The sequence below is a fragment of the Strongylocentrotus purpuratus genome, unplaced genomic scaffold, assembly GCF_000002235.5.
Source record: "Strongylocentrotus purpuratus isolate Spur 01 unplaced genomic scaffold, Spur_5.0 spur5_contig_852, whole genome shotgun sequence".
NCBI classification, from domain to species: Eukaryota; Metazoa; Echinodermata; class Echinoidea; order Camarodonta; family Strongylocentrotidae; genus Strongylocentrotus; species Strongylocentrotus purpuratus.
Window position 1 is genome coordinate 781307 of NW_022145560.1, and position 72089 is coordinate 853395.

The 72089-nt window shown below is 36.5% G+C and overlaps 2 protein-coding genes and 2 long non-coding RNA genes across 4 annotated transcripts; 2 read left to right on the forward strand and 2 right to left on the reverse strand.

Moving 5' to 3' along the window:
- Nucleotides 1-2627: 2627 nt before the first annotated feature.
- Nucleotides 2628-5234, reverse strand: LOC115928225. Its single transcript, XR_004065954.1, has 3 exons — nt 5188-5234; nt 3638-3762; nt 2628-3127 (listed from the first exon to the last, which is right to left on the reverse strand). It is a non-coding gene; the product is annotated as an uncharacterized LOC115928225 (long non-coding RNA).
- Nucleotides 5235-6880: 1646 nt separating this feature from the next.
- Nucleotides 6881-9447, reverse strand: LOC115928228. The gene is made up of 2 exons (XR_004065958.1): nt 9380-9447; nt 6881-8539 (listed from the first exon to the last, which is right to left on the reverse strand). It is a non-coding gene; the product is annotated as an uncharacterized LOC115928228 (long non-coding RNA).
- Nucleotides 9448-15570: 6123 nt separating this feature from the next.
- On the forward strand, nt 15571-21020 carry LOC105446112 (ATP-dependent DNA helicase Q-like 3). Its single transcript, XM_030995217.1, has 2 exons — nt 15571-15820; nt 18825-21020. The coding sequence occupies exons 1-2, from the start codon at nt 15654-15656 to the stop codon at nt 19639-19641; spliced, it is 984 nt and encodes a 327-aa protein (XP_030851077.1). The 5' UTR covers nt 15571-15653; the 3' UTR covers nt 19642-21020.
- Nucleotides 21021-32039: 11019 nt separating this feature from the next.
- LOC105446108 lies at nt 32040-40377 on the forward strand. Its single transcript, XM_011682508.2, has 5 exons — nt 32040-32243; nt 32658-32915; nt 33302-33532; nt 37226-37357; nt 38108-40377. Exons 1-5 carry the CDS (start codon nt 32135-32137, stop codon nt 38476-38478), a joined length of 1101 nt encoding a protein of 366 aa, XP_011680810.2. The 5' UTR covers nt 32040-32134; the 3' UTR covers nt 38479-40377.
- The last annotated feature ends 31712 nt before the right edge of the window (nt 40378-72089 follow it).

The window sequence follows — 72089 nt, forward strand, 5'->3', positions numbered from 1 at the left end:
TTGGCGGACACTTGGCGCTGATTGCTCGATGCAAGTGGCGCGACGAAAATTTCAAACATTTTGACATTTTCTTGCCGCCACATTCAAATTTGGTGCCGTTACGGGCCACCACGAGCCAGTTGGGAGGCAGTTTGAGCCACTACACGCCACTAGGCACCTTATTGGCGACACTAGGCGCCACAGTAAATTGCATTGGCGCAAACTGGCACCAACTGGCGCTGGCCCAGTGGACTCCTAGCATAACATCTCATCAAGGTCACTACATTTTTCGATTTTCGAAATCACTCATGCATAAACGTCCAGGCGCCATTTTGTCCGTTTCTGGTCTATTTTAAGGCCTTTCCTTTTTCCTTCCTATCTCCACTATCTTAGATCCTACAAACTTCTAACACATTCCTCTAGATAGTCTAAGAGATGTTCTTTTATCTGCGACGTATCACTTGACCTTCAAAATGCCATCTTTGTACTCAAAATTCAAATCAGAAACCGACTCCGTCAAAAATATCTCAAATTCTTGAAAAATGGACCCCTAAATAATCTATAACAGTTACTGACATAACTTTCTCATATAAATTATGTTTTGTATTTAAATCTCACAGTATCCTTATCTCATAATTGCACATAGCCATGCCAAATTTCACGCTCCAATGGCTTTGCAAAACAGGGGGGTGCAACTCCGCTTCTGCATCCGTCTAGCCATGGGGAGATTTTGGAGGGTCAAAAGTGCACACTGCTTCCATTTATCGTGTATTAGCCTATGAAGACGACAAATTTTTAGTGCACCAGCGAAATAGGGATTTTGGACTGCGCGCAGCGCGCAAAATATTTAAATTTAAATTTTGAATATTCATGAGCTCTTTTCCACTTATTAGCATATTATCGCAATGAAAAAAAGACAATGCGCATGCGTTACTATATCGACAGAATCCTAATTGGGCCGGATAAATGTAGAACAAAGGTCAGAGTTGGGGAGGTGTGTGTGTGTGTGGGGGGGGGGGGGGAAGACTTTTAAATGGTTGACTTAGTTGGGGCCACAAACTTCACTGTCACCAGGATGGAAAGTACATTTTAAAAAATTCAGTTCAGTTAAAAGGCAAAAATAATGACCCCATTTCACTCAATTCATTTTTTACCTCTTTTTTTGTTCGTTTATTAACTAAAATATTTTTTAAATCAGACAAATTGCACTGATCATTTAACAAGTGATATTTTCATATTTTTAGTGTCCAATTAATGAATCATTCTCACCTCGACTTCAATGATCTTCATATTGTGCCCCATCCCCAATGAAATTTCAATGTTGTCTCGTTCTTTTCATTCTTGCATTCGTCGCCACTGATTTTTTTTTAAATCCCCCCCCCCCCCCCCCCAACAGTAACATTTTCAATACAGGGACCCCTTCTAATAGTGACATTTCCATAGGCTCTATTACCCCAATTACCTATGCTTTCATCATTTCGGCATCGACTTATTCTTTATTCAACCCCCCCCTCATCTTTATTGTAAACCATTTTTTTATACTGCATTTATTCATTAGTCTTGCCCACTCTCTTGTTACATTTCCGCTTTCTCTCTCATTAGGAATCAATGAAAGATGGTTAAATCTATCTCGCTGATGCAAGATAAAAACAAACATCAAAAGGTCGAACACCATACTCAATTCTACACAAGACTGCATCAGCCCCCATCTCACCTCAGTCATACAGCATTATCATTACAGAGTGCCTACATCATCATAATCACCAGCATCATCACATATATTTCACAAAATAAGAAAATGAAAAGAACAGAATTCAGCAGTATTAACTGATTTATTAACATTTATGAACTCATTTATCAACATATTTTGTTTCTATAAAGTCTTTTTAAATCCAACATGACATCAACAAAAGGATGAAAAATGGATGGGGGGGATGCTGTCTCTTGAATTCAAATCTTTCAGTTGTAAAAATTTACTGTAGATTTTGAAGAAAAAAATATTCAATAATATCAACATGCTATTTTATTATGTAAAGCACAGGTATATACTGAGTTTTATGAGTACTTTATCTAACATTGGACATTATTATTGTTCTTTTTACTACTACCTGTATTATCATTATTATTACTGCTATTATCATGATCATTGTCATTATTGTTACTATTTTTAATATTGTTATTATTATTAATATTAATTATATTAATACAGTCTTACTATTGAACTACATCATTTTATCCCCCCCCCCCCTTCAATTTACTATCCAGTTCAGCATATCCCTCATATTGTTGTCAGAACTTGACTTAAGATTAAATATCAAAAAACTATGTTACATGTACACGCATTTAAAAGAACAAATGATTACTTTCATGATCCTCGATATATCTTCTTCTTCTTCTACTGGTAATCTTCAAAAGGCATTGTAGCCTATCACGAAGATGAACTAGTACTAAAGATTACAAGTGGTGTGAGGAAGACAGATTGTTTCTAAGTGGGATAAGGAGAGTAGATGCCTCAGAAGTAGTTCCTGGCAGTTCTCTGGGCTGTCAGCATGCACTATATTTGCTGGAAGTCAGTTCCATTAACTTTGGGACAGAGTGTTGGGCAAATGCAAACTTGTCTACCTATGTCGCTTCTGGCTTGGTGCAACTGGAGGGTCATGTCATGGTACTTCCTGCTCGTGATTTGTTAAAGCCCGTCTGTACTAGTTTGGCCAGGGGGATAAGACCACCCTGCAAGGTCACTGACAGGTGGTTATCTCATCAAATCAGCTCTCAATTAATATAAGAAAAAGAGGATCATGGGGGACCAACAGGCACAGATTAGGCATTGTTTGCTATATAGAGGGCGCAAATAGCTATAAGTAGTGCAGTGGGAAAATGTTCAAGGAAGAGCGGAGAGACCATTGACTATCTTGCGCACCATTCCCAGTCTTCTTGCAGAGTGCCTTGTAGTTGTAGATATAGTAGGCAACTAAAAGGTGCTGATCATCTCAGTCAAACTGCTGCTTCTCTTGTGGTCCCCATTGTAAAGAAGCGTCCTGGACATCTGAGATGTTGTAGGGATCCCAGACACCGGAACAGTTCTCAAGATGAGGGTGGACTAGGGACTTGAACAAAAGAAGCCTGGGTATCAAACCTTCTGGACAACCTGAATAATAAAAACAAAAAGAGAGAAATCAAATAAGATTAAAACTGCTGCATTATATTGGATTTTCAAAAATAGTACCTCCCCACTTTTTTAGGTCTTGCATTTTAATTTTACTAAAAAATGATAAACGTATGTCTATCTAAGTGATAGGGCCTTTTTTTAAAAGAAGAGTAAAGGTTTAGATGTATTTCCAATTATTTTAAAAGTAATTTCCAATTTATTTTAAGTTATTATTTGCTACACTTTTGTGAACAAAAGTTTGTTAGATATAATGTAATATTTAGGAAAAAATGCCTTTGAGTATGTCTTTTAATATGCTGAGAGAATAAACTGTAGCAACACCATAGTTTGTCACCTAAATAAAGCTAGAGAATAAATGAGAATTACCAGATATAATGCAACACAAGATGACAGTTCCCCAAATCTTTGTATATAGTCCAAGTCGAGTGCGGTGTTCGCATGGGCTTAGATTATACAGCCTGAATATTTTCGAACTTCATACAAACATACCTTGCCAGAGTTCAACTTAGGTGTCTTGTTCCTGATTAGATCTACACCATAACATTTGATGATCAGGTCCTGGTGCTCTTTGTTGCACTTCTGTGGTCATTATCTGCTTCTTTGTTCCATAGGATCTACAATAAAAAAAAACAACAGAAACTTAGTAAGGTTCCTGCTAATATCAAATGCAAGCATTAGTTATCAGTTTATAACTTTGTTCATGTCCTTTAGAGAAAGATTTAATATCCATGTCATATGTAGGGTTGGATCCAGAATTCTCACCAACATAAAAGGGGTGGCATAAAATCCTGAAAATAAACCAATTATTTAAAACAAGGCACAATGACATAACTAAGAGCGAAATCAGGGGAAGTGGGAGGGGGGGGGGGGGGAGAGATAACCTTTTTGTTTTGTTTTTGTTGTTGTTGGTAGATCTAGCCTAGATTGATCTACATTCAAACTAAGCTGAATCTGGTCCTGGATCACAATAATGACACATGTGCACGACTAGGGTCTAGTCTAGTAGTGGAGCAAAAACAAGCCTAGACCCATGGCTATGGAAGTCTTTGCTAGGCTATGGCATAACACAAGCTATAGATGTAGATCTAATTGTCTATTTTTAATATTATTAGTAGACCCTAGGGGGCTCTAGACCTAGATCTAGACCCGTCCCTATGCCACATCTGAATAAGGGGGCACAGAATGATTGTGCACCCCCCCCTCCATTACTTCCACATTGACCCACCTAAAACAGGCATTTATTTAGTCTTTTTTTTTTTATTAGAATGCATTAGGCCTAGGCCTAGAATCTAGCCCTAGATCTAGGCCTAGGGTCTATATATTAGATGCGGGGTTAAATGCTGTTTATACTTAAGTGCTAGATCTAGACTAGACCTAGCCTAGCCTAGGCTCTGCTTAGCTTAGCCCTAATTTTTCTGTCTCTTTCGTTCGTTAGCCTCTGATTTGGGTAGGGTCGGCTAAAGAGAGGAGCCGACCCTACCCAAATCAGAGGCTAACGAACGAAAGAGACAGAAAATTCAGGCTAGACTATGCTATGAATAGTCTAGAGCTAGAGGTCTAGGCTTTACAGTAACCAACTGTAAAGTTATAGCCACGCCAGCTCAGGAAACGCAGTCGCTTCTTGGTGGAGTGTTAGTGTTACAGCCGGCTAGCACCGGCGAATTGAAAATCATAAACCGCTCGACGAGATCTCGTCGGCTTGGACTAGCAATGAGCCATTTGCGCAGTCTACAACAGGTCCACATCTACGACCGATTACTATCGGTAATCAAGCTATGAACTGAACTTAAAATTATGAGATGTGCTCTAATGAAATAACCTACGGTAAAATCCTGATTGTTTCTAAAAATATTACCGTCGATGACTTATATTAGAGTTCATTCAATCAGTTAATATTCTTTGGTCAGAAGAAAGAAAAGAGGATGGGGTAGGGGGTTAACCGGGTAATACGTTGTGACAATGCGGAGAGCCCCTCACTGCAATGACGAACACATCACAATCATTTCAGAGACCTTCACACAAAATGGATCTTTACTTACTTTTCTTGATATCATAGGGTATCACTTCGATGTCAATGTTCGCCTGAAGATTTTCTGCTTCACTGAGATGTACTTGACAAACTTCTATTATAATAGAAATTCACTTAAAAGAAAAATGTTTCATTGTTCGTAATTATATAACTTGAAAGTTGCAGTTCATACAACCGCCATTTTCGTGGTCAAATCGTAGGGAATTCTGGGAATGCAAAAAATGTTTTATGCATGACCTAATACATAAAACATTTTGTCGATGGCCAATCAACAAACAGAAGTTGGCGTATTTTTTACGTCATTGCTCATGAATATTCATTGACCCTCCAAAACCGTCGTTCAAATCGGACAAAACCCCCATAATGCATCCAATACAAAACCTATGAAATGTCAAAGGTCACGATTTTAGTTGGCCCTCTAGTCCTCCTACGGAGGACATACTGTGTATGATCCATAGAGATATATACTTAATAAGGCTAGAGTGCGGACTCGTCATACGCGCCCGTTCAAAGCTCTGTGCGCGCATGGAGCGCGGTCCGCCATTACTAAGGAGGGCACAACTTCGAGAAATACCCGGATGTTCCCTTCGAAACTGTGCTACTGATAAGCAATGTGAAGCTTCATTTTTCGAGTTGATTTATCGGTTTTCGAGTATGAAACGTTATAATTGTGGTATTTTGCATAATGCATGAACCCTACTCATGCCTCAGTCATGGTATCTGGTGTAGGTCAAGATTAATTACGGGTGTTATGGTGAGGTAAAGGGACACAAAAAGCTATTTATATTTCAGTATATCTTCATTTTTTTCTTCCTCTTTGTCAATATAAAACTGCGATATTATGACATCAAATATTACTTGGCTTTCAACCAATCAGAATCAAGCATTTGGGACTTGTATTTGATATTTATGTCATGATATTAACCAAAGTTTTATGCTACAGGGCCAATGCCGGGGGTCAATGTCTTTCTAATTCAGTTATTATGAGAGCCAGGGTTTATTGATTTAAAACGCTTTAAAGGTTATATATTCATTTTATGTTTATGGCTATTATAAACAGATTGATACTTATAGATTTGGGATAGAGATGGGTATGTAGATAGCTAGACGAATAAATAGATGGATAGATAGATATAATATAGAAGGATAGGTAGATAATGGAAATGCAGATATAGGACGATACTGAAGATAGGAAGAGGGAAAGGAAAGAATTATACACATTTATTTAAAAAAAATTATGTTATTTACTCATCCAATCATTCATCCATCCATCCAAACATTCTTTTTCTTCTTCTCTCACTCATTTTATATCAAATTCACACCTTATGTCTTTCACCTAATCTCTATAAAATTTCTATATGTCTGAAAGAATAATTCAATTTTTTACAGTTCACTATAAATATATATGAATATTCTTTAAAAAGAGCTGATCATTGGTGTAATAATTATTTATTCACATCACCTTTTTTCTCAATAAATAATATTCTCCTTGATACAGTGTATTTCTTATTTTCTTCATCAACCAGTTTTAGAGAATAAACTTATAATTCAATTTGAAGGAAAAAAATGAATAAATGAACCTTTTATTACCACACGGCACACGTGTGTTGATATTCTACAGCATAGGCATTTAAGTTTTGACATTTTATTATACTGCAATAATACAACACAATTGAAAGGACAGACATTGCAAAAACAACACCTCAGATTTTAGCCCCAAATTTACTGTCACGGATCATAGGCAACACAACCACGACAAATTGATTCGCCACCAAAGACAAGCATTACACATCCCAAAACCGCCACAATAACTCCCAAAACATAAATGTCAGGAGGCCAATGTCTATGTGTCAAGATGTCAGCGATAACGAACACTTTATTAACTAGTCTTGGCTCCAAGCGCACGCAGGCGCGTTACATTTACTAATAATACAAAGACATTTCATCAAGTAATAAATGCAAACCAGAAAAAGTAATTGAGCATATATATTCCAAGTCACCTGTATTGCTATGAAGAACTATAATTGAAGAGACTTACATCTCAGGATACTGCACTACACTATTCAGTGAAACCTCATAGTAACATGGTCTTTTGACATCATTATTCATCAGGTATAATAATAAATTTGAAACTGATTACCCTCAAATGTACACAGTAGATACAACAAGCCAAAGAGTGCACAATCTTATGGGTTTACATCTAGTGAATTATTCCATATAATTGTTCTGTTATCAAATCTCTTCAAAAGCAGTTTTCCATTTTGGAACAAAATTCAAACCTATGTACAAAACGATCTATGGGTGTGTATATGGTGTGCAACTGTGCATTACACAAGCTTTTCAATTGCAACACATCTGTGAATTCTTCTCGTTTATTGAAAATGGGCTCACTTTATGTGAATTTCTTGCTTTTCATCTTAAATGATGTAAATCACTTGGTTGAGAGCAATCCAGACAATGTTATGAAAAAAGGTCTACATGTTTATCTCAGGTTATCCATACTGTACCTGCGGAATCAAAGCACATGTAGAGTGCAAATAATTTGCAAAAATTATAGCAACTGAATCAGATACAGCAGGTACAATTATGAAGCTTATAGAGTAAATATTCAAATACAGTGTACCTCACAACAACTCAAAATTCAAGTACATTTTGTTTAACCCCTAATTTAATCAACTCTTCTAAGTTCCACTTTAGTTTGCCTTCGTGTAAAGTTAACAAACAGAAAATTATGGTTAGGTTGTGCAACTGTCACAATGTGTCCCAAGAATTTTATTTCATTACACAGAACAAAAGTCTCAGATTGTTCTGTTTTTTTAAAAGATTATTGAAAGCTCTCTCCAGTTTTAAACGGCTTCAGTCAATCATCCAGTGGATAAGCTATGCAGACAAGAGGCAAAATATAAAAGACTGATCTGTCTTTGTAGTTTGTACGAATGAAGTTCTATGTTTTGGTTTTTTTTCCTGAAAATGCGTTCTCTCCAAAGTTGTGTTGAAGTAGGTCAAGCTGATCCTGGCTAATGAGCTTGCTTTCGTGGACTTCCTGCAAGAGAGTCCTGGTTTTTCCATCTCTCCTGTTTACCTTGTTTCACCACTTGAAGCTGTTTCTTGGCATCCTGCACTTGCTGTCTGGTTATATTCAGTTTCTAATCAACTCAGACAGAAAAAGAATAGTCATGTTCTTTTGTAATGTCATAGGGTTTCTTTGGAGGCACAGGAACACTTTCGGATGTTGTACATGGTTTTGCTGGGAGTCTTGAGCCATGGGTCTGTTTATAGGGAGGATGTCCAGGAAAGACAGTAGGCACAGCTCTAGGAATGAGATGTGGTGTGTAACATCCTTTCCTCTCTTGAGTGTATTCCTGCATTACAATAAAAGCAAATGGAAACAATAATGAGTTTTTTCTCATAACATGACAATTGTTCTACTATTCATGCTATTTCATGTGATTTTTAAGACTGAAACTGAAAGCAGCTTCCAGCCAAATAAATAAAATAATAATAATGTCAGCAAGTCATAAGCAAATTTGATAGAAAAAGTGTAGTGTGCGGTGGGATTTTTAGGCTTGCCTAGCCTAGTTGGATAACTCCTGTGATGTGAAATATGGCAGGCTAGCCTGGCTTAGACCAAAAGCTTCAGTCTCTCTATATCGTCGGTTGTTCTACTGAGACTGCGTCTGGCTCCACTAGACCTCTGATTATATTATGGGGAATGTCAACAAATGTCAGTTTTATTAAAGAAATGACCCATATCAGACGGTTATTAGAGACTAGAGTTTAGATCTAGAGTCTAGATCTATCATCTAGCTCTAGTCCAGTCTAGATCTAGTTAAAATATAAAGAAGCTGACATTTGATTTTTAATTTATCTTGAAATTAGATAAGATCAAATTAATTATATCATTTTATTCTAGACTTTTCTTTAATAGAATCAAGCTCATGGAGTTATATTTCCGAGTTGGACTCTCTGACTCTTGGAGTTGCGAGCGACTCCAGCGCAGCAGAATTTTCCCATCACCATCCCCAGAACCTTAACCCATGCCTGCCCCAGCCCGGCGGGCGTGGACTGGCGCGCTCCGCTGCTGCAGGAGCTGCCGTGGCTTGTCATGAGACAACCCGGGTACAGACTACAGTCACTGCATAAACTACATTTTTAGCTCTAAAATCTCCTTATTAATCAACATAACATTAAGAAGAACTTACTTGTGAAATATTATGCAGTTCCCTTTCTTTCTTCGGTTCGAACATCCAAATGCAACGCACGAACCCACTCCAGCAAAGCATAGAGAGTCCATGCTAATGCGTATGGACCTCTAGCACTGCATGTATGTGGTATGCACGGGGTGGATTTTTTCCACTTTTAATATCATAAAATGTAAGACAAATACAACATAACATAGGTTATGTTATATTTGTCTTACATTTTACAACAGTTAAGTATGTTAATTAAATGTTAGTATAGAAATAAAAAAATTTAAACTCACTTTTAAAGCACTTTTTTCTCCTTCTGATACAGACACAGCTCAATGATGCCCTCCTCTTGCTTGCAATAACATCAAAATTGCGCACTTTGCGGACACCACACTGAAACGCGATCTAAAGCTCTTACGCAATATCTGACGGGTAGCTGTCTTATCTCGCAGACGTTTTCATTTATTGCTTTATCGCAGGTTCAAAGCACCTAGGCCTCTTATTCCGTACCAGAACAAATTTAAACAGCGCCATCTTTTGGTAGAAAATTTCACATGTTAATGACAACGAAGAGTGGGCGAGTGTTTTAGTGGGAGAGCACATCAATTAATAATTTACCAAATAACCAACCTCTTACTGAACACACCCACACACATAAAAAATCGTTTACATACAAGTTTCGGAAAAGATGAAAAAAGATAAAGCATTAGACCCTTGGTTTCTCCAGTAGATTTATATATTCATAATATGTTTTATACATTACAAATATTTATTTTTTTTCTTCATATTTTTGTAGCGAATAGTGAACGTGCTGTTATAGTTGACAATATGTAAAATAGTCTAGAGTCGTGCATAAGTTTTTGATGTTGATTTTCAGTTGCTGATGAAATCTTGCGTTCAATTCATTATGTGTTTGCTGCCAACGAACCTTTCTGTAGTAAGATGCATACATGTTTTTTTTTTCTTTCTTTCAATGTTTTAGTTGTAAAAAGTTGTAGAAATGATTGTCCGTTACAACCATGTTACCATCATATTGAATTGATGCCAGGAGTAGGCGAACAGACAACAAAATAACACGTCGTTCATAACGTTAAAGTTCTGATTATTTTATGCACCATTATGTCGGATCGTACAGTAAAGCAACGTAATACAAAGTCTTGGGAAATTTTGAAAATTGGGTGGATAGGGAATCTTTACAATTTTGTTATATTTGGATGCCCCTGTGGGTGTATTATAAGCACTAAAAAAAATTAGCCCCTAAAACACTTCTGATTTTGAGAAAAATTATCTATTCTTTATTTTATTTTCATTTTGTTAAAAGTATTTTCTAATGAAATAGAAAATTCCTTTAACACATTTTTTTATATGATCCAAGGATAATTCTTGAATGATTAGTTATTTCATGAGGATACCAATTAATTTGTATTTTACCTGTTTATATGCTTGTGTATTTATCTATTTTGTTTTTGCTGCTGTTATTTTTTTTATTTTTACCAAACAGGGCTTCATGGAAGACCATCAAATTGGTGATAATGTGCGACGTACCCATTATCAGAAATAAATAAATACAACCACTAAAACTTTACACTCTTTGTTTGTTTGTTTTTTGTGTGCACTTTTTGGATGTTTATTTTTGGAGGTGTCATGTTTGTTCTGATCAAGCCATAACGTAATACATGCTGATAGTATGTTGTCAACTGGTCAAAAATGGACTATTTAGACAACTTTGTGTGTATCAATGTTTTCTCATCATTTAACATTAATAGGGGTTATTTTAATCATCGTATAGTGATTTGAAGTACCCGACATAATATAAACAAACTAGGAAATAACACATGTTTATGAGGGTAGAAAACGGAGTTAAAAGATGATCAAGCCCCAGTGATGAAAATCAACAATAATTTATAATTGATGCCTAATCAAAATGTATATAGATGCATTATAATGATATACGAAAGTGTTTATTTCTGCTCTGAATTCGAGAATACGCAGAAAGACGTAAATAATGAAGCTCTGTACAAGAAGAAATTATTTGACTAATTTGTTTTACAAGAAATGTATATTGCAACTTCCTTATAACGATATGATGCAAACTCAGTAACTCATGCAAGTGTGGCGGGGGATATCTTTTAGATTCAATTCAATTCTCATTTATTTTGTTCTCGGTAAAAAAAAATTACATCGATAAACAAGATACAAAATTATTTATAAACAAATTTCAAAAAATAAAATGGGAAACTATACATCCTTCCATGTTGATCTTGGAAGCAGCTAGCCCCCCGCAAACGAGGAAAATCTACACAAAACGATTTATCGTTGCCAGGCGCGTACGCAGGGGGGGGGGGGGGTTGGGGTTAAAACCCCCTTGAGTTTTTTTTAAGTGTATGTTTTGTGTGTTTTTTTGTGAAACCACCCCCCCTTCCTTTTTTTTTAAAAAAACGGAACATATTGTCAAATTTGTCCGCTTCTCCACCCCCCCCCCCCCCCCCCCCCCCCCCTGAGTGACTTTTCCGCCGGCGCGATTTTCAAATTTTCGGGAGCAAATTTTGGGCCCGATTTTAAAACCCCTCCCTTAAAAAAATTCCTGCGTACGCCGCTGATCGTTGCACAGCTCTACTAAGAGAAAACTTGTGGAAAAATAACAGACTTTTATTTGCCCCAGTGATGCTAGGCGCGGATCCAGGATTTCTTGGGGGGGGGGGGGGGGGGGTTCAAATTTGAAATTATGCGTGCCAAATATTGGTACGTAACGGTGACCAGCAGTGGCGTAATTCGAAACAAAACGTTTTGGGGGAGACAAAAACAAAATCCGCATCACCCCACTCTTTTTCAAAGTTTTTCAAAGTGGGTGGGGGGGAGGGTCCTCTCATGTCACTTCCGTCGACACCATGACATATAAACTGCCATCCGATCTCCGCTCCCTCACAAAGTGTTCCCCTGACTTTTGAGGACCGTTGACGCTCTTGTTATTTTAAGGACGGTTTATTTAACATCATTAATGTACATCGGCCACTAGCTGTTCCAAATTTGTCACATAACATTGAGTAAATTGATTTTCACTAAGGAATTCCAGTAGGCCTATATTTGGGATTTTTCATTTTTATTTTTCTCTTAATAAAAAATAGAGGACCAGGTACTGAGCCGACTTAACCTATACTTACGTATTAAACTAAATATTTTTTTTTTTAAACACTACCAACAAATAATTATCACCCCTCCCCTTTTTTTTTACAAAGTGTGAAGAGAAATACTAACAATACACCCAGTCAATGAATGCTATGTGTAAGTGTGCCGTGTGGGAAGTGCATCACCGTCGCGTCCGGTACTCATACACTGCACAATTTAATGATGGCGACTTCAAGGGACATATACAAGGAGCTGGTTTTTGAGGAGGCCTTGAAGCCAGAGCAAGAAAAGGCTTTGGATTATTTATTGGCGTCTACAACAGTAATGGCAGTCCTACCGACAGGGTACGGAAAATCCAGGATTTATGGAGCGTTACCCCTTATGAAAGACAAAGTAAGTATGTTTGGATACCTGTAATAAAATTAAACTGTCTTGATCAAAGACCATTACAACTGAATGACACGCACCATTAAAACTAAAACAACCACCCAATCCCGAACCCAATGCGCGGCTGAAAGACTTGTTCATCGCGCGCCGCCATTGTATGGTAATTATCACAATATTAAGTGGCGTTGCTCCGCGGGGCAAGGGGGTAATCGTACCCATCACAGCAAAGCGTGAACAAAAATAGAGATTGGTACATAAATATAAGGAAATGATGACGATGATAATGTTGATGATGATGATGATGATGATATTGGTGACTATAGACGACGATGCTGATGAAGATGAGGAAGATGATGAAGATGAGGATGATGACAATGTCGTAACGTTACATGGTGTGTTGCTAGGCAGCAAGCTCGGCGGGGCAAGAGGGGAAACTGCACCCTTCACAGAAAAAGCGTGGGGAAAAAAAAAATCGAGATATATATAGTGTATATTTTTGGTTATGCTTGTTACCTGAATATAATGCTGAATTCGAGAGGTTTATGCGGATGATAATGATAATTTAAATGTCATTATAATGCTGTAAAGAGAAAATCATCACTTTAATCATCATAAACCTCATATTTATGCACCAATCTCTATTTTTGTTCACGCTTTGCTGTGAAAGGTGCAATTTCCCCCTTGCCCCGCGGAGCAACACCACTTAATATTGTGATACTACCAACCAAGTCATTCAGCCGCGCATTGAGTTGTTGTTTTAGTTTTAATAATGAAAAAAAAATCATATGTGTGGCCATGCCTAGAACCATAATGCATGGCCCTACAGAGGAATTTTTCTTGTTGGGGATCGGGGCAAGATGCAATGAATTATTATTGATAATTTTCCTGGACGACATAAATATACGATTTATTGTCAACTTAGTCAGTATCGTAGGGGGGGGGGGAGTAAGCACGCCAATCACTTAAAGATCGCTCCCTGAGGGGGTGGGGGGGGGGGGGGGCTCCCCTCCCATCCCGTGCGGAAGCATTGACGCTTCCTTAAATTGTACCATTCACGAATTTTAATCCTTGTCTGAATTTAGTTTCCCCGAAAACGTTAAACCTCTGATTTCTTTTGGTAATGTTGTAAGAAGGTGAAACTTCGACAAAACACAATTATTATAGTTGTAGTCTCTATAGTTCGTATGAAATTTGTTTTCTCTCTCCTCTATATCTATAGATCTCTTTCATCCTCCGATTTTAAAGTTGTTTCCCTTTTTTTTTTTCCTTTCTTTTTCTTTCTTTTATAATAATAATTGTGATAGCGCAGCTTTTATAAAAAAAATATATTGAGCTGCGTTGGTTCTTTCCTTTCCTTTTTTCCCTCTTTTCCTTTACCTCTCGTTTTGCCCCTCCCCCTTTTCTCATTTTCCCGACGGCAGCACAATTATACCGACAATATCCGAACAGGTTGGGGGGGGGGGGTTCGCAACCTCCCTTTTTTTTAGCGACGCCCCCGAGTGCGAGGGAGGTAATGAGCAATTAAATACAATATAATTTTTACATGACTTTTTTTTAACCCAACATCTGTGGCGATGCACACTTTAACTGGCTGTGTATCCCCATATATAGCTCATGGTTCAAATCGCTCTTGGCATACTGTTTGTACATTTTGATAACAGGGCTAGAACCCCGATAAATCATGGAAATCGACAGTTATGACCTTTGGCCTTACACGTGTATACCCCCAAAATGAGATATACATTAATTTAACCATTTTCCGCTTTATTTCAGATTGATCCTACAAATCATCACGTTGCAATCGTCATTTCCCCCCTCCTTGCCCTTATACATGATCAAATTCAAGAATGGACGAAGCTCAAGATCAATGCTCTACATTTCACAACTCAAATGAATGAGAAGGAACGGCAAGGTTGGTTTTTTCTTTCATTTTTGACTACTAGTTTTCCATTTCTCATCCACCTTAATTCTTTACTAAAACCGAAATTGCATGCTACATTTTGAAACATGGTATAATGCATATATTCTTAGAGGTATTGACTGAGGAGAAGAAAACTTCAATGTTTGGGGTACTGTATAGAAACTTGGAAAGTTATAACAGGTGAGCCCCCTAGTAACCCCACCCCCCCCCCAATCTCAAACTGCCTCCGGCGCGCCTGTATACAATCAAATCTGTCTTTTAAGGTCATCCAAAGGAAACACAAACAAGTGGCCACTGTAAACGGGTGACCTTTATATAATCGCTAAGACGGGTTCAGCAGTGAATATTTGTATATAATATTTTAATTTGTTTACAGTGCCAATTTCACTTATTAACAATTCTTGTCATGACATAGCGAGGCAGTGTAATAAGCAGGGCCCCTATGATATCATACAGTTGTGCACAATCTAGGTTTGAAAACAGATGTATATTATGAATGGAAATGCAATTTGATACAAAATTGACACTTATAATAATTCAATTTTTGTATAACCTCCCAGACGAAGGAACAATTAGTTGCATTTCGAAAAAGATAAAGATAAAGAAAAGAAAAAAAAATCAAATATATAAATATACATAATCATTCATCTAAAAACCATACATGCCCACCATCACACACACACACACACACACACACACGCACACACATAATAATATATAGGCGTGAGGGTGAGGGTGTGTGTATGTTTTGTATATATTTATTCTTGTAACATTATGTTTTGATACCAAGAATATGCTTTTGAAATATGTGCATTGTAACACTAGCGATATAAATTAATTAATACATTATTAATGCCACTTTTCTTTGCAGACTTCGAAGATGGAAATTTTACGCTCTTATTCGTAACACCCGAGGCAGTTGCCACCAATGAGACCCTGCAAAACAGGGTAAAGAAATTGGTGGAAAAGAAGCAGCTGAGTCTCGTCTGTATAGACGAAGTACATTGTTTGTCAACATGGTAAGATATTACAAAATACTCATCACCACAATACATAATATACAACATCTTTGATTATCACCAAATATTGGAGAAAATATATAACATTATTTCATTTTAAGAAATCAACACAATTTTAAATCTCCCAACCCCTTTAATTCAATCTTATTTTGCTTATTATGTAGGGATTTTGAAATTCATCTTAACTTAACTATTTTACAAACAATTTTTTAATAAAAAGTTACTGACTTCATCATGACCCGCACTTCTTTTTTCTTTGACATTTTTAACAAGTTTTAGAATTTCTGGTTGGACTCAAAAATATACAATTCTGATTTTTGTTCTTCAAAAAAGAATGAAAGGGTTTTTCGACAACAGGAATTTTCTTGGCAAGATTGGGTCCAATGTTTGAGAAGTAATCATTAAAGTGATTAGCAATAGATTCTTCATCATTGATGGTTTTATTATCCTCTCGGATTTGTTTTATGCTTTTTTTCCCCATTTTTTTTTGTACAATGCCTTATTAATAACTCCCCATGTTTCCATTATGTTGTATTTCTTTTTTTCAAACTGGGTACAATAATATCTCTGTTTCTCTAATCGCATAATCTTTGTCAAACTGTTTTTATAATAAACATATTTTTCACGAAGTTTTGGTTTAGGATTCGCACAAAATATATAATGCAAGTTATTTTTCCTATTAATTAATCTTAATACAGATTTAGAGACCCAGGGGTTACGTGGTTCATGTCTATAACTAGAAAATGTGCAACTCTCTAGAGGAATACATTCGTCAAGAGCTATTTTTAGAACGTGGATAAAATTGTTGTAAGACACATTTACATCAGTATGAGCCAAAACTTCTGCCCAATCAATCGATCCCAGCTTTCCCTTTTATCTATCAATTTTGGAGGCTGTACATTTCCTTACTTTTTTGACGGGGGAGGTGATTTAGCAAGATTAAATAAACTTTGAATTTTGCAATAAACTGGACAGTGATCTGATATGTCAAACAGTATGATGCCAGATTCAGTTTGTAAATGATCAACATTTACAAATATATTATCGATGAGAGTACACGAATGAGTCGATAACCGCGTGGCTTTTGATATTACTGGAACAAAAGAATACGAAAGTATAAGGTATCCCAGGTAAGAGGACACTTTTTTTTTTTTTTTTTGTCTCGAAATTTGAGAATTTGACATTTTGCTCCGTTAGGGGGGGGGGGGGGGGGGGGGGGGTAGGGTCAGCTTTTTTAGGTCAGCTATGGGTTTTTTTTTTTTTTTTTTTTTTTTAAATAAATAAAAAAGGGGGGTTAACTCCCCCCCCTGTGAACATACATTGCAACGCCTCCACCTCTTTTATTCGTACGTTTATTAAATATGAGGTTATATTGAGAAAGTAAATTACGTAAATTTAACTTAATTACATATTACATTAGCATAAATAAAGATGGAGGAAAGAAATAGAGTGAGAGGGGGAGAGGGAGAGAGAGAGAGAGAGAGAGGGAGAGGGGGAGAGAGAGAGAGAGAACAAGTCTTTTCTTTTCACAGAGGAGGAGACCTCTCGGTGCCCAACATAACCATTTATAACGTGATAATTTAGGTGTATGGACCTGTACATCCAGAACATTAAGAAATTGCAGGCTGGAATCAAGTACATGGTACATGTATGTGAGCACAAAATAATACTCAACTCTTCCCCCCCCCCCCAGGGGCGTCGCCAAAGGGGGGTGTGGGGGTGCGACACCCCCCCCCCCCCCCACCTGTCAGGATATTGTCGGTAAAATTGGGCTGCCGTCGGGAAAAAAGAGAGGGAAAGGGAAAAAAAGAAAGGGGAAAAAAAGAAAAGGAAAAGAAAAGAAAAGAACAGAAAGGAAAGGAAAGAAAGGAAAAGGAAGGAAAGAAAAGAGAAGAAAGAGAAAAAAAGAAGAAATAAGACGAAAAGGGAAACATAAGAAACGGGGGGGGGGGGGGGGTGAAAGAGAGGAGAGAGAGCCAGGGGAGGTAAGCGCCTGAGAGAAGAGGAGTGGGAGTAAAAGAGAGCAGGGGGTTGTTGGGTGGAGTCGTTTCGTCGAGTGAGCAAGAAAGACACGGGCAAATATGTTGCTGTGTCGGGTCATCTGTGTCGGTATTCTTGCTAGATCAATGCAGAAGTTTGAAGTCGGTGAGATGTATATTGTCGGTCGGCCGACAAGTTTTTTTTTCCCTACTGTGACTTTTTATCCGATGCGACGCCTTCTAGAGTGACTATAACTACAATACTTTTCCCGAAGTTTCACTTTCCTATAATATCAGCTAAAGAAATCAGAGGTTTAAAATTTTCGGGGAAACGTCAAAAGTTTCCGCGCCTAAGGGGGGAACTGAATTCAGATAATTAGGCTTAATAAGAGGCGAAAACGGTACGACGAATCGTCTTCCTTTCTCTATATTGTGATGAAACGCCGAAAATTCCGGGGAAAACTTCATTTAGACGAGTCGAGAACGGTACAACGAATCGTCTTCTTTCTCTAATAATTTAATGAAACGCCAAAACTTCCGCGCGGGAGGCCTATCATCCACACCCCCTAATGAGCGCTCTTTAAGTGATTCGCTTGCTCACTACCGCGCCTCCCTAAAACAAGATCCTAGCTCCGCGCCTGCATTAAAATAAATCAGCTATGATGCTGACTAAATTGACGAAATAATTCGTATTTATGTCGTCGAGGAAAATTTGCGCATACGCAAGTACTATAGATAGTCCATATATAGGAAGAACAATTTAGCCTTCGGCCCCGTGTTTATGATGGTTAAATTTGTAGATATTGGACATTTAATTTTGTCGGTAAAGAAATACATACAGAATGATAGACAAAAAGCTGAAAGAAAGGGGGAAAAAAAGAATTGTACTGAAAAATTCATAGATAATCCAAAAATAAGGAAATGTCAATGGGGGCTTTGAATGTGCATACATCGTCCAGTACAGTGAAGTTTAAATTTTGTATACAATATAGAGTATATAAATATATTTTCTTTCTTTTCTACAGGGGAAAGAGCTTCAGGAGGTCGTATCGCCAACTGGGAACTCTCCAGAGTATGGTTCCTGCAAATGTCCCATGGCTCCTGTTGTCGGCAACAATAACGCCAAAGATTAGAGATGACATACTTTCTGTTCTGTCATTGAAACCGGAATTCATATATGCCTCCCCTGACCGCCCGAATATTTTCCTTCATTTTAGTAACGCTTCAGTTGTATCACAAACCCTGAACTGGCTTATTGATGAGCTATTGGCAAAAAAGGAAAGGACAAGCAAAACATTAGTGTATGGTAAAACAATAAACACTTGTACCAAAATATTTCTTGCCCTACATTGCGCCTTATCCTTAGACGTACAGAAAATGAAGTTAATAAGTCAATTTTACGCAGACGACGAAGAAGAGGACAAGATGATTTTATTAAATAAGTTCAAGTCTCCTTCAAGTTCAGTTCGGGTATTGGTCACAACGAAAGCGTTTGGCATGGGCATTCAAATCGATGATGTCATAAATGTAATTCACTGGGGACCAAGTAGCGATGTGCTTTCATATTGGCAAGAAGTGGGCAGATGTGGCAGGGGTTGCAAGCCTGGGAATGCATATCTCTACTCGGCCCCCAGATCTGCTCTGGCTTGTAATACAAGTGAGGATATGAGGAATATGGTCAAGGAATTGAAAAAAGGAAATAAGTGTTTCAGAACTTTGATTTTGAATAGTTTTGTGTTACCCACACAGCTGGTTTACGCAAAGCCACCTTGCAACAAAAAAAAAACGCTGCGCAGAGTGCACATGTGCTCTGTGCAGTTGCTGTTCAATTTGCAAGGATAAATGTAAATGCAGCAAATGAATTATCTTGGTATCCTCGTAATAAAACAATCATTTATTTCTTTTGTTTTGCTTTGCATTTTCGTTTAGCAAAGAATAGGTTGCATGTAATTATATTTTAATGTAACATAATTGCAAAAAAAATAATGAGAAGTAACTATTAGCATATTTTGGTTATGTATTAGACCTTGACAAAAAAGGCAACATATACTTTTGAGAGTTCAATTGTTTTATACATATTTACAACAAATATTACAGGATAGTAAATTTCTGGATAATTTGCAAAATTAATGCATGTAATCTTGTATAGCAATTGAATGTACACTTTTAAATAACATTAAAAATACAAATGTATTAATAACTGATAATAAATTATATGAAAACTTTATTTAACTTTGAAAAGCATCGTGTCGTCCTACATTCAGGGCTAAGAAAACAGACACTAAACAAAATTACTCGTCATTTTACGTTATTGGGATCGATATTGCAAGATTGTTTGAACATGTATTTAAAGGTGCTCACAGAGCTTGCCATTCTCAATGATCTGTCCAACTGATTCCATGCTATAATTAAAGAAATGAGGGGGCTATGTTTAAAGCATTCTGTTTTATACTTTTGCACAGAAAGTACCCCTTCAACTGCCTGCCTTGTATTATGCTCATGAATGAGACTTACTATGATTAAACTTTCTTGTAAATAGGATGGCGCCAAATGATGTGTGCATTTGTACATCATATTAACATGCTGAAATTCAAAACTTTTCTCAAATAGTGCTAAGTATGTTTCATTGTTTATCTTTTCTTCATAATAAGTTCTAATTTATGCAATTGCGTTATTTAAAAAATGCAAGACTATATCATCGTCTTATAACTTCCGGAGCCTATGACCTACTTTAGGCTCCATCATATTTTCTCCTTTAAACTTAGTGTTAAGTATTATTCTTTTCGTATGTATAAATGCATCCAAAACACAAATAGATTACAACAATGTAACATGCCAAATGTAATGATGTATTATACAACATGTGAAATATGAAAATAAACTGAAACTGAACTATCTGTGAAATTTAAACATTACATTGTCGTATTCAAATTATGCAAGGAAATCCTTTTACCTTCTAGACTTTAACTGTCGGACACTATAAAGTGACTGACTGACATCTCTTTTTGTTTTTTGGTAATAACATACATAAATTGAGCTGTAACAGGTACATAAGCATTTGTCTACATCAATAACCCACGACTTGCAATGGCCAAAATTAAACCGATTGTATTTTTGTGCAGCTCAGAACGTACGACTATTATCAATGTTTACATAATAGGGTACAAGTAGTTAGTTATATCCCAGTTGGGAAGAGTTCCTCTGTTGCTTTTATTTAACAAATTAACACACCAATAGATGTTCGTTCATTAAAACATTATTGATGATATAAATGACGAATGCATGCTTTTTTCATTTTTCGCTTGACTTGTTTAAGGTCAACTTTTGTGTCGTGCTTTGAACATGCTAAACCTCTGAGACTTGTATGAGTTGTTATGTGATAAAAAATTTTAATTATGCGAATGACATGAAGTATAGCTACATGAATTTGTCACATGAATGACAAATGGGGTGGTCTGCCAGGGCGAGGCAGAAACAGAGAAAGACGGAGAGAGAGGCAGAGCAAGAGAGGGAAAGGGATACAGAGAGAGGGAGAGGGTGAAAGATTAGAAAGTAGAGAGAGAGAGAGAGAGAGAGGCACTTGCAATAAAAAATGGTGGACTGATTTTGTAGCAATTGTTTACCTACAACATATCAAAATTTGGAAGAAAATGGACAAATATTTACAGAGATACTATCAAATTCCATAAATATGCTGACATCACAGTATGCAAGTTTGTATTTTGAGTTCGATGACCACTATGATGATGTAACAATAAATTTAATGGCCAGATGGCCAGACAATCACATGGAGTCAGTGGCCTATGAAGGATTTTTTCAAGGAGGAAGTTTGAAAATTGAGCCGACTGATACTGACATACTTCATTTACATGTAGTTAACTCAGAACATGACTGAAACTACAGCATAGTCAACTTCTCACCTGTTCTAAAGAAAAAATTATTCTGGCATTCACTTTATTATCCAATCATAGTCAAGTACATGTATGAAAATCAGGCCTGATGCAAATGCATGTCTGTAACCAAACATGAATAGGCAAAATAAAATTAAAGTTAAAAAGACCAGTATTCGAAATGCCCCAATTTCAAAAAATTAAATGCAAGCTCTTATTACCAATCATGTGAAATAATGTTTTGACTAATACATGATGATAAAAAATTTGCTGGGAAACCGCCTACTAATTGATATATTTGGTAAATTAGTTTATCCGATGGTCTGTGAGAGATAAACGCATGTGTCGCACACGTGTGCGTATAGTCCCATATACATCTTTCTGTGTACAGTGCTTGTAACTTTACCAAGACTGGGCCAAGTTTCTTATCATTTTGATGATTCCAGAACCTTGCAGTACACACAAATACTTATATGCTAGATGATCAACCTTTTCTGATCCATTCCACGTTTCTTTCACAACGCAATCGCATGACCATAACTGGCCTTTAGCTTTAATAGGGAGGGAAGTTGATAAAGAGAGAGAGAAACAGAGAGAGAGAGAGAGAAAGAAACCAACAGAGAAACATAGCATGTGAGAAAGCATTAAATTACTATAATGAGCCAAGCAATAAGGACGCAGGATTCAATTTGGTTCCATTTGGTTCCATCTTTATTGGTTCAGACTTAACTCTTTTCTGTCTCTCTCAATATCAATGAACTGAACAGTCTAGGTCCTGCAAGGGACACACCTTAAAAAAATCAACATGGAGTCTTCTCCCTATCAGTACCTCCTCTCTCAGAGCCCAAAACATGTGTCCCTCTCCTAACATACCAACATCCCTTCTCTCCATACAATGTCCATGTAAATTTATTCATATATTCATGCCTAATTGCCCATGCATGCTCATTGAAGTGTTTACTATTGTTTAGGACATGGCTTCCACAAGGTGCAGTGGATATGTGCATATTTGCATACACATGCACACTCAAGAAAGCAGATCTCTTTTCCATCATGGCATGCTACACATGTGGTTGTGTAAATGTGAGCAGAAAGGAGAACAAAAACGCAAAGCATTTAAATGTATGTTTTCCGAATTCAAACATCAAGCTCGGAGTAGTCCTCCGGAGGATTGGAGTTGATCCTGGCAGTGTGACGGAATGGGACAAGCAAAAGTGCTGTTATCAATGCTGGATAACTGTCTGGAGTGAGTAATGAAACCAATGTCAAAACTGTGCTCCACTCCACTGTGTTAAAATGTAATAAAAGGGAAGTTTGGGAATTTGTTAATATATTATGTAATGCATTAACCCCATTTGCAGGCCAAAAATAAGAAAAGGTTAAATTCCAACGGCATTTGAAAGATAATACTAATTTAGAACTTGCCTAAAAAAAGGGGGCTTGAAAATGTCATTAAGTGGGAAAATAACGACTATTAGTTGTCGAATCTGATTTTCAGACCATCGTACCAAATGGTCGTACATTTTATGCTGCGCAAAGATTCAATCAGGTGAATTTGGGCCATTACAATAAGTGGGTTATTGATGTAGACTAATGCTCATGTACCATTTACAGCTCATTTTATGTATGTTATTACCAAAGAAGAAAAAAAGCCTGTCAGTCACTCAATAGTGTCTGACAGTGAAGTCTATCACAGATAGGACATACATGACATAGTCATAATGCCTGCAAAGTTCTACAGAATTTGATGTTGGCTGCAAACACTATGAACATGACAGACAAAGAAAGCGGACAATATATACAGTTCCTCAGATAGACAAAGGAACATCCCTTCACTGCTATTATGTAAAAATGTGTAGAACAGGTGAATATGCATGTGACACCTGTTCTACACATTTGTACACAATAGCAGTGAAGGGATGTTCCTTTGTCTACCTGAGAAACTGTATATTTTGTCTGCTTTCTTTGTTGGTCATGTTCACAGTGAAAGGGGATATAGTATAACTGACATGTGCAGGTTTCAGGAATGCCAAGCTCTTTTCTATTCAAAGAAATTGATGTATTTGCATGTAACTTCTTTCATTTGCGAGCTCTCTTATTTGAATATTTCCATTTGCAGTTGTAATACAAATGCACATGTAAATACATGTATAATTAATTATATGCAAAATAACCCCCGAGGTTGATAAGTATGCATAATCTCTGGCAGTTCTTCACAGGCAAACAAGGAGTGAACATGTGTTTTGTCATGCTCTCTGCAAGATAGTGCCACACCTAGCCTTGGCTGCAAAGGCCAGCCTACAATATTTGTCATGATTATGGATACATTTGCATGAAGTCCCACACAAAACAAAAGTGGTCTCACATGGTTGAGGACTTGAGCTGCACTATCAGATTTTATTCCAACCACAAAATGGCTGCCAAGATGGCTGACATACAGTCCATCAAACAATAATCACCAATCACAAGACTGGACAATAAGTAGGTAACCAATAGAAAAGCTTGTAAAAGATAGAGTGCCATGTGCCATGTGCCATGTGTGCTGGGTTGAATAGCTAAGAGATAAGGAAGAGTGTGTATGTGTGTGGTGCTATAGCAGGTAATGTGCATGAGGATGAATGAATAGGGACAGAACAATAGAAGCCAAGAGCTAGCAGACAGGAGAGAATGAATGTAGGTCACGAGTGCGCTAAAGCATATCGGAGTGGAAAGCTAAATGTACAGTGTAAAATAAACAAGTAACCACTTGGATCAGTGAAATTAAAACCTTACATTAGCATATTATTCCTTTGTGTTACAAAGTTATTAATTCTTGAACTACATGTGCATGTAGCCCTAGATTTATCAAGTGAACAGAAAGAAAGAAACAAAAATCAACAAATGGGAGCAGCATTTTATTACAATTTCTATTAACTGTGAATAATTCATACTAAAGGATAAATAACCCCCAAGAATAAGTGTAGCTAATCTGAAAAAGAGACAAATCCCTGTTTTTAAAAATATTAAAATATAGCGGTTGAAAAATCTATTGAAGTTATTTATTGATCTAAGTTTCAAAGCCTAAAATGATGATTTTAATTTTAGCTTAAGAAGCATCAAATTAAAAACCATTTACTGCTAATCTTAATAATTTTCACAACTAGGGAAGAAAGTTGACCCAAAATTGTTGTATGAATACATATTGCACAAAGATACAAATTTTGCTGAGGTAGATGTTAAGCATCAGAAGAAAAAAAAAAACAGAACTTATTTTTTTCTTACTTTAATTAATTAAGTAACTCCCTTGTAGTCAAACGATCTGACAGTATTTGTGTGCGTGTAATATGGGAGTACAAGAAAGTACACAAATATATCTGTTCCATTATTGATAACAACAAAAAGGAGCATGTATAAGTTAGAAATACAGATGGAAATAATATAGAAAAAATAACTCCTGATGAGGCTTTAAGCACAATCTAATTATATTAGATAGCTTAGACAGATACCGAGATGTGATTGGTCCAGAGCTCGTCACGTGATATCAATTGCGAGGATCCAAATTATTATCTTTTCCTGGCCGGTCACTTTTCAGTGTTATATTATACCGGCTGGTGAAATGAATATATTTTTAATCAATGCATGTCGCCCTCTTGAGGACTGTATGTCACCAACTACATACATTACACCATTATCGAGGGCCATTTTATTTTTTCAATTTGTTTTTTCATGAATTTTTTTTCCCTAGAAATTTTTTTTTGTTTTCCCCCAAAAAATGCTTTTTTGGGTAATTTTTTTTTTTTTTAATAATTTTTTTTTTTGTTTCCCGAAAAATGCTTTTTTGGGCAAGAATTTTTTTTTTTTTTTTTTTTTTTTTTTACCCCAGATTTTTTTTTATTTTTTTATTTTTTTTTTAAGGTAATCTCGACAAATTATTTTTCCGTTATTTTGATTGTCCCGAAAAAAAAAAGAAAAAAATTTCGGGCTAAAAAAAATATGGACCCCCCCCCCAAAAAAAAACCCCAAGGCTATCTAATATAACAGTTATTGACTGGCAGGGGGTATATAACATTCTTTGGACCTGAAGGGAGTTATATTTTCCCTCGTGACCATATTTTAAATATAACCACTTGGGAAATATAACTCCCTTCAGCGGTCCAAATAATGTTATATTACACCCCCTGCCAGTCAATAACTGTATAATATGATACTGAAATACCATATAAATGAGAGCCAGCTTTGGGTGAAATTTAAAAAAAATAGTTGGGTCTTAATCGCTTTGAATTAGTAGCACATTCTATGAGAAAAGTAAAAGGGGGCACATATCCAAGGGGAAAATTAGCACATGTGAAATTCAAAGGGGAATTACCAGAGGTGAAAGTAAGGCACTCCATCACTTAATAAGGGGCACTCACCAGAGATGAAAAAGGCTTTTATCAGAAGGGAAATGGCACTTATTAGAAAGGATATGGAGCACGTGTAAAAATAAAAGGGGCAATTATCAGAGATGAAAAAGAGGACTTATAAGAATGAAAAGATCTCATGGACATCTATCACCATGCCAAATTTGGAATATATCAGAGTTTCTATTGCTGAGTTCTTGGGGGGAAGGGGGGGGGGGGGGAGGGGGGCTTTTAGCCACCCCCCCCCTCCAGTTTTGATAAAGGTTTTAAAAAAAAAAAAGCCCAGTCTTTTTAGGGTTAACATGTCTGGTGTGCAAACTTATAAAAAAACACCTTGTTTACTCTTTATGATAGAATGGGCTCAGGCTGAAATGAAGCTGAACAAGCTATCACAAGATTGGATGGAGAGGACGGGAAAGAGACTACCAGGTCTGGAATCTGTACAATTCGGGAAGAAGAAGAAAGCTCACCTTTTCTTACAAAAATCAAAGTACAGGAGCTTGTTCAACATCCTTCTGAAATCAACAGCAGCCAGAGATGCCATGACCACCACTACAAAGGTTGAAATAAGAAAAGAAATGGCATACCTCCAAAAAAAAAAAACCCTCTACCCCAGGAACCCCAAGAAGGCCAAGTTCGATTGGACAACTTTTCTCCACAAGATTCAGGTTGCAGCACCCACCCTATACAGTGTTGTAGAAGCTGCAATGACAAAAACAAAACAGAGGTATGAACATACAAACAATTAAATTATCTGTCATCTAATAGAGAAAGAAAAACAAATCATGACATTGTACTAATTTGACAAAGTTTTTCCTATCTCGCATTTCAAATCAAATTTAAGAATCTACTTACATTTCAAAGGAAAATTTATGTAAATTTTAAGAGATGAATGTGACTGAATCCTTATTAAGCCTCCATTGATTTTCAATTAATGAATACTCCTTTAGCTTTTAACATCTGACCTCATTATCTCTTAATCCTTTTAGTTATTGGTTGTTCTTGGGCAAGCTAAGTTTAGTTGAAACTGCCTCAACAATTCCTAAGTTGTCACTGTAATGAGATTTCTTCTAATTATCTTGTCATTCTTTTACAATTTTACGACCTTTGGCTTATACCGTTCAAATACTATTTGGCACATCATTACATTCTCATAAACATGTCAAGGAGGGGAAGCTGGTCTTAAAGACAAATAAAAACGAGAGAAAAAGATTTGTGAAAGTTTGAGGAATATTTAGTATAAAATAAGTTGTCAACATTTTGTAAATGTGTTATCAATAAAACATAAATTGCCAACTCCATGACATACTTTTCATGGATCTCTCCCATTTGTTTGTGCTGGAGTTTCCATAGCATCTCATTTTCTTAGTTGTTGAGGAAGGGTTACATTTATATCAAAAGCTGTGCAAAATATATATTGCAATAAAACTATTAAGAGTGCATGGAAATTAATCAATTGTTTAGTTCAGAGCAAATTTTTATTAAAAGACACAATAATTTGAACTAATAACATTAGTTTTCAACTATAATTCATGTTCATCTTTGGATATATGTAACAACCTACAAGAGAAACTATTTTCTATCAGATAAGACAGAGATGTGAAGAAGAGAAGATAAGGGTTAATATGACCATATCAGTCAATATGGCTATAATACATTATAATGCAGATGTATATCAATTTTAAAACATGAGGCTTCCATACCAGAGTCATGTTGGTGATAACCTTTTCTTTCTCCCTGATAACTAGTTCACTGGACTCCAGGTTCACCAAATCTCGAATGGGAAGCATCATCATGACCGCCCTATACCACCACAGCCCACATAGACACAAATTCTTGCCAGCATCCCTTTCATCTGTACTGTGGAGGTGTGGTACAAAAGGAAAAGTAAGAATAACACATCAGAGAGTTGCTCCAAGGTGTACATGAACACAAACAGTAACTGAATACTCAAAGCAGACAAATGTAAATCATCATTTAAAGTCCATTTCAAAGGCGCTTGATTTTTATCCAGCACAAATCTAAAAAAACGATTAGGGGATAAGACCTCAAAATGTGATGTCATAGAGAACCCCATTTGTGTTTGATCAATTTCATTTTGATCAATTTCATATAAAAAAAGAGAAAATTATATATATATATATATATATATATATATATAAGAGAAAGTCTAGATTTCCCCTCAGAGTTGAAGCAAATACCCCCCCCCCCCAAACAAAACAAAACAAAAAACGCCAAAATAATGATATATTTTAATAATGATTTTATTTCACTTTGATTGGATGTGCATATTTGGATGCATAACAATAACATGTTCAAAGTTCAATCAAATCATTTCTTGACAAAGCACTAGGGGCAAAGATTTCTAACACAATTTCTTCGTCTACGGAACATCATTATTTCTGATATTTTTTGGATATATTCATATATATATATATATATATATATATATATGGCTGCATTTTACGGGGATGGGATGCAGATATTTTGATGCATAACAATGTATGTTTGCTTTGAGTTGTTCACAAATCATCTTTTCTCTATTTTTTCTGTTTCTATTAAAAGCAATTTGATGTCAAGATAGACTTTCCCTCTAAAATGGAAAAAGATAACAAAAAAATTCTCATTTGGTTTATTAATATAATGTACTTTGGGTGATAAATGTACATTCATAAAACTTAACTGCTGGAAAACCAATAATTGACAACATAAATAGAGAATAAATAGCACCTTTTACACCATTTCACTTTCAGGTCATCGACTCAATGCGTGGGCTTGGGTTAACACAGAGTGTGACAACTGCACGAAGGAATGCAGACAAGCTCACGCTGCATAGTGACATCATATCTGAATGGTGTAAGACAATTGAGGTAATTATGTAGTTAAAAATTTATCCCCAAAAATAATTCAAATCTTATATACCGGTAAATACTTCTAGAGGATATTCAAGATTGTACAAATGTGGTGACTTTGTTACATTGTGATACCTACCATTAAGTTTAAAGTACACACACATAATGGTTCTTGTAATACAAAGAAAGCCAGACAAACAAAAAAGAAGATATATGGGAAAGAATGCTTAGAAACACATTATCTCCATGCCTCTTCCTTGGTAGGGCTCTCAAAGATATTTTTGAATGAAAATATTTTCTTAACTTTTTACATTTTTTCTTTCTTTCTTTCTTCCTTTTTTTAATTCAGAGAGAGGGTCAACAAGAGGAGGCTGGGCCAAGCACACAACGTAAGTTCTTATGTTTGCAGAATTTTAATTTGTAGGAGAAAGGTTACCGGTATCTTCAACAGTAGTAAATAAGCCAGAAAATCTTTATATCAATAATGCATTGCCATAAGATGATTGTTACCAATGTGAACAAAATCCCACACATTTTTGCTGAGAATTGCGCTTGAAGCAATGTCATCCATTTAAATGGCAATCCAACCCTTGTAATAAAGTTATTTGTATAAAAAGAGGAAAATAAAGAGAAACAGAATGACACAAATTTTGTGTGAAAAGTACCCCTTTACCGGACATTTCGGGAACATGAATGCAGTCCCTCTGTTCCAGAAGTGTGGGGGGGGGGGGGTGGGGGGTATAGCGGGCTTAAGATAAACCTGTTCCTACTTATTTCCTAACAAACAAATGTGTGTCTATGCATAACCTAGTATGTATGTCACATATTCAAAGCACATGCACTGATTTTAATTCACGTGTTAATTTTCTTTCATCACAGATCCAGGGTTCGCCATGTGCATTGACAATGTACAATGGCCCAAAAAGGCCGGGCATGCAACGTTAGACCGGCAAAATGACATGCATCTTGTGTGCAACGGCTACGCCGTGAAGAACAGAGTGTCTTTTAGAGGAATGACAGATAACAGTACAACGAAGGCAAAAGACCTACCGATAAAATCATTCCTGCCAAGTCAAGATGACTATGATCAACTGAGGAGAAGGATGGAGGCTATCGTGTCGAGGATTTTAGTAGTCAACTTGCAAGAGTACGCTGATGAACAACCCAATGACCACATCCAACATCAGTACTCTGCTGAAAGTGCAAGAAAAAGTGAATATGTAAGTAGGATTTATATACATAACATAATAGTGTGGTCACCTTATAGCTGCTTAAGAGCAGATAAGTTGTATTGTGTAAGTGAAAACAAATGAGAAAGCTTTAAAAGTATTCAATAAATGACTTAAATAAATCTTATCCAAAAGATCCTATACACAATAAAACCCAATCGTATGAGGCTATACACACAACACCATGGGCTTTAGTGTAGATTAATACAATGGTAAATATATATTAAAGTTTGTTACAGATGAACCCCATTATGATTTGATAAACCACAATATCGATTGACGATGTGTAGTGGTCCACCTGCACACACCCCAGTATAGTACGATAACACTCTTTAAAGAGGTATGTACTCAAAATGGAAGAAGAAGAGAAGAAATATGAAACATTAATAAGCCTTTCATAACATAATTTGTGTCATATTCATGCCTGATTTACAGTGTTTTTGTATTCTTGTATGCAGACTAGTGTATATAATTGTAGTGTATAACTGCAGTGTACTAATCTAAACATCACATGCATTGTTTTTAGGCCAACACTGGGATAGTGGAGCAAAATCCATCCACTCCAGGAGGTACTATGAAAATCTTAACAGAACTATCAAAGTACATACCTGAGGGGTTTGAAGTCCCAATCCACGGGGACCAGAAAACCGTGGAACTGGTCTACACCGCAAAAGTTGCACGATGTACTGCAGAAATCCCTAAACATCGGCTCCAGGAGTTCCAACCGGTTCCGCAGGAATTCCATTTCAGGTCGTTAGTCATGAAGGTATGTGTTAATAGCCTATGAAAACAAAATTAATAAAAAAAGGGGTCTACTTCTGTATAACCCCTTCCTGCTCTTCCTTTCCCACACTATCCCCACCCCACTGGTCACTCATTTCATTTTCTGACCATTCTTACATCATATCTAGGACACCATCCAAGAGCTTTATGTTCCTACAAAAGCCAATGAGAGAGCTTCGCTGAAGCATCTGAAACACCTTTTCCGCCATCAGGCTGTCAACGATACAACAAGCAGCTTTAACCACACAGACGACTTCCTATTGGTCAGTAATACACATACACTGCCTATAGAGTGGGGAAGTGTGACGTCATCAAAAATCTATTTTTTAGAATTTCTCAATTTTTTCTTCATATTCCGAAAGAACATAAAAAATAATGTCCAAATGTCGAAAACCAATAGAATATGTTAAGTTTTGGCCGAGATATGACCATCTGAATGAATATATGTCCTATAGGAACTCAGTGTTATATTCTCTGGCTCCTAACCTTTAGGAGCCAGAGCATATAACACCGAGTTCCTATGGGGAGTATATTTATTCAGATGGTCATATCTCAGCCAAAACTTAACATATTCTATTGGTTTTCGACATTTGGACATTATTTTTTATGTTCTTTCGGAAAATGAAGAAAAAATTGAGAAATTCTAAAAATAGATATTCATGACGTCACAGCTTCGGTACTCTATGTAGGATTTTCAATGAATGAGTTATTTGTTCTATTTTTTTATCCACATGAATATATGTCTACAGATATCATGAGTTTTCTGTGAAGATTTCAATTGTTGGTTTTGAAAAAACAGCACAAAGACCGTGTTCCTTCCAAAACTTTAACAAAAATAATTAAACAATAGATTTTTAGTTCTTTTTCTATTCTATAAATGGATTCACACCATGACTGAATATTGGTAGAAATAACAGTCTTATAATTCATGATAGCCCATGTGTAAATCCTAATGGTATTAACCATTACACAAAGGAGAGACATTATTTATTACTTATGCAAATGAAGTCATGCTTTTGTCAACAAAGCAGAACGTATTGGAAATCATCAAAACTACTCTTACCGTACATATTTACTATATACAATATTTAAATACCATTACATTTTCCTTCTGGCAGTTCGTGTGCTGCTCATTCTCAACTGGCTACGCAAAAGAAGAGCTCAATAAACACGTAGGTGAACCTCGACCCTCACTAGATGAAATGGCGAAAGCTGTAGTGGCGAAAGTCTGGCATCAGCTGCCACTCAACACCGTTGCTGATATCATAAATGCAGATGTAAACGATGAGGAGTTCTGTATCTGCAAGAGAAGTAAGTATTGAAATCCATTTTGTTTAAAATTTTGGCAAATTTTAAAACTCATATTTCATATTACACTGTAGGCTACTATAGATGTGATCAAATTATTTTTTATATCAATACATTTTTTGTTGTATCAATGAAAATGGGGGGGGGGGGGTACGTGGGTTAGAGTGCCATTTTCTACACCAAAAATTATAAATAAATAACACAATGATGATGATGATGATGATGATGATGACGGCGATGCTGAATATCATTCTTCTGTTTTTCTTAATTGGGGGAGGGAGGGATTTGGCTAAAACTTCCACTAATCTGTTTCTCTATTATCTGCTGCTATTAAAACCAAATGAATTCTAGTGTGGACTTTCCGTTTGGTAACAAATTTCCATAATTGTTCTAATACTCCTATCATCTCCCATACAGAAACACAGGAAGATATGATTGAATGCACAAATGTGGAATGCGAGAGGGGCCGCTGGTTCCACAAGACATGCGTGAACACGACAGAGGTAGAAGGAGACTGGTTCTGTAGTTTGGAGTGCTCCAGCTCAGGCCAGTCTGCCTTCTGCCTTTGTAGAAAGAAAACCAGCGAGATCCTCACTTTGACATGCTCAAATGCAGATTGCCCCAATGGAAACAAATTCCACCCATCTTGTGTTAGATGGACGGGAAATCCCTCTGGTAAGGAGAAAATATATATGTTAGTAGAGTAAAATATTATTGAGTGGAGGTGTTGTGGTGTACTGGTTCATTCAATTGAATCTCAATCCATAATATTGGAGCACAAGGGGCGAAAAATGTAGACAAATTTAGATTTCAGTAATTTCACAGAAGTCATGTGTCACCCCCAATTTGTTTTTATTATAACTAAATTATAATATATGCACAGGTATGACATGACAAAAGCCTATCATTCGTATCTACCCAAGTATAAATTATAGAGCACTATAAATATATTGATGAAACTAATACAAGTTGTTTAAAATAAATAGGATATAAAAATAAACCAAGTTTAATTGTGTTGGGAACTAGATAATTGCAACAAACGTTACCTTTTTCTTTTATAGATATTACAGATGAATCAACTTGGTTCTGCCCCCATTGCAAGACGTCCACAGACTCCCTGGCAAGTTACCTGGCTAGCGTCACATGGAGATGTCTACTAAATGAGGCCCTCCGTGATGCAGAACGTGAGGGGGATGGGGAGGCCATGATGTCTCACTGGCGTATCTATATGCCAGAACTGTTCAAGAGGAGGCATCCTCACTACATAAAAGCAGCACACAGGATGCTTGCAGGTATTCACTTAATTATGTCCATAATGTAACTCAGGAAAAAGAACGCTCGACACAGATGTTTGCAGTTACTTTGATTTTTATTCCAATACCAATCGGGTTGTAAAACGGAAACAAAACCTGTATCAAAGATACCAAAAATAGAAACATGATAAATACATTTATCAAACAGATATACTCATTTACTCTGGAAAGTAAACATTGTCAAACAATAAAAATACTGAATCATGGCAAGTATGAAATCAAAGAGATTAGCAATATCAATAAATGACAAACTGAGCATTTCATTCATCTAGTAATACATTAATCAACACTTCACAAATAACAGGGTCTTATTAGAATTCTTGTCTTTCAACAGCAATTTCACTCTATAATGAAATTGTTATACTCTCATGTATGAATGCATAGTATGTTAGAACAAACAAGTTATTATCAGCCATAGATAAAGATATAGATAGCTTCAAGTACAGAAGTCAAGGAAATACTTTAAATCAAACGATAGACTCGCTAGGACACGAAACTGAACTTGTGTCATATCAAATAGATAGCATACTGTGAAAAGTAGACAAGCAGCCTAAAACCTTATCCACTAGACAGCTCAAAAGTAATCAGTATATGTGATTTAAAAGTATTGACAGAAGAATCACAACATAGGTCTAGGTATAATATAATACAATGAAATGCAAAGGCATAATGAGAGTAAGCCTGTTGTAAGAAACATGGAATACTGTCAGGCTTGACAAATCTTAGATAAGGGAAATATGTACAGTAGGCTACTTAGTTATAAAAATGAATCAAAATAATTTACATAATGACAATTGTTTTACACATTTCCTGTCACAACTCACCCCGGCTATGCAGCCTCACGACATTAGACGGACACATTCTGAGCAGCACACTAGCTGTCTAGAAGACTGCAGATGTCCACTCTAGAATAGCAACAAATAAGTAACATTTATTGGCAAACATAAACAAAATAGATTAATAGAACCAAACTAGCTTTAACCCAAACACACTAATTACTCCTGACTTAGGTGGTTGTCATACCAACCTCCAGATAAGGAAGACCCATCATTTTTACAAGATGTGTATATTCCCAAAACCTCAATACAAGTTTAATGTACACAATCCCTTCTACCTGCACTCACCTCACACTCTCACTCTCCATGCTCTCACTCGCTCTCTTTCTCTCTCACACACACACACACACCTGTGAACATCCGCCCACTCAGCAATTAGATCATACACGCATAGATCTACACTCTTTAACTTTCGCTTGTCTTTATACATTGTACAACACTGTATGTGTAGAGATTTACATCACATGGCCTTGCTTGACCAAAACTTTTGCTAAGTTTTTATACATGAATTATTACTTTCTTGAATGTCTCAGCTAGGCAAACTATGTCCCAATAATTACTAGGCCTAGATCTAGACTATAAACTTTCATATCTAGTCTATTCAGACATCATATAAAACTGAGATGTTCAAAGTAACTTTCTGAAACTGTTAAGATCATTATCCTGATCAGTCTAGGCCTAGAGGTCTAGGCCTATATGAAAATACACAGCAAATGATTTCTCGACATGAATCCGAAACGGAGACACAATATGACAATAATCGTGGCATTGGCAATCATTTAGGTATCATGAACATATAACATCAACATTAAAGTAATTTCTATACTTTCATACATCATATTGTAGAAATATATTTACAAAAAGAGTATTCATCAGAGAATCTTACCCTAAATAGTGATGATGGACACAGTGACTTCTCTGAAGTCTGATGAGCTTGACAAAATGCAGCAGGAGTGAGCATGCCGCGCCTACGGCGCGCCACTACATGCACTGTTGTTGTCGTTGCTGCATGGCTTCCACATACTAATAGTAGATAAGGGTGGACTTCCCCCACCCCACTAGGAGGGGTGATGGGAAAGTCACAATGAGGGACAATTTACTGGCAAATTAACTTGTAACCTTGCAGTGCCAAACTGCCCTGTTAGTGTTACAATAGCAATAAATTGGCCATGATTTCCTGAAACCATTATCCATATCATATAAACAATAGAAGCATTGAGAATGCCCTATGAGGATCTGATTACAATTATTTTATGTTATAAGAAGCCCCTTCATTATTTTTTGTTGGTAATAATAATAAATAAATATCTAGTACATGTATGATATCAAAGAAAGCTTCACCCCAAAGAACAAGTGTAGGTATTCTGAAAAATGAGATGTGCTCCTGCCCTTTGATGTACAATATTCCTCACGAAAATGTACACAAGAGTCAAGATATATAAATGAAGATATTCTTGGCATGATGTGATGCCTTTTATTTTCTTGAAAATGTGACTTACCGGTTGAAGTTGTACGTGAACCATTCACCAAGCTTTAGTTGGAAAGACCTTTAAAATCAATAAGAAACCATTATTTTTCAATGAAGATAGAAATTATATTTCGTTAAAAATATATAACTGGAGAACAGAGCAACTAATTAATTTCAAAATGCTAAAATATAGCAGTCGACAAATCTATTTCATTTATGAGAAACCTTCACCTTAGAAGAGCACCAACTTATTCATGCAATTTGCATTCTGGCAATTGTACTCCATTCCATTGATTAGGTTTTTTGTGGGCAACGAAGCTACAGCTTTAAGTACCAAAACTTATCGGATGGATGAAAAAGATACCATATCTCACATTGCCTGGGTGAGACTTAAAGGGGAAGTCCCCCTGATATTAAATTGGTTTTATTTCGAGAAACAATTGAGTAAAAGTTTGAGAAAAATCAAACAAAAAATAATTAAGTTCTGAATCTTTCAGAATCATGAAAATAATGGAATCTTCAACAAATTGGTAATGCGGTCAGAAATTGTGATGTCATCCCCTCACAATTTACCACTTACATGTATCTCATTGGCAGAATGACCAAAAATGTCCATTTCTCTGAATATTAATCAAATGGTAGAACTATGGGGATGCATGAAAGAACATGTTATCAGTGATATATGACTGAGAGAGGCATGAACAAATATATTTTTGGATCAAAATGAAATTAATGCCATTTCTTGCATTCAACTAAGGATGACATGAAGGCCTAAGGGGGTGACATCATACTTAGAAACGGTGTTGCCAATTTGACTCACTGATTTGAAATATTTCATGAAAATGTATGGACTTTAAAAATTCATAACAGTCTCAAAACCTTCACTGATCTGTTCTTGTCATTTTCTCTTTGTATTAGAACAACTTTGATCAGGGTGGACTTCCCCTTTAAGAAAATTTGTGTCAAAAGATATTGACATTTCTTAGGTGCATTTTAAATTTCACTCCACATTCACTGGTAAACCAAGAAAAAGAAAAAAGATAGAAAAATACAAATGAGTGTAGATTCCGTTTTTAATACAAAAGGACAATTATTGTAGCACAGCCAGCTAGCCGCCGCCCCCCCCCCCCTCCTCCTCAGAAAACATCAACAACAGAGATCTACACAAATGTAATATCCGTACAAAGATTATGCTCTTAGTGTACTCAATTATTCCAAAGTCATTTCAATCAAAGATTGATGTTTATTATCATCGCTGCATAGACCCTATAAGTGCATGTTGTCATGAATTGAAAAGAGTAAACATGTGATTGCCTCTTTATAATATATCATTTATAACACTATCTTTTTTGGTTTTTCAACATTTAGGTGTTGCTGGTTGCCTTGCTGAAAGGATCAGAAATGAAATCGTGCACAACAGGACAATAAACATCAATGGAGGGGCAGGGAGAAATGTTGCCCTTGATTTTTTCATTGAACAACTGAATCACCATTTCAAAGGTATAGAACTATGTTATTATTTGTAAACCTGGTATTATTAGGGTGTCTGATCCTGATACCATGGAAACAATGTTTAAATCGCTGCTTTGATCAAGATATTTTCTAGAATTAAATTAAAAAGCAGTCTTGATGACCCCCCCCCCCTCTCCCGAGTTTTAAATGGCCCCCACCCAACCCTAACACTCAAGGGGGTGCGATTTTTCAAAGTTTTGAGGGCCCAAAAAGTGCTCACTGCCTCCCCCCCCCCCCCCACTGTGCGAATTTCCGCCGCTAAATATTTTTTCACGAATTGGGCCCCCTCCCCTGCCGCCGGCTGGATCCGCCCCTGAGGCCTATACCTTTAAACAACAAAAATTAGTGGGGGGGCGGGGGACAGGTGGGACTAGTACAACTACTACCACCATACTAAGACGGAACTGTTTGCCTGGACAGTTGCCGTGTAAAGCCTAGTGCCAATGCTTTTCATAGTATATAATATGGTATACTATCACATGCCTCCCATATGCCACTCCCCCCCCCCCCCGAATTCGTTTCCATAAATCAACCAAATCAGTCTTGTAAAGTTCTTAACTTTGCTGCGATTTGAAGCTATTGAATACTCCCAAATTACTCGATTTTACTTGAACTTTTAGTTTCCTTTTTATTTCTAAATTTATGTATAATTTTGATAGGTCATGGTTGCCGTTTTTTCTCATTTGAGTTAAGGATAAAAATTGAACCATGTTTCCCTCTCCCTTGTCTTTCTTATAGAGTTCCTGCGACATTGTGGCGGAAGGTATACGCCTCAAACCATCCAGAGAGCAGGTAAGCTGTGTGGCGCCCTCGGGAAAGAATTAGACGACAAGTTTATTCAAGAGGTATGTGACTCGGCAGGATTTGGTGGACAGACGAAGCCGAACAACCGCTTCGAGAGGTACAAGAAAGATGTCTCCGAGTTTCTTATAGAGTTTAAGAAAGATAATTTGTTTTGTACCGAAGAAGGTCGCTGTGTTCCATCCTTACTCAATTATGCTTACAGTTGTAACTCTATGTCATACCAGGAAGCTACGGACATGAAGAGTAAAATATTAAAGTTCAACGAAGAGTTCGACAACGAACTTTCCCTTGGTTCATTACCTTAATTTTTGCTCAGTTACAAAATCATTGTGTCAGAGAATCCTATTTAATTTCTTAGATTAAATTTATGTGAACATCAATCAGGATGCTTAGTTACAGTAAATGAACTTTATCTTCAAGTTGAGGTAACTCAGTGTCAAGGGTTGACTTTCAATATTAGTTTGTACGTATCAAGTAATATGACTATATTTTATTGTATGCTATACAAAGGCATTATTATTATTAGGTACATTTATGTATGTTCATCATATAATCTTGATTATGTTCATATAATCTCATTGCACAAACAATGATATATTTTTCACTTATTTACAATGAATATAAGGCAGTTGAAAATAAAAGCAACTCACGCTCAAGGAATTACAACCAAAGCTTGACTTCCGATGATTCGCATCCCTTCTCATTGAGTGATGCAAAATGGATACAGTTTATTCGGGATGTTATCTTTTTATGAAAGATCATATTGTTAATTTCTTTGATGCTTATCATCATATTAATGTGTTGTTCCTTGCAATTGGGTTAAGTAATCTTTACATTTCGCTTTTCGAGATAAACATCTTATGCTCCTTACGAGTGCGAAATGGCACAATGGACACGTGAGCATGCAGAGATAACTTAGATAATTATCATGATCGAGACATTAAGTTAGAAAGCTGTTTAAAACAACTAACGGTTATCCTATGGATTGAAACAAGATTCTGTAAAAGCTTAGAGCCTTAGATACATTGCATCATTTTAAACAATGAAGCACGAGACATTATGGTTTAAGACTATAACATTAGTTAACACCAAAGAAGCACATGCATCATAATGGCCTGACCAAGGTATATTCCATCAGCCAAAAGTTAATACAAGGCGATTTTGACCCAAAAAAAATTACACACACTGGTGCTCAGTCACCCTTGGCAGAAAAAAAATTATCAATAGCGCATCATTGGGCACAAAACAGATTACTCTTTTTCATGAAATAGATTTAAAAGTTGGTTATGACTCTTTAATGGGTACCCGGTAGGAATTTATTCCTTGAAATGCTAGAGCGCTATAATGGCAGCACAGCTAAAGCCGGGGTAATAATAATATCCAATATGTCATGCGCAGTTGAGTATATACATATAGAAACTGCGCATTGTAAATTTACAATTATTATTATTTTATTATTATTAATTAAGAGCTACCAAAGTTGTGTACACTATTTGTGTACGCACTGTATAAATTTATATCAGTCGTGGTAACTACAGTATATAGACTTATCAATGATTTTGGATCAATGTTTGAGTTTAGATTGAACAATATGTGAAGATTCACCAAGATGGTCGAATTGAAATAGAATTTGATATTAATCGTGGTTTATGTATATACTATGATGAGTTTGAATTGCATAACGTGTAGACTATGTATATATACTTATTAATCCTGATCAGAACTCACATAATAGGAAAAGTGGTTCAGATGAATCGTGGTGTATATAGATTCAACAGCAGGGATCAGAAAATGTTATGATTTCTAAATGAAGATTAGATTAATCTGTGATTTATAGAGAGCTTAACCAAGATGCACGATTGAGTTCAAAGGAGACACACACAGGCAGGTCATAGCCTATACGTCCCGGTATATATATATTTTATAGATGATTGTTTGTAATGTACTAGTTATCAGACTACAAGACAAGATGATTATCTTGATATAGTACCTCTGTAGTTTTCTGCAGAGAGCGAAGGGGTTTATTAAACATGTATTTTTTTTTTAAATTCAATACTTTCATTACCATATATACCAAAGGTGTTTAATATGATTTGAAGATAAGACACCGACACAAGCGGGAAACAGGTATCCAGTATAATTGAAATGACCTGTTGTTTCTGAAGAGGTGTCGAAAGATCAATGGCTTCTATACAGGCGCGCCGGAAGCAGTTTGGGATTGGGGGGGGGGGGGGGGGCAAACATCCCAGGGGGCTTACATTCCAGGGGCAGTGACGTAATGAGAAAAAAGTTCGGAAGGTGGGGGGGGGGGCAAACGAAAAATCTGCATCACCACCAGTCTTACACGTTACATGCAGGTCCCGCGGAACGTTTTTCAAAGTGGAGTATTATCGATCAGGTAGTGCGTAAATTGGCGTGGAGTCCAGGGCATGAGCCTCGGCAGGGGGACAAGGAGGGGGGAGGGGCTCGAGCCCAGCCACTTTGCAGACCATGACATAAAGGCTTCTAAATAAGCGTTTTTCGCCTGACTGTAATTTGGGGATTTCTTATTTTCCAACAAATGCATAAAAAGGTATGACTTACACAAAAAAATGGGGGAAACAATGCCGGAAAATCATGTCACAACATCAACATTTGTAAAGCACTTGTTTCGAATAAGAAATACATCACCCCCCCCCTCCCCCATCAGTACGCCAGCATTCAGGGGCTCATGTCTTCTCACCCCTATAACAAAAAAACGAACACGCTTTCCCATTCTCGCACAATTATGTCCACGATGTGCGCGTATCGCTATTGTAGAGACCTCCATTGATAAATACCGTATAGGTGGCATGCGCAATTTTATTTTATTTAATTACTGTCAACTTTCCTTTTTCTTTGAATGGAATTGTATATGTGATTTAATTCAGGTTTTTATTATTGCTACGTTCTTTTGGATTAAAAATACAAACCATGTTTACTCCTTTACTGTTTTTTTTTTTTGGAGGGGGGGGGGCCGCGTTTTGAGGGGGCAAAATGCGTTTTGCCCCCCCCCCCCCCACTTCCGGCGCCTATGCTTCTATATAGAATCAAGTTTCTTTCCTCGGAATATTTATCATGGAGAAATTATGGAGATAGTCCATAAAATAAAGTAATGGGAAATGAAAAGTCGCTATCGTACTTATTTTATTCATAATATACTATTAAATGATTTACGTGTTCTTTTATTACCGGGTGGGCAAAAAAATAATAATCTAGAAATCAGAGATAAATTCTTTCCGAAACGTCATAACCGTAATGAAAAATGATGACAAAATGTATGGTGAAAATAATAGTCTTTATGTTACAGTTTAGAATAATGCTAGCCATACACGTCACGATTGTTCATTTCAAGAAGACTTATTGTTGAAGTTAATAAAAGCATTATGCATGTTCATGAGAGCTTTTACAGTCCGATGTACATGATTGTAAAGCAAATTATTGAACACTATACTCTCCTTATCTCAGAAATAATGACGCTTGACAAAGGGATTTGCCCAGGGGTCTCGGTCAAATATAAATTGATGGCTGCATTCGCATGCGTAACCAAAAAAAAAGGCCTATAAGCTTCTTCTTTTTTATAGATTGGACGCGGTATTTTTTTGGATCCCGACTCCGAATTGAAATCTAGTCTGGAATCTGGTTGTCTATAAGTTTCGGTTACGTCAGCTTGCTAATGTAAAAACACATATTAAAGAAGACCATTTTGTTTGTATACTAGATAAAAGGCAAAAAATACGTGTTCAAAATGTGGATGCTTTCATGTACATGTTGTAATTTGTTGCAATAAGTAAGGTTTTAATGGTATTGACTGGTGTGCTTTGTCTGTGGAAAAAAAGAGAAAGCAATTTCTTTTTTTTTTTTTAAACACAAGTCACCAACTGATGGGTGTCATTGACATAGGGTATTTTTGTACATGTGTTCCTCAGGTATTTACATTTATATTTTTGTTTCTATAGTAGAATAGAAACTGTTCATTGTATTTGTGTACTTTTTGTAAACACTATGTACAAAATAGATCAAATTTGAAATGTAATTGTTTTTTTCCTTCAAAAAAGTGTGACGGTCTATTAAACACATTTGGAAGTCTACACGTTGATGTTTTGGCTTCTCTATAGAAATAAATGTTTACATTGTGAATTTTCCATCACAACTGAGCGCAATTTGATTTATTTTACATTGTCAACAACTTAAATGGTGATCCCTATCGCACTTCAAAATGCTCAAGGGTTTCTCTCTCTCTCTCTCTCTCTCTCTCTCTCTCTCTCTCTCGCTCTCACCCTCTCTCTACCTCTTGATATTGCTTTATCGATTGCTCTCCTCTCAGCCTTGGTCAGTAACCTGGTGAACACACATTCTATTTTTTAAATATCATGTGGTTGTTTATACCAGCCATTATGATACCAGAACTGATATATCAGTTGGCATATAATATAATCATCACCAACTAAAGACAGTAAACAAAGGAGTCGGAAAAATCATGATCAATCCATTCGGATTCGCAAATGAACACTGACGCTAACCAAATATAACTGCCCCACCACCTGACAAATAATTATGTCCCATCATTTAAAATAGACAAAAGCCATTTAACCCTCCAATATGAATATCAATACAATACAAGAAGGTGGTTTGCAAACACCAGCCCCCTTCGAAAAAGAAAACTAGTCCTGATCAAGGTCAAGTTGTTGCTTCGACCGAAGTGATTCAAGAACCGTTATTGTAAACTGTTGCTTGTAGAGTTCAACAAAAAAAATCTTACCTCTTTTCATAATATGATTGTTTCTAATTTTAATTTTTTTTTAGAAAGATAAAACTTATACAAGTACATGTTACTTCTCTGAAATTTATTGGTCGATAGATAGATTGTTCAGTAAATTCGAGAAGATAATACAATCTTACCCTTCACGATGCGACTTCAAAATATATGGGATTTTCTTTAAAGTAGCGAAATAATTTATTATATTGTTTAAACTGAGAGGAAGCTTATTTGGATATTTGTTGGTGTTTTGAAAGTTACTTCATTTTTCATTCAATGCACACAAAATATAACAGAACGATAACATAATACATCGCGGCGGCAAAACCGAATTGCCATTATCTTACAATGAAAACGGTATTCAGCATTTACAACAATAACAAATACACCACAACAATTAAAAAATCATATTTCAGTAATTTTCCTCATTACCCATATTGTTTCGTATAACAAAAATGACATGTGATTCGATATTGTACATGATAATGCGAATATGAGATAACTTATTTACTCCCTGACCAACTTTTTAAAAATGTGACATGAGCTCATTCTTGTATTACGATACACACACAAATCATACATTTACATAGGCCTACTAGTATGTATATAAATAACTTAGAAAGCATGACTAGTTAATGTTAATGATAATAATGATAATATCTATAAGTTACGCTCTCACACAAGACACAGCGCTTCACATGCATGATGCTATAAAGGTTTGAAAAATACTGCTTCAAGTGCTTCTTCAAGTGTCTAGACAAGTGCGAGTGCTGTACGGATGTTCCGGGGCAGTTGATTCCAGAGGGTATGTGAAAAAGAGAGCTGTCAGTTGCTGAGTACGTGCATGATAGATCTGTCAGGAATTACAATTTTTAATAATTTTCATCATTGCTCAGTTTAGTTTACTTTACTTTCTTAATTCAATGACAAATAAAAGTCAAACAAAATAATAAACACTGTACGAATTTGGAAGAAATAAATAACAAATCTACTAATTTATGAGAAAGTTACGATTATGAGAGAGAAAAAAATGAGAAGAAAGGGACGATTATGCAACAGAATATACAGTGCACTCAAATTAGGAATTCACTGGATAGATAGGCTGTGATAGTAATCAAACCTCGATGTTTTATGTCGAAGCACCAACCCTGCGTGCTGTTAAAGAGTTAAGTCGCAGTGTCATACATCAATGATTCAATATAATAAATAAATATAATGAGACCTTTTATAAAGCTTTGTAAATATTAATTATATTACTAACTGAAACAGCCTTTTCTGAATAAAGTATTGATTGTGAAATATGATTACTAATTTTGATTCTTCAGTATTTATTTCAGATGTTAATATTGGCAATTCATCAATTTAGCCTGTCATAATAGGATGGAGATTGATATGACCCTATTAAATATCCACACTAGTATAATTTCATTTGTTCTTTATTAAAAAAGGGCTGTGGAGGGTGGACACACAAAACACCTGAAAAAAGAATAATAGAAAGAAAAAGAAAAACAAGTTAGATCAACTGAAATGCATCTAGCGTTATTAATCGGCTTAATAGGCAGCGCTCCAGAATGGCAGCAGGGGACAGGGGGTAGGGCACCGTGCCCCCATCTTTTTCAAGTGTCTCAAGAGTGCCTCTTTTTACATAGGGAAAGTGACCCTTTTTACATAGGAATAGTGCCCCTTTTCCTTGTAATAAGTAAACTTTCCCTTCCAGTGATAACTGAGTGCCCCCTTTCCTTTCTCTACAATATGCGCCCCTAATTCAAAGTAAGTTAGAGACAGAGCAACTGTTTCTTTAATTTATTTGATTGTTCGCACTGTAATGGTAGCTAGGGTAAAGATGGGGTAATAATAAATGCGCCTCGGAATAGAATTTCAAGATAGACTATAGAAATGCCGATTATTATTATTATTAAGACCCCACAATTCTTAAATTGAATATTATACTTTGGAATTATATAGTAATGCTCCGCCACCCCTGTCGGCTCAGTTGGGCTAAAATGATATTTATGACTTCTTTCCCTATCCTGAAAGAATTATGATTTTAAAAAGTCATTAATTTCTTTACAAATTCTATTTTAATGTACTTATTACGAATTGCTCAAAGTGCTTTCGGGGACAGATCTGTCGTAAACGGCGCTATTTGACAAAAAGCAACGCTGCAGAGTCATGTATACGTATTTAATACCAAACTCTAAAAACGCTCGTACGCAATAGCCTACCGCTGAGCTAGTGTACACAACCGATCGCGTCCATATCAACATACATATATTCGGACGTAGCGGCCTTAAAAATAAGGGTCATAAAATCCGAAAATGGCGCACGTTAGCTGAATTGCGGATGGGCTATAAGCAAACAAGTAGGCCAGATGTCTGGAAACCAAGGAAATTTACACAAACGAAACTTGTAAGTTCCATTGTTTATTTATTAGTGATGGGTTATATCCCATGTAATTGATTATAAGTGCTTTTAACAGCATCGTACTGTAGTATTATAGTAAAGTTGCGTTAATGTACAGGTGCCAGTGTTGCCTGTTTTACTACACAGTCCGGATAGTGATGCTCCTATGTGTGCACGAACCTGGCTTCTTCAATTTTTCCACGTATGTTGTGCACAGTATCTTGTTGGGTCGTCCGTTTTTCTGCCCTCCTTAGTAATGGCGGCCACCGCTCCAGCTCGCGAATTTTTTTTCCGTACTCGAGAGGGCAAATACCCCATGTGCGCATGCGCGTGGACTTGTGATTTCTCTGCTACTTCCCATACGAAATGTACATGTATTCGCATGTACTGTGCACGATTCGCGTTCTACGAGTAAACGATGGCATAGTAGTCTTCAAACACAGACTCTGATTTGCCAGTTTGACAAAACAATTACGCATATATCGTGCGTAGCAATAGTACTAGTATTCAAGTCTGAGTAGTTGTATGATTCAGACATTTTAGTGCTTACAGAAATGCATCCCAAATTGAATAGCATGGTATAGTAGTCTGCAAGCACAGACGCTAATTTGACAACATAGTGTCTTGAGTAGTGCTTTATATTCAAATATGTGTAGTTTTATGATTCAGACCCTACTGGTGCGTGTATTGGAAAGGCATCTCAACTTGCAGAGTGGCATAGTAGTCTGCAAGCACAGACGCTAATCTGACAGTTTGACAAAATAGTGTTATTCAAGTCTGAGTAGTTTTATGATTCAGACCCTACTGGTGCGTGTATTGGAAATGCACCTCAACTTATAGAGTGGCATAGTAGTATGCAAGCACAGACTCTCCTTTGACAGTTTGACAGAATAATATAGGCCTATTGTGTATTGAGTAGTGCTTTTATTCAAGTTTTCGTAGTTTTCTGTGTTGTGCCACTGCTCTCTCACTCTCTCTCTCTCTCTCTCTCTCTATCTCTCTCTCTCTTTCTCTCTCTCTAGCTCTCCCTCCAGTATGCTCGCACTCTCTGTATTACTTTTATTTATAATCATGGTCTGCTGAGAGCCAGGTGTGTGGGTTTGTTCAGAGCCATAAGGGCATTCGTTGTGTTAAGAGTTAACATCCTTCTGGCTCTCAGCAGACCATGATTATAAATAAAAGTAATACAGAGAGTGCGAGCATACTGGAGGGAGGGCTAGAGAGAGAGAGAGAGAGAGAGAGAAAGAGAGAGAGATATGGAGAGAGAGAGAGAGAGAGAGAAAGAGTGTGAGAGAGCAGTGGCACAACACATAGGCCTACCATGGGGTCTGGAATCATTAAACTACACAAACTTGCATAAAATCACTACTCATCAATACACAATATATTATTATGTCCTTGCAGACTACTATACTACACTCTACACATTGAGATGCATTTCTAACGCACGCACCAGTAGGGTCTGAATCATACATCTACGCAGACTTGAATAAAGTACTTCTCAGCACACTACTAGTATGTTGTCAAACTGTCAGATTAGCGTCTGTGCTTGCAGACTACTATACCATTCTATACAAGTTGGCGACTTGAATAAAGTACTTCTCAGCACACTACTAGTATGTTGTCAAACTGTCAGATTAGCGTCTGTGCTTGCAGAATACTATACCATTCTATACAAGTTGCAATGTATTTCCATATGCACTACTGGGTCTGAATCATACAACTACACAGACTTGAATAAGCACATCGCGACACATACGCATATTGATTTGTCAAACTGGCAAATCAGAGTCTGTGTTTGAAGACTACTATGCCATCGTTTACTCGTAGAACGCGAATCGTGCACAGTACATGCGAATACATGTACATTTCGTATGGGAAGTAGCAGAGAAATCATAAGTCCACGCGCATGCGCACATGGGATTTTTGCTCTCTCGAGTACGGAAAAAAAATTCGCCTCCAGCTCGGAGCAGCAATTTGAGCGAGTACGCCCTCTAGTGTTTAGTAGTATATATCTCTATGGTATGATCGAATCTCTTTGTTGCAAAACATAAAAAGCGCCCTCTAAAGTTCTGGGAATTGGCTTTCTTTCTGTGGCCTTATCTCCATTATGGCTTGGCAAACCCGTACTCTTTTTTGGATTTAGATACTTGAATATATGCCCTTTCCAACCATATACAAAATTATATACCCTATCACTGACCAAATTGTAGAAAATTGCCCTCCAAATTCGCCATTTTCAAGAAGATTCCAAAATAACTTCAACTTGCTCTAAAATTACGATCCTTTGACCTATGTCAATGAAACTTGGCACACACATGTATTTATATACGTGACAACTGTTTGGTAAAATTCGATTATGTCAGCGCAAAGTTATCTCCAAAAATGATGTATTTACTATGCATTGCGTGATAGCGCGTTTAATGCGTGCAATACATTGCGCGCAGATGACAATGGTGTCAATCTGACCGCAATGGAGTGCCCTTTCGAATGATCCCAAGTATTGTATATGTTCACACACAAAATTGTGAGTAAATCGCATTTAAACAAGCGTCACTACACGAATTCCGCCGAGTTTCCGCCCGATTATAACACGTTTCGGCTATGACGTCATTTTCAGACGGCTTTTCGCCCCTTAAACGTCCTTTTTTCTCCTTCAAAATTTGCAGTGACATTCCGAGTTGCAATACGCAGGGCACCTCATGGCCGGATTTTTGAAATTGGTCAAGGGGACCATTTAAGACGCCATTTTGTCCTATAAATCTATTTTACATCACGTGTTTCAATAGGATTATCATAGAAAAAAAGGAGAGTGGTTTACAATAACAGCCATAAAAATTCTCTTTCCAATGATACCAAATACGTCCCATAAAGAGACATAATGAGAGAGAAAATATAATAATTTAAGTCCGGTCATAATACAGAACCTGTACGTTTTCCGCCCATGCATTACACGCATTGTCTATGGGGCATATCTGGTCCACGCTCTTGGCCCCCAGAACGATCTTTATTGCAATGACGAACATGCACCAAATCCCATTGGTTTTTGCACGCAGTGCTAATTGCGAGCCCTTTCTAGGTACCTTCCCCTATCACAATTTCTTTCAAACTTCGTAGGCATAGTCACTACCATCCCATCAATGTCACTGTTGAGGCCTTTCTTTCGCCCTACCTATCTCCAATATCACAGAAGCTACAGACTTCGTACACATTGCTCTGGATAGTCCGAGAGAAGCTCTTTCGTTTTACACGTAGAAACATGGCGTCATTGCACGCACATCGTTGTGACACGAATGCATTTCTAGGATTATAACTGCTTCCATTCAGCAAAAAAAAAAAATCTTAATTTGAGAATTGTACATGTATAAAGTGAATCGAATTATTATGTTATCATGATGAAAAAGAATTATATTTTGAAGGATGATTTAAGACAAAGAGAGAGAGAGAGAGAGAGAAAGAACAAACTGTGACTTTGTCTGGAAACCACACAATTCTATGTCCAATCCCCATTAGTCATACCATGATATGCGGACTGGCACACTCTTTATATCATGTCACAGTATCGTAGGTGAATAATATATTGCATACGCCTGGGCTTCTAACAAGGGTAACAGAAGAAAGAAAAACAAATTTGAAAGGAACACTCTGAAAGGAAACGTACCTTGATTGAAATCATTTGTAATGACGTTCACGCTGGTAGGTTTTACACTAAAGAATTATTGTTATGATCACTGATTGGAGCGTGGGGTGCCTAGAAGCTCAAAAACATGTTTGTCGAATAGATTCTTTCGAGTAAAATTACAATGAAAAACTATTTATACAAATTTGGGAACAACTGCATTCTGCTTTGATACCAGCACTCCTTTTTAATAAGGTAGGTACGGCATTAAAGCTATGTAACATATTTATTCCCTAAAATATGGGCCGACTTCGTACTGTTAAGACGATGATATTACGAATTTGGTATGTTGGTGTAGAAAACAAGAATATTTGTTTGTGTTAAAACATCAAATTACAAATAAATCGCTAGATGTTGCTTTATATTACAAATACATTTTGGTGAATCATGAACAGACATTTGTGTCAGTTTTTCAGTCTCTTCATTGCCTTTGATTAGGCAACTAGATATTGACGCTTTAAAAATACCTGGATTGGATTGGATTGGATTGGGGTGCCAGGTAAAGATGTCAGACCTTTTAATTAATATTATTTTCATAACGAGTTTGAAGTTACAAACCAGTTTGATATACATTTTAAAGTAGGATATTACACTCATAATGTATGGCGCAATGAAACGTAGAACTGTGATTAAGTCAGAATATTGGGTTATTCTAACTAATCATATTTCCAAGTTTTTTAAAACACCATTACGGTGTCCGTGTTGTTCTTGATTTAACATACGATATTTTTTATCGTGCCACACACAGAGAAGAAATGATCAGATAATGTGCTTGATCAGTCAGTATATGCTAACCCGAATTAATTGATGCCTTTTTACAGGATGCGCATTTTGAGTGGAAAATACTCTGTACGAGTCATGTAAATCTACACTGTACATGGGCCATATTTAGGCATATATCACATGCTTTTTTCAAAATTACAATGTGTACATGTTTTACCTTTAGCTAATCTTGTTAGTACAGACAATTTTGTAAAAACTGTGTCATCGTCATGTAAATTATTTATCGAGAATAGATGGAGAAATTCAATTTTTGACGATAAAAGGAAGAAAGCTCATGCTAAAAATATACTTAGAACTTATCGAAATTTTAAACAATCTTTGAACACGTCAAAATATGTAATAGAATGTCAAAATAGATCAAACAGACGTGCTTTGGCTTTGTTTAGATGCGGTTGTGCCCCTATAGCTCTTGAAACTGGGCGTTATCAAAATGTCCCATATGAAGAAAGATACTGTGTTTTTTGTAATTCTAGTAACATAGAAGATGAGTTCCACTGTTTTATGATTTGTTCTGCATAATTATAATGACATCAGATCACAACTTCTTTATGATATAATAGAACATGACCATACGTTTTCAGATCTTTCCACATACCAACAATTTATTTACCTAATTTCAGCTGACTCACTAAGCAGTTTAATAGCCAGTTTTGCAAACCAAATCCTAACAACTCGCCAAGAACTTTTGTACTACTTATTAAATGAATAATTTTTTTTTTTTTTTTTTCCCTGCATGTGATTGTAATTATGTTATACTTATATTTGTACTATGTTATCATGTCAAATTGTTTATGACTGTTATTTTTGATGTATCACTCATAGGCCTTTTTAGGCCGGCCGTCTGATGACGGGTGTGATTTTTTAATAAAGAAATAAACTAAACTAACTGTATTAGTAATATTAGTCCAGTGATCAATAATTGAAAAGACCCCCACCCCCTTAGACACAATCTCAAATTTAGTATTTCTGTTTGGAGCTTTAAGTATCAGAATGTGCCTGTTTGCCCTAAAGTCGGCGGTGAGTGTGACAACTAGGGCTATTACCATGGCCTCTCTCTCTCTCTCTCTGAGTGCCATATCGATTGACTTTGGCGATTCTGCTGTTCCACAACCCTGGGTTCCTAGCCTTCGCTATTAGCACCACTCCCGATTCTTTCACTCCTATCTCTTCCGACAATTTCTGCAGACTGTCCATCCAAAGTATCCCCCTTCTTCAGTTAAAAACAGTTAAAAAACTCATTGAAAACATGTCAATGTTTGTAGTTAAAGCTTCTCACTTGATTTCACCTGGAAGGTGTTACATGTGTCAGTCATGTTAAAAATTGCTTTCGCTGTGTGACAAAAGTTATAGTTATATGAACAAAATATCGGTATCTAATAAATATATTATCATCAATACATGTACCACATATTTTTAATTTAACAACATAAAGACAATAGAAAGCATCTAAATCGAAAAGTTTCTAGTTTGATTGCAATGTAATCTGAGGCATTTAAGGTCACGATAAGTTAGACAAGCAATGTTGTAAGTATAATGACAAATTTACAATTCGTGGACAAAAAATGCTCTAGTTTTTATTTCACAGGCAGTTTGAAGTTTTCTTTTGCATTTGAGTATACTACAAGCTAAGGCTTCACTCGAATCGTAATCCGAATATAAACATACTGCAACAGTGGCGGGTCCGGTTTGGGGGGGGGGGGTGGGGGCACAGGGGCACAGGGGCACCTGTCAGAATTTCAAACTTTCGTCCTCTTTAACATGTTGTATACTAAGGCCTGGTGTCAATTATGACTAAGAAATTAAGACGTAAGAGATTATTAATTATTTCAATGATAGTTCGTTGCAGAAGAATAGACATTTCAGTTTCAGATATTGTAAAAACTAAAAGCAATATATGGAGGTCTAAAGGAGAGGAAAAGAGACAAATACATCACATGCTCGTTATATCATGTATATTATGATACCTTGCATGTGACTAAACTGAGATCACCATTCAATAATCACATAATGTGAAATTTGTCAATATTCAGTGACAACTATTCCGATCTTTACTTGACCTTTGACCTTTAATACAAATATATAACATTAAATTACAAAATAAACATCAGAAGTGAATCCTTCTTCATTTAGAAGCTGGGTACACGCCTATCATCCGCCATCATGGAACATTGGGCTCAAAAGTTTATTCAAATTGCCGATCATTGCCCGAATTTTGAAATTGTTCTCCAATGACATGAGATCACGAATAATCACCATGATCATCAACAACAACAACAACAAATCTTCAATGGAAAGACCTTTTTTTTTTAATATAGGTTCTTTAAATGCAAAGTCCCCTATCCTACCTGGTATTTTGGGCGAACAGAGTCGAACAAAATGACGTTTCGTACGTTACTAGAGCCCAAAAGCCTCATCCTTGGCCAAGTATAGACTTAAGAAACTTAAGACATGTTAACGTAGGTAAAGTTCACATTCTCATCATTTACAAATATTTAAAACATTTGGTCAAAATTGTTTATGATATTTACTAAGGAGTATGGTTTCTGCAATATACTTAGATTGTATTTAACTCTCTATTCCAATGCGATTATATAGTGGCTATTGCTTGAATCAACAACATTTAGAGGTAACGAGTCAACAAAATTATATTATACTCACTGTTTGCCTAGATCCGGCTAAATGTGAAATGAATCGTGGAGTGAGGCGTCGAGTCCACTACTCAGAAAAATGTAACTAATCCGATTGGCAACAAGTGACATGAGAGGTCTATTCTAGAACGTGTTATAAAGGCGTTTACAATGTCTCTTTCACAAGATGAGAAGAGAGCTTGTCTCTTGGTTATGAATCCGGTTTCACAGATGCCAAAACATGCAGTGTGTCGATGAAAATGCTCTAGAATTCGATCTAATGCAGATTCCCTTTGCATAAATGTACTTTGTTCCGTCAGATGTTCATGAAGTGACGGATAACCCGCATGAATCGGACATTAGCTGCTTACGTGGGTCTGTATTTCACCGTCTGGTGACGTGACACTATAGGCAGGTCCCTGATGCAAGTCATTTGGATCATGGGATCCTAAAACGAAACCAGTGGAAATCCGAAATACATATAACTAGAGCTAACAAACCAAACAAAAGAATACATATCTCTCGCTCAGTGAGTCGGTCCTGATAGGCATTATGACGCAAATAATCACGTGATAAGGTGGCCTGGGCAATCCACTTAACAAGTGGAAACCGTAGTCTGTTCCTATAGACAGAAACAAAAATAGTTTAAATGACGATGGGAGAGGGGGGAGAGGGACTTCAATATATATCATCTGCCATTGCACCTTTCAATCATTTAAATCTACTACACTTTAGCAAATCTCGTCAATTCCAAATCTTCTTTTGTAAAATAATGTAAACATGTTATTTGGGGAGTGGGGTAAGAGAATGCCAAGCTTTGGTTAATTCCCAGCCGTTATTTGATTATGTTTTGAATTTTTACATTCGAGTTTCGTTATATTATAATTGTTAAACATGTGCTTATTCATTAACATCTAAATCTAAGGAAATTTATACTAAAATAAGAAACTGAAACTGAACGATAATTGCCCCATAATGTTTGAAATTCGAATAAAAAATAGGGAAATATATCGAAGCATAATGTAGGCTTAGCCTTACTTTGTCTCAGCTTTGTCATTTTTATTCCCAGGCCTGGTAGTTGTAAGTGTGGGTGCAGGGGAACGTATTGATGTGGTTTGTGTATGTAAAAGGAAAAAGGAAAAAGTGTATTTAGTGGATTTAAGAGAGTATGGTATTTTAATGCAGTGTAACAGTACTGTGAAGCTCCTCAGAGATTGATTATTGACGAAGGTTTCTGAATATTGTATAGAAAATTTAAAAATGTATTTGTTTTGAAGATTCACCATGGACGTGGATTTTCAGATTATTCAAATGAGGTATATAGGAAGATATTTAGTAGGCCTAGGAAAGTTACTCTTGCTATTAACAGACTACGAGAAATTCAGTATAAACTGCTTCATATATACTAGAGAACTCTTATCGAGATTCGGCTTTGTTGAAGATATTACTTGTACTCATTTTATAAGCAAAAGATTGAAACATATTAACACTTGTTCTGGGAGCGTGTACATGTTCAGAGGTTATGGCAGAATGTAATAGCTATAAGGTCTGTCGACTGGATGGATATTCATTTAGGATTGTCAGGTAATTCCCCACGAATAAAGATATGTAATACAATTATTTTTGCAATGAAATATTGGATATATAGATGCTGTGATTTTCAACAAAAAAAAACTGTTGGAACTTAGGGAAGAAGAAAAGAGTATTGCAGGGAGGGCAGGGAAATTAGCCTTACATTTATAGAATTGGGAACAAGTGGAATCTTTAATGTAATTTTAACACTGGATTATTTAGTCTCGTTTTAATATTTGTTTAAATATTTGTTTTAATAGATTATTTCTATTATTCTGTCGATCCAATTTTGGTTATTCTGAGGAGGCTAGGAATAGTGTGTGGTATATGTGTGGAACTGTGGTCGGGTGGTGATTGTGTGTGTGTCGTGTGTCGCATAGTGGGGGGGGGGGGGGGACGGGGGTAGCTGTATTGTGTGGATGAGGGTGGATGGTGGACCTGAATATCGGGTAAGTGTCCTAAACAGAAGCCAAAATATTGTTAAATTTCTCACTTCAGATATATCTGTTGAGTTTTTCGCGTATATTATTTCAGCGAGTGATGTTTGTATCAAAGTGAAACGAATTAGTACCCACATTTGGACATGCTTACACTTCAAATAGTTTTCTATTGTAATTTTACTCTAAAGAATCTATTCGACAAACATGTTTTTGAGCTTCTAAGCACCTACGCTCCTCAGGTTAGAATCAGTGATCATACAATATTTGTTAGTGTAAAACCTACCTGCGTGAACATCATTACAAATGATTTCAATCTAGGTACGTTTCCTTTCAGAGAATTCCTTTAAAATGTGTTTTTCTGTCTTCATTTACCCTTTTTAGAAGCCCAGGTGTATGAAGCCCAGGTGTATCTCATTCACCAACGATACTGTGACATGAGAGTGTGCCTAATAGGGATCGTAAATAGGTTTGTTATGGTTTCCAGGCAAAAGCACTCTCCTCTCTCTCTCTCTCTCTCTCTTTCTCTCTCTTAAATAATCTAGGGTCCATGTCGTTTACATAACACAAACTTAGAAGAAGAAAAACAAAACACTTAACATCAGTTCCATAACACGTATGTGTTTAATCTAGAGCAAGGTTATTGTAGAATCGTCAAATGTCGGGTGATGATATTCTCTTCATCTTAACACAGATGGTGATGAGCATCAAAATTCTCTTTCTCTACATATCATCTTCATCTCTCCTCTCTCTGGTATCTCTTTGTTAGGATCCATACAGTACCATGCGCTTAGAAACATGGTATCAAAGGGCAATCCAACCTTCGTAAAAAGCTCAGAATCAGATTGGTGAAAGTTTGAAATAAAACGGACTAATGTTTGACAGTTCTTGAGATCACTAAAACTATTCGAATCTCAAATTGGCTATTTGGTCAGTGGATTGTGACGTTTTCATGAAAAACTCTTCCGTTTGTCGTGTACACAAAATCATTAATTTCAGGGGTCTCTTCTCTCTTGTGGCACTATTCAAAATATTATTATTATCATCAGCATTATCGTCATAACTAATAAAAGTATTATTACTATTATTATTATTACTATCATTATTATCATTATTGTTATCATGCATGATCATGATCATCATCATTTATCAATCATATTATTATTATTATTATATACGTCCTATGGCCCCTATCATAATGCAATCCTTAAGGTTATGCATTGTTCAGAGAACTTCGTTGGTGAGAAAAGACTTGAATCAATTCCAAGTCCATGGCATGTTGCCCAAGAGGGCGACAGATAAAGATGAATTTTAATTTTGACGATGCTTTCAAATCACACTCAACTTCCGATTAAACTAATAAACATGATAAATATACTAGTAAAGGGGAAATACCCGAGTCCCTGGGAAATGTTGGCTTGAAAGGAAATATTCCTTTGTCGACGACAAAGAAAAGCAAGCACATTGAACTTAAAGGCCCTCAGATTTTGATGAAACTCGAAAACGAGTCTGTCGTTTTATGCAAAGAATGTTGAAGACAGTATGACGTCATTCGATGTAGAAAGGATAGTCTTTACTCATACTAATGTCGATGGAACATCATTATCATGGCAAAAGTCGTCTTCTGGTTTTTTTCGATTTCTTCTTAATTGCTGACCTTTATGCTTACCATTTTAACCGCTGACATATTATACGAATATCATGTACAGAAGCTTTCAAATACCCCCTTCATGTATTATTTAAAGCTTATCTGCCGTAGTTTACAGGAGGGATTAGACTGCCCTGCAAGGTCACTGGACAGGTGGTTATCTCATCAACTCAGCTCTCAGTTAACATAAGAAAAGGAGGATCATGGGGGACCAATGGTCACCGATTAGGCATTGTTTGTTATATAGAGGGCGCAAGTAGCTACATGTAGTGCAGTGGGCCTTTAAATCAATACTTTTGATGACTCGGTCTTTCACTTCTTTGGGATTGTTTTTCTTACACAAATGACACTGGACAAATGACTTTTTTCTGGAAATATCAGTGATCAAATTCATACTTCAAGTTTATTCCTTCTATTATCTTTGAGAAAACATTATTGCAATAATTACGAAATATGTAACATAATTTATTTGGAACATGATAACTGGCATAATTTCATCATAATAATAATTATGCTTTTTAGCGCAATAATGCAGGGATGTCTCTATGCTGTTAAAAAGATAATAAAGTAAGTTAATTATTCTACAATGAAAGAATCATAGACCTAGTAAGGAAGGGGAATTTTAACTTTAATGCATATTAGAATACCTAGATTAAAAATATATATATAAATTAAGGTACATAAAACACTGATTTCCTTTCCAATTCAAAATATAACTGGGAATTCTTAAAAACTTTAAAGGATCTCGTACGTACATGCTATGCACATGCGACAAATAAAAGCAGAAATTGTTTATTTATATACACCAACATTACAAGTCTAACAATATAAACGTACATAGAGCAAATCAATATGACATGAAATAATTTATCTTTAAATTAGTAAAATAAATTTAAATAGAACATTAAATTCACAACGTTGGGCTATAGACTAACATAACATTCTTCTCCCCCTACCGGTATAGTGTAACGATCTAAAATATGATCTATAGTTTCAAACTAAATCATCGGTATCTATTTCACTGTCATATTTACTCTGTTTACCTTGCAACGCACATAGTACAGGCATTTCTAAATATTTTTGTAACGATATAAATATATATACAATATATATGCCCAATAAAAATAAAGCTAATCATTAAGCTGCGTGTATTAGGATTCAAATGTAAACCAAGAACAAATAAAATGGCACTCTTGAATCTTTTACCTTTTCTCAAAAGGCCCGTCATCTTTTTCTCTCTCTTCACTCTGTCGAGTTCCCCAGCTTGTTCCTTTGAATTTCTCATTTTCTGTCTTTATAATTAGAAATATTTGTTTAAATTTATTATAGATTTGAGGTGCGTTCATAGGTGAAACAATTCTTCTTAATTTTAAATCTTAGTTTTGTTCCTTGTCAATTTTTGTGAACGTATTTGATTTTTTAAATATAATTTTGAGCAATGCAAATATGTAAATCTTAAAAGTATCAGTGTTTGGACTGAGTCAAAGGAAATTGTAGTAAACCTAGCCGAATGAATAAGTGAAATATAAATGCATAATAAGCAAAGAGAGGTAGAAAGAGTTGCGGGAATTAGGGATTGTACAGCGTAAGACCCCTTAAAAGTAATAAATGTTATACGTACATATCCAGTAAACAACTATGGGTATATACAAATAAATGAGGTTCTAAAATTATAAAAGTATCCTTAACAAAACAAACAAAGAAACACAAATACCATCTTAACTAATACATTAAATAATTGAATTGAATTGAATTAATTTATTATCATGCACAAAAGAAAATGAAGGTATAAAAATCGTCTTATGGCTCACATTTGTATAAAATATAACAATACATTAACATATCATAGACAAAAAACTACAAAATAACATAGATAACATAACAATGCAATATAATTTACCCTCTCTGTTGTGAGCCAGGGGAATTATTTGATTATTTGTACTTCCCTGACTCCCAACAGACAATACTAACTTAAATAAATTACAGAAAAGGTACATGACAACAATCAATGTCACATTAATAGAACAAGTCACAGCCAAGATCTAAAATCAATTATTCATCAATTGTTAAGAATTTCAGATACAAATGTCTATTTTTGGTAGCGGACATAAACTAAACGTACATCATACTGGATGGCAAAGAGGAGAGACAAGGTAGAGAACGAAAGAGAGAAAGGGAGAAAGGGAAAGAGAGAGAGAGAGAGAGAGAGAGAGAGAGGAAGAGAGGAACAGTTCAGTGGGAGATGATAGATATACAATTTCATTGAAAACATTGCTTTAAATAGACATCATTTATATTGCACCTGTGCGTAGTACTGTTACATACACTGTCGCTCATAAAGGTGGAATATTTTTGTTTTACCCCAATTTACGGAATTATTTTAAAAATAATTTAAAAATAATAGATCTATATAAAAGTATACATTCTCAGATTTTATTGAATAATAATATGCAAATGTGTGTTTTGCGTGACTGCTAAAGCATGTGTATGCTTCTATGCTTATTAATTAGGGGACCTACGCCCTTAAGTCATAAATGACAGTAATGAGGATTAATGCCCCACAAAAGGGCACTTATATAGCACATCGACACGGTTTTGATCCTGGGGCCTCACAGTTACGAGGCCATTGCTTTGTCATTGAACCATGACTGTACGCAGCGGGGGCTAGGGTAGGAGGCAGTTTACATAAATAAAAAATACCACAGAAAATGCAATAATTTTTCAATAATTTATTGCATTTTACCCCGGTTCCCAACATAAAGAAATCCTCTGTGTGCTCATACCTTGAGCCAAAATGCATGGCCATCCAGAGGATTTGTTTATGTTGGGGACCGGGGTAAAATGCAATAAATTATTGAAAATTTATTGCATTTTCTGTGTTTTTTTTTATTTATGGAAACTGCCCCCTACCCTAGCCCCCGCTGCGTACAGTCATGGTTCAGTGACAAAGCAATGGCCTCGTAACTGTAAGGCCCCAGGATCAAAACCGTGTCGATGTGCTATATTAGTGCCCTTTTGTGGGGCATTAATCCTCATTACTGTCATTTATGACTTAAGGGCGTAGGTCCCCTATTTGATAAGTATAGTAACATACACATGCTTTAGCAGTCACGCAAAACACACATTGTCAAATTATTATTCGATAAAATCTGATAATGTATACTATAATCTAGATCTGTTATTTTTAAATAATTTTTTTTATTAATTCCGTAAATTGGGGTAAAACAAAAATATTCCACCTTTATGAGCGACAGTGTATATGAAACACTGCTATGCATGCCAAGAAATACAAATACAACTGTATGTTAGTACATGTACATATAGATGGTAGATACACTGTGCAGTTGAAAACAAATTTATGTCGGATAGAAGAGGCGAGAAGAGAGACGAGAAAGAAATAATTAAACGACCTTGGACAAATTGCATATCTATAATTCTCTTTGCATATTTCAAAACAAACGTTTTCAGATACATTATAATATGTTGAGAACAATACGTTGCCGCTACCATGAACACTAAGATACTCTTTCTAGTATTACACATATCATTAAAGGAGGCAGCTGCCCATCCCCCGTAATAGCAGGAATATGCCTGGCTGTGTATTATATTTACAATGTATGCTTTCAGTCGATTAGAAGGTGTGCTACCTCCTCCCCTCGTCTTTGATTTTGATTATCTACCTGCATCTGTCTATAAAATAACCGCCATTTGCAATAACGAGCGCAACAACTTCATACTAAATGAGCATAAACGTCACGTAGTCCACTGTAGACGGCATAATAAAATTGGTCAACATAATGATAGCATTATAATAGAGCAGAGTCTAGACCGACTATTTGATTTAAATCACAATTCTGCACAGGATGTCTCATAGAAGATATATAACATATCACGAGTGCAGAAAGCAATCTCTCCTGTATTCAATGCTTGCAAAAAGCCGTAATATGATTTCGTTATCTTAAAATCAGTGATAATGTTTTTGATGTATTTGAGCTCTTTTGTGTACTGAACAATGCTCACTAGACGCCGATCACGCTTAACCCATGCAATGATAACTGAATCATCCTGACACACAGCAGGGTAAGAGTAATCATCACCTTTGCGGATGCTATGAATGATAGCACCAGACACATCGTTGATCACTTCTACCTGAGACGGAAAGTGGAAATTAGATGTACTCGTACTAACGACAATCGTTTGATTGGATGTCAGCGCAAACATCTCGTTTGGTACAAATCCGTCACACGTTATCTCTCTAATTGCCTTCCCCCCTTCTGGCTTAAATACCTGTATTTTCGTGCATTCATCGTAACCTATGAAGATTAGTCCATCCTTGCCTACAGTAAGACCACCACATACACCTTTCGTAACATCCTTTGTTTCAAACGTTACATCAAGCTTTTCACAAAGCTCTGTGTACAAGGAAATTTTGTTTTGAGTGTCGCGTATGACGTATCCACCATCAGGCATGAAGTGTAAGGCACCAACATTTACCGATTTCAGAACGGTATCTTGTATGATGCCCTCAGAAGAATATATGACTATTCCTCCATCTCCACAACCAACAGCTATCTCATTCTTTGGTGACAATACCACCTCCTTCATGTTTTTTCCAGCAGGTAATGGAACTTCCGTGCGCAGAACCCATTTGGACTTCGTATGTGTAGGGACCACCCTGGTATGTGTTAGCTGGCCTAACTGGAGTTCATCCGATCCCTGACTCTTGAAGCCAATTCTTTCACCTTCCTCAGCAGTTCTTCTGGGCAGCTCCTCATCGTGCCTGATCCGGTTCAGAAGCTCTTCCAGCTGTTCACACGTCGCTTTATGTGCGGTCAGAGCATCTGTCTGGAGAGGAAAACTAAGACCATTCTTAACCAAGTCCAGAACCTTCTTAGTCTCGTATATCTGTTTACGAATCGGCTTCTCCACGTCTCTCAACGAAGTCCTAAGTTTCCCTAGCTTGTGCTCAACTTCATTTTTCAACACCCTCTTTCTTTCCTTCAATTTCTCAACTAATTCCTCAAAAGTCGCATCTATTTCGCAATTGAGTCGTTCCTGTACGTTGTGCACCCTTTTACGCTGGTCCTCGATGAAAGTAAAATACTTGTCAACGTTGCGTATTGTTGCATCCGCTTCTGATGCAAGTTTGTCGACATGATTCTTTTGCTCGGTTTCATGTTCGCCTGCTTCCAGGATAGTGTGAGCATCCTTTGCATGCTCTAATAAGCCGCACTTGCAGCAGACATACTTGTTACAGTTGACACAAAAACATTCTTCGCCGTAGTTCGGATGTTTTCGACATTTGTTCCATTTTCTTTGCAATGAATCATTTTCTTGATTACTGTTGGAGCAGACCCGGCCCTGTGTCTCCACATCTTCAACAAGTGATCTGACTGTTATGTTTGATGGCAGTCTACCGACGTCTTTACCAAGAACCGAAGTCTTCTTCCTGCACGTAGGACACGACAACTTTCCACGAGACTCGAGGAGAGTCTCAAGACAACCCTTGCAGAAGGTATGGGAGCAGGTCAGGATCTTGGGTTCCTTGAAGAAGCTCAGGCAGATAGGACATTCGAGGTTCTTATGGAAAGCCTCATGCTTCAAGGAAGTAGCCATCATTGACAACTCAAGCACACGACCTGAGGAAGAAGAAAAACATTGTGAATTAATCGGCCAACTCAATCTTAAGTGTGAAATATTTTGTAAATACTTAGCTGGCTATTATTGCACTGAAAAATGTTAAACATAATGCATTCCATGATTAATAGGGCCTGCCCGGTTAAACATTATTAAATTACTTTACGCTTCTTCTTTAGCACTTACGTTACGAAGTAGCTCTAACTGCGACTATGCTTTCAGTAAGAGGAGTATGATAATGGATCATTCAGCAATGCAGTTCTGTGGGAAACTTTTGTTTTAATTGAGTGAGAATTCCCACTGATATTCATGACAGGAAACATTATATTTTACCTTTGCACAGCGAACCGTTTACCCACGCACATCTCAGCAATCTCTCTCGTCATAACAAGTTAAATATTTAAAGTATGATTTCTTTTTTCTTCCCCTTAGGGGTGTCATTCCCGCTCATGAATATTTTTGAGAATAAACACTGGTACTACCTGGCACTGGAACTGTTTGGTTACGGTCATATCTATTTGCTAATGCCATACTCGAGTTATGCGTACCTAATATCTGTATTTCATTGAAGTATTATGCACATTGAAACTCAACTGGGTGAACTATCTAAGTATACTTTTAAGAACGTCATAATGTTGTATTACACATATCTTGCTACTTTCATCTCATGTCTCTTTTACTTTCCTTCATTTGTTCTTCCATTCTGATCTTTCACATCCTAATCTTTCTGTTTTCCTCTCTACCACCTCTCCCCCATCATGTTTCAACCTTTACCTCAACTCTGTTCAGTTCTTGCTCCATTCGACTTCATTTCTCTCATTCTTACTACACTTTACTTTGTTCTGTTTTCTTTTATCTCCGCTCCTATTACTTTTGTTTCTCTCTATTTCTAACTATCTGCTATATGTTTTCTGGTTTACCTGCCCATGTATTGTATTCTACTAGGGCTTTGTTGTCTCGATCTAACTGTGGTGTGTTGATCTATTTCCTGCTTACTTTGTTATGTATTGTTATGTTAAATCATTCATATGTATGTCTTTAACAATATGTATATATTTGTAATTTGATATTCTCTTTTGTTTGTCTTTGTTAATATAATGCCTATTCAATTTTTTTGTTAAAGAAACAGCCAGAGAATTACTTTTATGCCAATTGAGCTTTTGTATTGTGCATGACCAATAAATCAAACTGAAATTGAAAGTGATGATCGAGGAATGTGAATGCATTTTGTTAGCTATTGTTAAGATAACTCCTTCTCTCTGTTTGCTATGTGTGTACCCAATAGTCTATAGATTGTCGGTGGTACCCCCCCCCCCCCCCCCCCCCCCAGAAAATAAAACTAGGTCAGGAAAGTTATTTTGATACACCCCCTCTGCTTTCTTGGACTGAGAGACCCTGGGATTTGAAATGATGGCCATGCATATTCTAGAAACCATGTCCAGTTGGACAGATTAAGGTAACTTTCAGTTCCTAGGAATTTCTCTGAAAATCATGATATGCTCAAAGTAATTTCGCCGGGTCGTTGTCGAACAAAAGTCTGTCCAACTTTCGATTGCATATGCGCTAAATTAAGGAAGATTGATTTTGTGTTTTTCTTTATATATATTGCTCCCTCTTTCATTTGAAACTTATAGATGATGATTAATCTTCTTTTTTTTTTCATCGTTATTTTTTCTCTCATTCTCCATTAAGAGTATTTGATAGAGGGGCTAGGAGGCTGCAGCCGCTTGGTACCTTTGACGGGAAAATCAAATAACCGTCATGTCATCAGCAAAGCGCTATGTCAGTAGTTTCCCATTTTTTATAATCTAATCTACCGGTAGTTATTTTTTTTAAAGACAGTATTGTTGGTGGTATATTGCAAATAAGTGCTCTTAAATATAAAACACACCATTTTATATTGAGACAAGATATATCCCCCCCCCCTCTCCCCCCTCACCTTGTATGTCTATAATCTTATTTCTTCGATGAAAAAAAAACCCTGTTCTTCAGTATAATTTTCTTGAACTGGATGACTTCGGTAATTCGAGGATAAGGTCTTTTCGGTTGAACAATGATTATTCAAATTTTCTCTATTTCTCTATAGTCTGTGGTAAATGCTCAATGCATATATAGCAAATTCCTTTGTTTAAAATGAAAATCTTTTATTCCATTGATGTTTTGGACACCTCCATGCATGCCGATTCCCTTGTGTATGAGCCTTGTAAATGTTGTTATGATCGTGAGAGTCGATATAGTTCAGTAAATTCAAGGGATTCAACCCATAACTGAATGAAGCGGCTATTCCACAGGAGTCGTGGGGCGTGGGGTGGGGTAGTTATCACAGAAATGTAGAATGTTTGACATCGTTTTTAGTCATTATACAGACCCCAAAGCTAATGGGAGCACCCCCCCCCCCCCCGCAAGCGACAAGAGGTCCGCTAAAAAAAAACACTGATTGAAACCGTTTCGGTGTTCAAAACTTAAAGGCCCTCAGTATTTGATGAAAACTCGAACTGATGCAAAGAATGCTGAAGACAGTTTGACGTCGTTCGCTGGATTAAGGATGACGATGGAACATCTTTATCATGACAAATGTCGTATTATAGTTTTTCGATTTCTTCTTGATTGCTGACCTTGACGCTTGCCGTTATAACCGCTTATATTATTATACGGATATCATGTACAGAAGCTTCCATATACCGCCGTTAGATGACTCGCTCTTTCACTTTTTAGGGATTTTTTTTTCTTCACACCAATGACACTGAACAAAGGAATATTAGCTGGAAATGTCAGTGATCAAATTCATACTTCAAGTTTATTTCCTCTATTCCCTTTAAAAAAATATAATTCAATTGAACATGAAATATGTAACATAATTTGAATGGAACATGATAACTGACATAACATCATCATAATAATCATTACACTTTTATAGCGCAATATTGCAGATATGTCTCTATGCTCTTACAAAAAAAAAAGAGAATTATTTAATCTACTATGAGAGAATCATAAACCTAGTAAGGAAGGGGAATATTAACTTTAATACATATTAGAATAACATGATAAAATACATGTAGTAGAAATTAAAGTATATAAAACACTGATATTCTTTCCAATTCAAAATATAACTAGGAATTCTTAAGAAATTAAATGCATCTCGTACATACATTTAATGCATAATGCAAAAAATAATAGCTGAAATAGTTTATTTAACTACACCAACATTATAAGTCTAACAGCATAACGCACATAGAGCAAGTCAATATAACATGAAATAATTAATCTTTAAACGAGTCAATTGAATTTAATTAGAACATTAAATTCACATCGTTTGGCGATAGACTAACATAACATCCCCCCTCCCCTTTATACATCACGGATTCCTTGCTACTAGTATAGTGTACCGAGGTGAAATATGATCAATTAGTTTCAAACTAAATCATTGGTATCTATTTCACTGTCATATTTACTCTGTTTACCTTGCAACGCACATAGTACAAGCATTTCTAAATATTTTTGTAACGATATAAATATATATACATCATAATTGCCAAATAAAAAAATAGCTAATCATTATGCCGCGTGTATTATGATTCGAATGTAAACCATGAACAAATGAAATGGCACTCTGAAATCTTTTACCTTTTCTCAAAAGATCCCTCATCTTTTCTCTCTCTTCTCTCTGTCGAGTTTCCAAGCGTGTTCCTTTTAATTTGTCGTTTGCTGTCTTTATAATTGGAAAGATTTGTTTATGTTTATAATAAATTTGAGGTGCGATATATTACACAATTCTTATCCCTTTCTAATTTTAATTTGTATTCCTTGTCAATTTGTGTGAATATACTGTTTTTTAAATATAATTTTTAACAATAAAAATATGTAAATTTTGAATGTATCAGTCTTTGGACTGACTTACAAACATTTTTCTTTCAATAAACCTAGCCGAATAAATAACTGAATTAATAAATTAATTATAAATGCCTGATAAGCAAAGAGAGATAGAGGAAGGTACGGTAATCAGGGAATGTACAGAGTATTAAAGGCCCTTAAGTTTAAAGTTTTTAATGCACAGATAAAATTATATTAAACAATTATGGATAATTACAGAAAGATAAATGATGTCCTATATTATGAAAATGTCCTTGGAACAAACAAAGGAAAAAACAAACATAACATTTTGACTTCACCCTGATTATCAAGACATGTTTTAAGTAAACAAACTTGGACAAATTGCACATCTTTAATACCTTGCATATTTTAAAACAAAATTTTTCAGATACATTTTAATATTTGAGAACAATAATTTGCTTACGTTGCCACTATATCATGAACACTTAGATAATCTTTTAAGCTGTTCATCCCCAATAATAGCGCGAATGCATGACTGAGTATTATATCTACAATGTATGCTTTCAGTCGATTAGAAGGAGTGCTACCCCCTCCCCTCGTATTTGATTTGGATTATCAACCTACAACTGTCTATAAAATAAACGCCATTTGCAATAATGAGCGCAACGCCTTAATACTTTATAAACGTAAACGTTACATAGTTTAAGTACTGTCGACAGCAAAATGAAATAGGTCAACAAAATGAAAGCATTATAATAGAGCGGAGTCTAGACCGACTATCACATTTCTGCACAGGCTTGCAAGGCAGTGGCACTTAAAGGACTGCATCCGGGAGTTTTAAAGTTCAAACAATCGACATTCGATGGTCCATCATCTCATAATTAATCGGGCAAAGAGGTGCCCCATATATCCTAATTCTTAGGCAGCAAGGTACGCAACTACCCTCCTATACAGACAACGAGGTACCTGAATATATATATAGGGGCGGATCTAGCTTTTTGGCAAAGGGGGGGGGGGGGGGGGAGTTTAACCCAATGACGAACCACTAGCTGCACAGCGGCAAGGCGATTTGTTTTGCTATTTTGAACTCCCGTAACCCCTCAGTCACATCTTTTGCGTATTTGGCTTGCGTATGCTGCGTATTTATGGGAAGCTGTTTTAACATTTATTGCTATTTCTTGATATCAAGCATTACCATTGCTTTACAACAGAAAAATCATTTCTTGATTATCAGGAAATAGGAATGTATGTTAAAACGGCTTGCCATAAATACGCAAAGGTGTGACTGAGGCATTAGTGATGTTTTCCTGGCATCTACTAACACAGTGGAGACCATAAAAAACACCGCATGATAACGTCAGGACACATGGTGGCGTTTTTTTTAATGCACATCACATTTTCACTTGGCAATCAAAGGGGGGGGGGGGTAAACCCGTAACCCCACCGTAGATCCGCCACTGATATATTTTTAAATGGTGTATGTTGGTGACTAATAAGAGCTGTGTCAACTGAGAACAGGCAAGAGTAGATTATATTGGTGCATTTTTTCCACTTGACCAAATAACAGTCTAAAATGATTGGGTTTTGCAAGTTTGTTGAACTCCACGTTTCATCTGCAAAATTGAAATTTACTCCCATGTCTCATTGAAGATGTAAAGCCTATCACGAGTGCATAAAGCAATCTCCCCTGTCTTGAATGCTTGCAAACAGCTATCAACAGGATATAATTCCGTCATCTTGAAATCAGTGATAATGTTTTTTATGTATTTGAGCTCTTTCGTGTACTGAACAATGCTCAGCAGACCCTGATCGTGCTTAACCCATGCGATGATAACTGAATCATCCTGAAACACAGCAGGGTAAGGATAATCAACATCATCTTTGCTGATGCTATGAATGATAGCACCAGACACATCGTTGATTACTTGTACATAAGACGTACGCTCATATAAGTCACCGCGTGTACTCTTAACGACAATCGCTTGACTACATGTCATCGCAAATATCTCCCATGGTGCAAATCCGTTACACGCCATCTCTCTAATTGCTTTCCCTCCTTCTGGCTTAAATACCAGTATTTTCATTAATATATTGTAACCTATGAAGATCAGCCCGTCGTTGCTTACAGTGAGACCGCCATAGCTACCATTCGCAACATTCATTGTCTCAAACGTTACATCAAGCTTTTCACAAAGCTCTGTGTACAAGGAAATTTTGTTATTATAGTCGCGTATGACGTATCCACCATCAGGCATGAGGTGTAAGGCTTGAACTTGAACAGATTTCAGAACGGTATCTTGTATGATGCCCTCAGAAGAATATATGAATATTCCTCCATCGTCACAACCAACAGCCATCTCATTGTTTGGTGATATTGCCATCCCGCTCATGCTTTTTCCAGCAGGCAGTCGAGCTTCGGTGCGCAGAACCCATTTAGACTGTGTACGTGCAGAGACCTCCCTGGTATGTGTTAGCTGGCCCAACTGGAGTCCATCTGATCCCTGACTCCTGAAGCCAATTCTTTCACCTTCCTCAGCAGTTCTTCTGGGCAGCTCCTCATCTAGCCCAATTCGGTTCAGAAGCTCTTCAAGCTGTTGACACGTCGCTTTATGTGAGGTCAGAGCCTCTGTCTGAAGAGGAAAATTAAGACCATTCTTAACCAAGTTCAGAACCTTCTTTATCTGGTCTATCTGCTTACGAATCGGCTTCTCCACGTCTCCCAATGAAGTCTTAAGTTTCCCTAGCTTGTGCTCGATTTCATATTTCAACATCGTCTTTCTTTCCTTCAATTTCCCAACTAATTCCTCAAATGTCGCATCTATATCGCCATTGAGTTGTTCCTGTACGTCGTGCAGCCTTTTACGCTGGTCTTCGATGAAAGTAAAAAACTTGTCAACGTTGCGTATCTTTGTATCCGCCTTAGATGCAAGTTTTTTGACGCGATTCTTTTGCTCCGTTTCATGTGCGGTTGCTTCCAAGATAGTGTGAGCATCCTTTGCATGCTCTAATATGCCACACTTGCAGCAGACAAACTTGTTACAGTTGAGACAAAAACATTCTTCATCGTAGTTCGGATGTTTTCGACATTTTTTCCATTTTCTTTGCAATAATTTGTTTTCTGGATTACTGTTGGTACAGACCTGGCCCTGGGTCTTTACATCTTCAACAAGTGATCTGACTGTTATGTTTGATTGCAGTCTACTCACGTCTCCACCAGGAACCGAAGTCTCCTCCCTGCACGTAGGACACAACAGCTCTCCACGGGACTCCAGGAGAGTCTCAAGACAACCCTTGCAGAAGGTATGGGAGCAGGTCAGGATCTTAGGTTCCTTGAAGAAGCTCAGGCAGACAGGACACTCGAGGTTCTTATGGACAGCCTGCTTCAATGAATTAGCCATCATTGATAACTCAAGCACACGACCTGACGAAGAAAAATAATCCGTGAATCAATTAGCCAACTCAATCAAAAGTTAGAAATATTCTTTGTTAAATAATTAGCTGGCTATTATTGCACTGAAACAAGCATTCCGAGATTAATAGGGCCTACCCGGTCCAACATTATGAAATCACTGTACGCTTCTTCTTCTGCACTTTCGTTATGAAGTAGCTCTAACGGCAAGTATCCTTTCAGTAAGTGTCGTATGATAATGTCTGGGAAATATCGCGTTGGGTTTTGTGTTGATTGCACACGTTTCAAGGTTGAAATCACAGACATTGAATAAAAACCTTTGTTTCACAGCGTATAACATATTCTATATAAATCCATACATGCTCTAGTTATGTAGGAGGTGCGCAATTTAATATATATTCCACCATTGCATATAAAATTAAAAATGTGCTAAATTCTGGATTACTATTTATGTTTTAGTTTAACAAAACTCTTTGGGGATAAATGGTTGACATAAAGTTCAAATCCAGTTTGTTCGATGAGGACATGTTTTATATTATAGTTGGTAAATTTTGATCAAGGCAAAATAGGGCCTTCCCGATCACTACTAACAATTTTTTCTTTGCCTTATCAGAGGATTTATTAATTATATCTACATGGTTACATTCAAAGATCCAATACTACAAATCTAATTCACATGATCACAAAAACATCATTATTGTCATAGCAAAGAATTGAAATTAACTTTTGCTTTATGAAGCAATTGAATCTTCATTAGCATAACAATTATACTGATAGTTTTGTTTCCATCTCTTCCCCCCTTTTAAAAAATGTTTTTCCTTAAAGAACACCTGACAGTTCTTTTGGTTAAAGCTTTCTGGTCATATTTATGTTTGATTTACTTTCCAATCTTGTTATAATTTATCTGTGGAAAACTTGTTTAGAAGCAACTTTTCTCTTGTCTTTCCCAGTTATATTTCGATTAACAATCAATTTAGTTGACAGTGTTGTAAAAAGTAATAACAGGTATGATGTTTGCTGCGAAAATCCACATCTCCTTGATACTACCTATAGTTTGTCAAATTATCGAAAAACGGTGTGGGGGAGATCAGACCTGCGTCTTTGATGAGTTTTTATTTTAATAACGTGTCTAAACAAATGTTGTCGATACTGTCATGTGTGTACTCCAAAGAGTACGTGGTCAACTCGGTCGCCGGTCAAACCATCTCCCTGCAGGTGTGCCTGCCTGATAAAGGAGACAGAGGATGAAATAAAGCTTCCTAATATACAAATGAGTTCCACAAATATAAATATCAATTCTGATCATTGATTTCCTTTGGATTATACGTGTTTTACGTGGTCAAAAACATCAGCTACCTGTAAATATGCCCGCTTTCCTCTATATAAATATGCCCAAGAAAATAGTAGGGGAATAAGCCCTACAGCTAGTGTTGTATATTGAATATCCTAGATGTAAAAGATAAAATAAAGTGTCCTAATATACAAACGAATTCAACAAATATCAATCCAACTTCTTTACAGTGACTTTCTTTGGATTAGACGTGTTTTACGTGGTCAAAACATAACCTCCCTGTAGATGTACCCGCCTATACCTCTACATGTGCCAGATGAGACGGGATGGTAACGCATATAGGTCGTTTTGTATATCGAATATCCGAGAGATTAGAGATCGGATGACATAAAGCTTCCTAAGATACACATGCACATCAAATTCAAATTTCTTTCATTGATTTTCTTTGAATTATAACATTTTTACGTGGTCAGCTACCCCCTCCCTGCAGGTGTGTCCGAATACCTCTAGATTTCTTCTTCTTTTTCTTTTTCTTCTTTTTCTTCTTCTTCTTCTCCTTCTTCTTCTTCTTCTTCTTCCTCTTCTTCTTCTTTTTTTTCTTCTCCTTCCAGTGCAGGTCGGTTCTCTGCGTATAGTATTTTCGTACTGTTCGTACTGCTACATTGTGTGAGCCTCCAAAAAGAAGTCATAAACGGTTTTAGAATTAAGTAGTAAAACGTACTCATTGTGCAGGTAAAAGTAGCTCCTTCTTCAACTAGTTCTGACGCAGTGTTACCCCAACCAGCTGCCTATTATACTGTTCAAGAGAAGAAGCTGCCGTCACAGTGGTAAGGAGCTGGTTTCATAGTCAAGGATTGGGCGTACATATGCCATATACGCCCGCTCCTTGATTTTCTTGGGGCAGCCATGCAGATTTCTCTGAAGGAATCCTCGTGTACTGTTGGCCTTCTTGCATGTGTTGTCTACATGTGTCTTTCAGCTTAGCTTAGAGTTAATGTGTACTCCAAGGTATTTGGCATTGTATACTTTGGGAAGCTCAAGCTTCCTGATATACAAATGAGTTACACAAATATCAATTCAATTTTTGTATTAATATTTTATGGAAATACATGAGGTTTTATGTAGATGTGCCCGCCTACCTCTACACGCGCCCGAGGAGAGGGGAGGGTAATACGCCATACAGCTAGTGTTGTAATTATATATACTAGAGGTAAAGGGTGGGGCAGGTATGGAAAAATGGTGAAGCGTGGGGAAAGATGAAGGAAAGGAAGAAAGAACGTGATATAGTACAAGGAGATAGTTGGCTCGGAAATGATCTTCCAATGGAATGTTATTATGACACTGCACCTCTAACAACAGATTATGATTTCTTATTGATCATTACACCTGTAAACAGAAACTGACTCTAAGTGTTTTTTGTTCGTAAACATCCATGTTACAGTGGGTATTATATTATCGTTATCTTTACCCCTTTCATGTCCCTTTCACTAGGTAAAATATCGGTATCGATAATTGTGGAAGAAAAGACACTCGATATCCTTTTTATGTAATTACTCAGTCTTAAATAAGATCAGTATAAGAATGCATAAAGATGAAGAGTAGCTCCATCATTACATGGTACTCTGGGGTATTTTTTAACCTGCAAAAAACTTTTTACTAGCATATATGTTTCCTTGATCCTCTGTTTATATTGTTATTGATTATTGTATAATAGAAATGATTATTCTCACTTATTCTCAGTCGTAAGAGACCACGCAGTGACAAATTTGGGGGTCCTTTGTTGAGTGAATTTAATTCTTTTTAACAAACAGAGTTGAAAAAT

Excerpts from the sequence above, each read along its gene's own strand:
- LOC105446112 (XM_030995217.1), top strand. The coding sequence starts at position 15,654 with ATGCCACTTTTCTTTGCAGACTTCGAAGATGGAAATTTTACGCTCTTA. Across the intron at positions 15,821-18,824 it reads GTACATTGTTTGTCAACATG|GGGAAAGAGCTTCAGGAGGT; the intron begins GTAAGATATTAC and ends TCTTTTCTACAG.
- LOC105446108 (XM_011682508.2), top strand. The coding sequence starts at position 32,135 with ATGGCGAAAGCTGTAGTGGCGAAAGTCTGGCATCAGCTGCCACTCAAC. Across the intron at positions 32,244-32,657 it reads GTTCTGTATCTGCAAGAGAA|AAACACAGGAAGATATGATT; the intron begins GTAAGTATTGAA and ends TCTCCCATACAG. Across the intron at positions 37,358-38,107 it reads ACTGAATCACCATTTCAAAG|AGTTCCTGCGACATTGTGGC; the intron begins GTATAGAACTAT and ends TCTTTCTTATAG.